The 72,089-nt window shown below is 39.8% G+C and overlaps 1 protein-coding gene and 1 pseudogene across 1 annotated transcript; both read left to right on the top strand.

Moving 5' to 3' along the window:
* Nucleotides 1-16,838: 16,838 nt before the first annotated feature.
* LOC119524231 lies at nucleotides 16,839-26,194 on the top strand (annotated as a pseudogene).
* On the top strand, nucleotides 25,978-38,558 carry LOC119524232 (male-specific lethal 3 homolog). The gene is made up of 4 exons (XM_037822878.1): nucleotides 25,978-26,014; nucleotides 33,485-33,584; nucleotides 33,954-34,038; nucleotides 37,071-38,558. The coding sequence occupies exons 2-4, from the start codon at nucleotides 33,503-33,505 to the stop codon at nucleotides 37,168-37,170; spliced, it is 267 nt and encodes an 88-aa protein (XP_037678806.1). The 5' UTR covers nucleotides 25,978-26,014; nucleotides 33,485-33,502; the 3' UTR covers nucleotides 37,171-38,558.
* The last annotated feature ends 33,531 nt before the right edge of the window (nucleotides 38,559-72,089 follow it).

Below are 72,089 nucleotides of genomic sequence, written 5' to 3'. Positions count from 1 at the left end.
AAAAATGTTTTATTCTCTATTATTATGTTTGACTGTAGAATATTATGGCTCTATTTTACTGGTTTTATTTACTATATACTATTCTATTGCATGAACCCACATTTTAACAACCTAAATGTTAGGTTCAGAGCTGTTCAAGAATCCACACAAACGCAGCGAGTCATGGTTTAAGTAGAGAATTTAAGGTTTATTAGAGGAAGAAAGCAGAAGAAAGCAGGTGGGAGCCATCAGAAAAGAAAGAAAGGAAAAAATGGCTCCAGCCCTCTATCTGAGAGCAGCATTTTTAAAGGAAAAACCCACATGGGGAGGGATGGGTGTTGGGGGAGAAGGGTCCTGATGAGTGTGTTCTGGGCCTCGATTGGGTGGGTGTCTGTCAACTTCTAGGCTGATAGGTTGTTAGGATTCTAGCCCATTATTCTTCTCAGAAAAGCAGCTACATTATCTATCCAGGGAGAGCAGGCCTTTTCAGTTGTTTGTCCTACAGAAATATCTGATCTTGCTTTTACCCGCCTTTTGGGGTTGGGGCACCACTGTGGCAGGGACAGCCTTAAACAGCCTTCATTCTTTAGTTTATGGGGTGCCTGTTTTCTGTGAGATAACCTGCGGGGCCTCTGGGTTAGAAACTCCTTCCACATGTTAGTTCCTTTCTTTCTGGGATCTAACACTAAAATGAGATCAAGATAATTTTTGAAGGTGGAAGAGCCACTGCTTCATTTTTTTCATTCAACATACATTTTTGGAGCAATCATGATGTACCCAGAACCATGCTAGGCTCTGGGGACTTTGATGACTGAACATTCACTAATTTGTTTTCTTCGTTTAACAATCATTTATTGAGCAGGCCCTGAAGACCGAGAGATCTCAAGGTGTTTCCATTGCACAGGGAGAGTGAAGCACATACAGATTCTTATCACACAGTACAGTGAGTGCAATGTGCAATGACAGAGATTCACACTGCAATACAGAGAAGGGGCACCGAGTTCACCCTATATGAAAGTCACAACTGAACACTTTCCACAAAAGGCAATGTTTGAGCTGAATCATTAAAGATAAATATGAAGTAATTGGGCAAAGGCAAGTAGATAAAGAAATACTGCATTATGAAGAAAACTCCAAAAGTAAACAAATAAAAACAGCATTCATTCATTCATTCATTCATTCAACAAAAAGTTATTGAGCACTTCCTTTGTCACACATTGACTTAGACCTTGGGGTACTGATGGCTAAAAAGAGACATAGTCCCTGCTCTCCTGAGTACTTCTAACATGAAGGATTAATGGTAAAGGATTAGACTTTTTGTGCAAATATTCATTGATCTCCAACCCATTATCTGAATGTACATCTGCATATTGTTATATTAGTAAAGCAAAAATCAATAATGCTTGTCAAATAGCTATAATTTCAGAGGACAGTTCTAATTTTTGAGTGGTATGCCACAGAAATTCACTAACAGTTTGATGGTTCTAACTTAGAATATAGTTTTCCAATGAAATAATCTTATAAATGGTGGGTAGGCTCATGCTCCTGCCCCAATTCCTATTCAACTCTTAATACGTGCTGCAAGGTAAAGTATTAATAGTACTATTTTAAATACACTGGAACACCATTATGACATGTCTTTGGAAAATGCTAGGTCTGAGGATACATTGTTTGCAAAAGAAGACACAGTCCTGGGTCTCATAGAGATCACAATTTAGTGGAAGAGTCAAACAATGACATAACCACACAAATGAATACATAATGTTAAGATGGGATAAGTGGTATCAAATAAAAGGGCCTGTGGAAACAAAGAAGTAGTCATGCTACCCCTGAGGGCTGGGAAAGCCAACCTGAATTAGTAATGGCTTGAGAAGAATGGAGGATGAGTCCTAGTTTACCAAGCATAGGGGCACAGGAAGAACATTCCAGAGAGGATGCTCTCTGGAGCGAGATCAGTGAAGACAGCATAGAGAACATGAGGAGAGGAGTTGCATGAGAAAGACCCTGGCAGACTTCAGTGTCTTGCAATCCATGTCCATTTTTTTTCCCCGAAGAGCAAAGGGAAACCACTGAAAGATTTAAAGCAATAGAGTATTATGGTAGATCTATATTTTAAACAGCCCACACACCACCTATGGAGAACAGATTGTAGAAAGCACAGATTGGATGCAAAGCTTCCAGTTAGAAGACTACCACCCTGATCCAGGAGAAGGGTGACAGTGGCTTGGACCAGGGTGGTGGCAGTACAGATGACATATAAATAATTATACTGGAAAGCTTTTTAGGTGCTAGGGCTTGGTGAGGGATTACGGAGATGACTGAGGGAACACAAGTGTCAAAAATGCCTCCAAACTGTAAGACTGATTAGGAAGCAGAATTGATAAAATACTGGGGGTGAGGAAGAGGAGTGAACAGGTGGTATGCAGCTCTATGGCTTGAACGATAGATAGGGTAGCTGGTGATTTAGCCACTGAGAATCGCTGAGACACAGCAGGAGGTTCAGGAAGAAGGATGGTGAGTTCCATTCTGAACCTGATGCATTTGAGTTCCTTTGGGTATTCCATCAAATATGTATTCATTTCCTTGGGCTGTCATAATAAATTACCACAAACTGGGTGGCTTCAAACAACAGGAATTAATTATCTCACAGTTCTGGAGGCTAGAGTACCAAAACCAAGGTATCATCAGCAGGGCCATGCCAACCCTGAAAGTTCTAGGGAAAAGTCCTTCCTTTCCTCTTTCTAGCTTCAGGCATTTCTTGACTGGCGGCAGGCAGCATAGCTCCAATCTCTGCCTCTGTCTTCCCATGGCCATCTTTCCTCTGTGTCTGTGGAGTCTGTGTGTCTCTTCTCTTCCTTTAAGGACACTAGTCAGATTTCATTAAGGGCCCAGCCTATTCCAGTAAGACCTCATCTTAACTAATGACATTTGCAGTGACCCTATTTCCAAATAAGGTCACATTCTGAGGTACCTGGAGGCAGGACTTCAGCACTTCTTTTTTTTTTTTTTTTTAAATCATTTTATTGAGATATATTCACATACCACGCAGTCATACAAAACAAATCGTACTTTCGATTGTTTACAGTACCATTACATAGTTGTACATTCATCACCTAAATCAATCCCTGACACCTTCATTAGCACACACACATACAATAAAAGAACATTTCAAAGAGACCATAACAAGGGAGTAAGAAAAAGACAACTAACCTAAGATAACTGCTTAACTTCCAACATGTTCCTACTTTACCCCAAGAAAGTTACCTAACATAGCAACATTTCTGTGAACTTGTTCCTACTATATCCATCAGAAATTAACAGACCATAGTCATTCCTGGGCATCCCCAGAACGTTAAATAGCTTATCTGTTCTTCTTGGATTATTGTTCCCCCTTCCTTCATTGCTCTCTATTGCTAGTTCCCCTACATTCTACATTATAAACCATTTGTTTTACATTTTTCAAAGTTCACATTAGTGGTAGCATATAATATTTCTCTTTTTGTGCCTGGCTTATTTCACTCAGCATTATGTCTTCAAGGTTCATCCATGTTGTCATATGTTTCACGAGATCGTTCCTTCTTACTGCTGCGTAGTATTCCATCGTGTGTATATACCACATTTCATTTATCCACTCATCTGTTGAAGGACATTTGGGTTGTTTCCATCTCTTGGCAATTGTGAATAATGCTGCTATGAACATTGGCGTGCAGATATCTGTTCGTGTCACTGCTTTCCGACCTTCCTGGTATATACCGAGAAGTGCAATCGCTGGATCAAATGGTAACTCTATATCTAGTTTTCTAAGGAACTGCCAGACTGACTTCCAGAGTGGCTGAACCATTATACAGTCCCACCAACAATGAATAAGAGTTCCAATTTCTCCAAATCCCCTCCAGCATTTGTAGTTTCCTGTTTGTTTAATGGCACCCATTCTAACTGGTGTTAGATGGTATCTCATTGTGGTCTTAATTTGCGTCTCTCTAATAGCTAGTGAAGCTAAACATTTTTTCATGTGTTTCTTGGCCATTTGTATTTCCTCTTGAGAGAACTGTCTTTTCATATCTTTTGCCCATTTTATAATTGGGCAGTCTGTACTATTGTCATAGAGTTGTAGGATTTCTTTATATATGCAAGATATCAGTCTTTTGTCAGATACATGGTTTCCAAAAATTTTTTCCCATTGAGTTGGCTGCCTCTTTACCTTTTTAAGAAATTCCTTTGAGGTGCAGAAACTTCTAAGCTTGAGGAGTTCCCATCTATCTATTTTCTCTTTTGTTGCTTGTGCTTTGGGTGTAAAGTCTAGGAAGTGGCCGCCTAATACAAGGTCTTGAAGATGTTTTCCTACATTATCTTCTAGGAGTTTTATGGTACTTTCTTTTATATTGAGATCTTTGGTCCATTTTGAGTTAATTTTTGTGTAAGGGGTGAGGTAGGGGTCCTCTTTCATTCTTTTGGATATGGATATCCAACTTTCCCAGCCCCATTTGTTGAAAAGACCATTATGACTCAGTTCAGTGACTTTGGAGGCCTTATCAAAGATCAGTCGGCCATAGATCTGAGGGTCTATCTCTGAATTCTCAATTCGATTCCATTGATCTATATGTCTATCTTTGTGCCAGTACCATGCTGTTTTGGCAACTGTGGCTTTATAATAAGCTTCAAAGTCAGGGAGTGTAAGTCCTCCCACTTCGTTTTTCTTTTTTAGAGTGTCTTTAGCAATTCGAGGCATCTTCCCTTTCCAAATAAATTTGATAACTAGCTTTTCCAAGTCTGCAGAGTAGGTTGTTGGAATTTTGATTGGGATTGCATTGAATCTGTAGATGAGTTTGGGTAGAATTGACATCTTAATGACATTTAGCCTTCCTATCCATGACCATGGAATATTTTTCCATCTTTTAAGGTCCCCTTCTATTTCTTTTAGTAGAGTTATGTAGTTTTCTTTATATAGGTCTTTTACATCTTTGGTTAAGTTTATTCCTAGGTACTTGATTTTTTTAGTTGCTATTGAAAATGGTATCTTTATCTTGAGTGTCTCTTCAGTTTGTTCATTTCTAGCATATAGAAACATTACTGACTTATGTGCATTAATCTTGTATCCCGCTACTTTGCCAAATTTGTTTATTACCTCTAGTAACTCTGTCGTCGATTTCTCAGGGTTTTCTAGATATAAGATCACATCATCTGCAAACAATGACAGTTTTACTTCTTCTTTTCCAATTTGGATGCCTTTTATTTCTTTGTCTTGCCAGATTGCCCTGGCTAGCACTTCCAGCACAATGTTGAATAACAGTGGTGACAGCGGGCATCCTTGTCTTGTTCCTGATCTTAGAGGGAAGGCTTTCAGTCTCTCACCATTGAGTACTATGCTGGCTGTGGGTTTTTCATATATGCTCTTTATCATGCTGAGGAAGTTTCCTTCAATTCCTACCTTTTGAAGTGTTGTTATCAAAAAGGGATGTTGGATTTTGTCAAATGCTTTTTCAGCATCTATTGAGATGATCAATAGATTTTTCCCTTTTGACTTGTTAATGTGTTGTAATACATTGATTGATTTTCTTATGTTGAACCATCCTTGCATGCCTGGAATGAACCCCACTTGGTCATGGTGTGTGATTTTTTTAATGTGTCTTTGGATTCAATTTGCAAGTATTTTGTTGAGGATTTTTGCATCTATATTCATTAGGGAGATTGGCCGGTAGTTTTCCTTTTTTGCAGCATCTTTGCCTGGTTTTGGTATTAGATTGATGTTAGCTTCATAAAATGAGTTAGGTAGTGTTCCATTTTCTTCAATGTTTTGAAAGAGTTTGAGTAAGATTGGTGTCAGTTCTTTCTGGAAAGTTTGGTAGAATTCCCCTGTGAAGTCATCTGGCCCTGGGCATTTATTTGTGGGAAGATTTTTGATGACTGACTGGATCTCTTTGCTTGTGATGGGTTGGTTGAGGTCTTCTATTTCTTCTCTGGTCAGTCTAGGTTGTTCATATGTTTCCAGGAAATTGTCCATTTCTTCTACATTATCCAGTTTGTTGCCATACAGTTGTTCATAATATCCTCTTATAATTTTTTTAATTTCTTCAGGATCTGCAGTTATGTCACCTTTTTCATTCATTATTTTGTTTATATGGGTCTTCTCTCTTTTTGATTTTGTCAGTCTAGCTAGGGGCTTGTCAATCTTGTTGATCTTCTCAAAGAACCAACTTTGGGTGATATTTATCCTCTCTATTGTTTTTTTGTTCTCTATGTCATTTATTTCTGCTTTAATCCTTGTTATTTCTTTTCTTCTACTTGGTTTAGGATTGGTTTGCTGTTCATTTTCCAGCTTCTTCAGTTGATCCATTAGTTCTTTGATTTTGTCTCTTCCTTCCTTTTTAATATATGTGTTTAGTGCTATAAATTTCCCCCTTAGCACTGCTTTTGCTGCATCCCATAGGTTTTGGTATGTTGTGTTCTCATTTTCATTCGTCTGTATATATTTAGCAATTTCTCTTGCTATTTCTTCTTTAACCCACTGATTGTTTAGGAGTGTGTTGTTTAACCTCCAGGTATTTGTGAATTTTCTAAGTCTCTGATGGTTATTGACTTCTAATTGTATTCCATTGTGGTCAGAGAATGTGCTTTGAATAATTTCAATCTTTTTAAATTTATTGAGGCTTGTGTTATGTCCCAGCATATGATCTATTCTGGAGAAAGTTCCGTGAGCACTAGAAAAGTATGTGTATCCTGGTGATTTGGGATGTAATGTCCTGTATATGTCTGTTAAATCTAATTCATTTATCAGATTGTTTAGGTTTTCAGTTTCCTTATTGGTCTTCTGTCTGGTTGATCTATTTATAGGAGAGAGTGATGTGTTGAAGTCTCCCACAATTATTGTGGAAACATCAACTGCTTCCTTTAGTTTTGCCAGTGTTTCTCTCATGTATTTTGTAGCACCTTGATTGGGTGCATAGAGATTTACGATTGTTATTTCTTCTTGTTGAATTGCCCCTTTTATTAGTATGTAGTGGCCTTCTTTGTCTCTCAAAACATCCCTGCATTTAAAGACTATTTTATCTGAGATTAATATTGCTACACCTGCTTTCTTTTGGCTGTAGCTTGCATGAAATATTTTTTTCCATCCTTTCACTTTCAGTTTCTTTGTGTCCCTGTGTCTAAGATGAGTCCCTTGTATGCAACATATTGATGGTTCATTTTTTTGGATCCATTCTGAGAATCTATATCTTTTAATTGGGGAGTTTAATCCATCTACATTCAACGTTATAACCGTGAAGGCATTTCTTGAATCAGCCATCTTATCCTTTGGTTTATGTTTGTCATATTTTTCCCCTGTCTATTAATATCCTTTTTTGAACCCATACCAAATCTCTTTAGTACTGAACCTTTCTCCAAGTCTCTGTGTCCTTTCTTTGTTTCTCTGTCTGTAGGGCTCCCTTTAGTATCTGCAGTAGGGCAGGACTCTTGTTAGCAAATTCTCTCAGCATTTGTTTGTCTGTGAAAAATTTAAGCTCTCCCTCAAATTTGAAGGAGAGCTTTGCTAGATAAAGTATTCTTGGTTGGAAATTTTTCTCACTCAGAATTTTAAATATATCGTGCCACTGCCTTCTCGCCTCCATGGTGGCTGCTGTGTAGTCACTACTTAGTCTTATGCTGTTTCCTTTGTATGTGGTGAATTGCTTTTCTCTTGCTGCTTTCAGAACTTGCTCCTTCTCTTCTGTGTTTGACAGTGTGATCAGTATATGTCTCGGAGTGGGTTTATTTGGATTTATTCTATTTGGGGTTCACTGAGCATTTATGATTTGTGTATTTATGTTGTTTAGAAGATTTGGGAAGTTTTCCCCAACAATTTCTTTGAATACTCTTCCTAGACCTTTACCCTTTTCTTCCCCTTCTGGGACACCAATGAGTCTTTTTTTTTTTTTAATTATCATTTTATTGAGATATATTCACATACCACGCAGTCATACAAAACAAATTGTACTTTCGATTGTTTACAGTACCATTACATAGTTGTACATTCATCACCTAAATCAATCCCTGACACCTTCATTAGCACACACACAAAAATAACAAGAATAATAATTAGAGTGAAAAAGAGCAATTGAAGTAAAAAAGAACACTGGGTACCTTTGTCTGTTTGTTTCCTTCCCCTACTTTTCTACACATCCATCCATAAACTAGACAAAGTGGAGTTTGGTCCTTATGGCATTCCCAATCCCACTGTCACCCTTCATAAGCTACATTTTTATACAACTGTCTTCGAGATTCATGGGTTCTGGGTTGTAGTTTAATAGTTTCAGGTATCCACCACCAGCTACCCCAATTCTTTAGAACCTAAAAAAGGTTGTCTAAAGTGTGCATAAGAGTTCCCACCAGAGTGATCTCTCGGCTCGTTTTGGAATCTCTCTGCCACTGAAGCTTATTTCATTTCCTTTCACATCCCCCTTTTGGTCAAGAAGATGTTCTCCATCCCACGATGCCGGGTCTACATTCCTCCCTGGGAGTCATATTCCACGTTGCCAGGGAGATTCACTTCCCTGGGTGTCTGATCCCTTGTAGGGGGGAGGGCAGTGATTTCACCTTTCAAGTTGGCTTAGCCAGAGAGAGAGGGCCACATCTGAGCAACAAAGAGGCATTCAGGAGGAGACTCTTAGGCACAAATACAGGGAGGCCTAGCCTCTCCTTTGCAGCAACCGTCTTCCCAACCAATGAGTCTTATATTCGGACGTTTCATATTATCTATCATATCCCTGAGGTCCATTTCGAGTTTTTCAATTTTTTTTCCCCATTCTTTCTTTTATGCTTTCATTTTCCATTCTGTCATCTTCCAGGTCACTGATTCGTTGTTCAACTTCTTCTAGTCTTGTACTATGAGTGTCCAGAATCTTTTTAATTTGGTCAACAGTTTCTTTAATTTCCATAAGATCATCCATTTTTTACTTAGTCTTGCAGTGTCTTCTTTATCCTCTTCTAGGGTCTTCTTGATTTCCTTTGTCTCCCGTACTATGGTCTCATTGTTCATCTTTAGTTCTTTGAGTAGCTGCTCTAGGTGCTGTGTCTCTTCTGATCTTTTGATTTGGGTGCTTGGGCTTGGGTTATCCATATCATCTGGTTTTTTCATATGCTTTATAATTTTCTGTTGTTTTTGGCCTCGTGGCATTTGCTGAACTTGATAGGGTTCTTTTAGGATTTGTAGACCTATTGAAGTCCTTATCTCTAATTTATCAGATCTACAGCTTCGTGGAGTACACTTTCTCTAACTAACCAGCAGGTGGCGTCCACGAGCCACCTGTTCTCCACAAGCCAGTTCTCCCCTGCTTAGCCTTTTTGGTGAGTGGGGGAGTGAGTCTTGTGGGGTCCAATTGGTGTACCAAGCTTGCGTGTGTAGTTGGTGTTGCCTGCCCTGTATATGGGGCGTGTTTCTGGGCAGTCAGGGAGGGGGGGTGGCCCTAACAATCAAATCTCCGTGGTGATCCTAGAGTTTTAAAGCTGCTGCAATAGTCTAGTTCTTCAGTTCAGTCCTGCCACAGTTTGTCTCTGCCACTGACCCACAAGTCCTTGGTATTGGCGTATGGCTCCTGAGACTTGCAAGTGGGCCCCTCTTCCAGGCTGTGCACCCCGGGTCCTCTGTTGAGGGATGACTATGCTATGTCATAGGTGAATGCCGTCCCTGCAGGGCAGTTCTGGGCTGCTGGGCTTTGTAGGGAGGCTGACAGTCTGCTGAAATGATGGCTGAATGGGGCTTTGTTAATTCACACTGCTCCACCTTCCCATCTGTGGGACAACCAGCTGAGGTTGCAGGGAAGGCTAATGTCCACGCCCAGTTTTGTGGTGTGTGCCTGTTATTTGAAGCACTTCCGTCACACTGGGTTGTCTGGGGCAGCTCTGGGCTATGGGGCTGGCGATGGGCAGGAGTGTTTCCTGTCCACCAGGATGATGGCTGTGAGCAGACTCCCCCCTTTTCTTGGGAAGTTGTGGTGTTCCGTGAATTTTCTCAGCCACTGGATTATTGCCTTTTGTCTCAGAGCTCTCCTAGTTCTGCTCTTGACTTGACCTGCCCAAATTGCAAGTCTTTGAAGCTTTCTGCATTGGGCTTCTTAGGGTAATTGTTTCAGAAAAAGAAAAAAGGATTAAAAAAAAAAAGGGCCCTCCTCATAGATCTAATGGGTTATTGAAATGCTAAGAGACAAAGCAACCAGGGCCATTAAGGAAAGGTCCACAGGGCAGAGAGCTCAGCTTTTCTTCGGGATTTGCATATGCACCTCAGGGCCTGAGCTCTGCTCTTCCCCTTTCTATGTTCACCAGAACTCCAAAAATCCTCCGGTTTTATTTTGGCGTTTTTCGTGTTGTTTTTTTTTCTCTGTGCCTGTCTCCTCTCTGCTGGGCTGGCTGCTCTCAGATTCTCTGGTGTCTGGTCTCAGTCTATCTGTGGTTGGAGTCTGGATCAGTAGAATGAGATTCCGATAAGGGCTGCCACTGCAGTTCTCCCTTCTCCTTCCAGGAGCTGACAGCCCCTCCTCCCACGGGACTGAGCCTGGCAGGGAGGGGCGCGGGTCCCCTGGCCGCAAAAACTTACAGATTTCGCTGATCTCAGCAGTTCCACGTTTTCATGAGTGTTGTATGAAGTATGCCCAAAGTCAGATTGCTCTGTGGTGTCCAGTCCACGCAGTTCCTGGCTTTCTACCTACTTTCCTGGAGGAGTAACTAAAACATACAGCTCACCAGTCCGCCATCTTGCCCCGCCTGGATTTCTTTATTACTTTTATTAAGTTAAAATTAAAAAACTGATTTGGTATTTTGGACACTTCATAAAACTCATTCCTGTAACTTCCTCTGTAAGTCTAATTGGAAGGATACTCTTCTAATCTGGTTATTCTAGCTGATATGACTCTCAATATCATAAATAATGAAAGGATTTTATGACTTCAAGATCACTGTCATTTTGTTACACAAAGAGTATTCTCTGTGCTAGTGCTAATATGATATGTCACAGGTGCATAGAGCATAGATTATACAATAGTATAAAGACAGAGATATTTGAGAACACTTTAGAATTTTACCAGCCTTTTCAAAGCTTTCAAAACCCCCTGGGATATTCACAAGTAATGTGAGAAAGTAACAGGACTTGGGAACTGGAATTGGGTTAGAAAACATGGTGCCATTCTACTATTTACTGATGTGCTATCTTGGGCAAACTCCTTGAAGCTTTAGTTTTTGTGTTAAGTTGGGATAATACCTACTTCAATGGATTATTTATGGGGCTAAATGAAATGACAAATGAAAAACCTGACATGTACCTACTTGATAAACAGTTGCTACTATTATTTGGCCTGTTACATGGAATAAGCCTGTACTTCAAACAATTAATCTGGAATAAGGAGGCCAAAACTTATTTTTTGGACTTGTCACAAAGAAGAAATCATGTACCAACAGTGGCTTTACCCAAACTTGCCAATGGATGTAAATATTCATCGTCATATTCAAAAGCACCAACTGCTCTTAGTTATAGTGTCAAAAGAGGGAGAATGATAAATAGCCAACTTCCACAGTTCTGAATTCATCAGAACCCAATTATATGCTGAGTTTGGCCATTCATGTTCTTGATCATACAACAGGAAAGCCTGACCAAGTACCTGCCTTGGATTCTCCCCTGGACCAACCACTAAGATCACCCTATACAATAAGAGTTCAAACCCTTGGACCCACATTAGAATCAGAGGTAGACGTTTTCAACCCTTGCCCTCTGATATTTTGATTCGGGGGGGGGGGTCTACATCACAAGTTTAAAAAACTCCCTAGTAGACCCAAATTCTATTTTACAATGGCTTTCTGTGTTGTTATTAATACTTCATTAACAGTTTTTCCATAAACCTTAAACACTGAGGAAATGAAAGCAGTCCCTGACACCCAGGATTGGCAGGTACTCCCAGCTGGACCTGTGTCATCTCCTGTTGCCCATGAACGGTTTCATGGAACATCAGACAAGGCCACTCTCTGACCATAGTGGATCCAGAAAAAAAACAAGACCACATCGTAACCACGTGGGAGCTCAGACAAAACACGAACATTGTCCAAAGCACAAAATACAAGCCAATCCCCTCTCCTGGCTCTTATGAGTGAGGGCTGCTTCTTTACCAATTAAAGCTTCAGGTTTGGTTAGGCCAGTCCTCTTTCCTCCTAGATAAAATGTATTCACATACGAAATCACAAATTTACTCCCTTCTTCCTGACAGCATCCAATCCAGAGGAAAACCCTGTTCCTTAACCCCTCCTCAAATCACGTAAGGCAAGCATGGTCCTGAAAGAAGTCTTTTCTAACACCCCATCACTAAGATGTCCCCACAGTTCCCATGACATATGTTCCTCTCTCTCAATGCAATGAGTAATAAAACCAGCTTGTTTAACACCAGGATGGAGCACATTGATAATATCAGTATGGAACCCTTTCTTCATAATGCAATCTCGGTGTAAAGAGCTTGGTTTCACCTTGGAATTCCTCCCTGTATCATTTGAAAAGTCAGGAGTAGGGGCAAGAAGCAAGAAAGGTTCACCCCTAGTTGATTGGAGAAACACTAACGAGAATTAAGAGGCATTGCAACTTTTGTAAGAGTAACTGTGACTTTGTATCAGAATATTTGTTAAACACAGTACACATTCTTAGAATGTATGTCTGCGCATTACCTAAAACAAAACAAAACGTATCTAGTTGAACTTGTAAGGTCATAGGTTGTTCCTAGTTTATAAATGGGTTGCCCCAGAAATTCATTTAAAGCTTATTACTAACGTCAAAATATAGATTCCTAGAGACATATCACAAATGGTGATGAGGGTTTCCCCTTCATTCCCAAAGCCTAATCAACAGTGAATACATGTGAAGTACTATTTCCAAGGCAGCTAGCCATGAGATGTGACACCCTGTCCATGGAAGAACGCATTCTCATCACCATTGGCAGTATAGATCATTCCAGGTGCCAACAACTTAACTCTTTACAAACGCCAAAAAAGAGGTGATTTGGGTGTTTTAGGACTGGAAGCCACTAAAAGTGGCTTAAATAAAGCATAGAACTATCATATTACCTAGGAAGAGGCCTGGAGTTCTGCTCCCGGGCGAGCGCTTCCTACCTTTCTGTTCTGTCATCTTCGGGGCTTCGGCGAGGCCGACATGGTGCCAAGATGGCTGCAGCCCTTCTGCACCCAGGTGAGCACGCCCTACCTTTCGGTTCTGTCAGCCTTGGGGCTTCGGCGAGGCCGGCTTCGTGGTGCCAAGATGGCTGTAGCCCTTATCTACAGTCCTCGGTAGTCCCAGGCAGACAATACCATCCAGTAAAGGACAGGAGAGTTCTTTCCACGCAAGTCCTTTTTGTGGGGGAGAGGGCGTGTCTTCTCCAGAAGCACTCTCTCTCATTTTCCCTGAGACTATTTCTCTCATTGGCCAGAAGCATAGCACGTGGGCAAGCCCAAACCAATCACTGAAAGAGGAAGGGGATGTTTGTGATAGGCTCAGACTGGTGGGGCTCAGCCCTGCCTGTGCATAGGATTCTCTTGGGGAGCTTTGGAGAAATTATTGCAATGGCCTCCCTCTCCCCCCACCTCTCCTAGCATTTGTTAAACTCTCCACGTCTCCAAAGTGTACTCAGAAGTGAGCCCTACTGGCTTCGACTAATCGAGGTTCACCCCTGCTTGACCCCCTTGGGGGAGGTCTCTTCTGGAAAGGGAACCTATAATGTGAAACAGAAAAGACTTCTGTTATGAGACTTGATGGCTATTTAATCCCCTGATCTTCTCCCAAAACGGGAAATGAGGAAAACACTTTATGTATTTCAGCTCCATAGTGACTTCTTTTCTGACACATCCCGTCCCAGGGAGAAGTAAGAACTTTGTGTCTCCTCTATATGTGTCCCCTTTGAAGCCAGGGATAAAGTACACATTAAAATAAAATAGAGGAGGCCATTAGAGGGGAGTGTAACTAGCCGGGACCAACCCCTGACCGACAAACTCAAGCAACAACACGGAAACTTAGGAGAGGCCAGCTGTGCTAGAAGGTGGCGCTTTAATGCCAGCCAATCAGAAATAGACCCCTGAAGGGGGGGGGGGGTGCTTGCCACCGGAAATAGCCCATATAAGGCAATGCAGCGTCAGCGCTCCAATCAGAAAATTCTCCTCACTTGCTTCTGCCTTTGCCCTATGTAAGCTTCCCCCTTACCCTCCCTCGGTGGAGTTCCTTACCGTTCTGCCTGATTTCAGAATCGGTTCTTCCCCAAATAAACTTTAACAAAAATGTTAAATGGCCTTGGCTTATGTTTTACATACATATTCAACTTAGTGCGTCTAGCACACAAGGAGGCTCAATAAATATTTGTTGAATGAAAGGAAACAAGGAGAACTGGAAGACAAATGGTAACCGTGAAGAGTAAACATTTAATGAGCATTTATAACGTGTCATTTATTATGTGTACATTGAATAGACTCATTTAAAGTGCAAACAACCTTGTGAGGTAGGAACCACCAATGGTTTTATTGGAAAAATGTGAGGAAACGGCATCACAGAGTCTAATGACTTGTCCAAGTCACAAGCTAGGAAGTGACAAGTGTGGGATTGGATCTACAGAGTGGGCTCCAGAGCCCACCAAGTTCATTCTTAAACTTTACGCTGACACCCTCTCCAAATGTGGCAGGCAGAGATAAGACGGAAATAATGTGCCACCTGCATTCGAGATAGAGACCACACCACAGGATCCTAATCCGGAGGGCTACAAGAGTGTCACCCTTGCGGGATGTGTAGGTTTTAAGTTCCTGAAAGCTTTTGCACTTCTGGAGTTTTTAGGAGGTTGGGGGTGGAGGGAAGGCGGAGACTTGTTCAATGACATAAGTAGCAGTGGGGATGGAGAGAAAAAAGAAAGCATCTCAAGTCTCGATGCTGAAAGATTAGAGCCTGGATAGGAACTCTCCATTCCTGGGCAAGAGGAATAAATTGGCTTATCCTGCAGTTCAGGTTGCACATGACATACAAATTACCGGAGCCCCAGGGCTACCCCAGCCATTCATGGCAACACTGCCATCAACCCTTTTCCTCATCCGTGATAAACCATCACTCTGGCCTGGGCCCCTGGGGAGGATTCATTGTTTCAGTACTGGCTTCTCCACTGTATTACCTCAAAGACAGGTTATTATTTGACCACATTCCTCCAATCTGTCCCTCCTCCTTCTTCTAGCCAATGGAACTACGGTATCAGTCACCCAACTCCTTAGCGAGAAAACCTGGAAACTTCCAAGATCCTTCCTTCCCTCTCCTCCTTCTCAACAATTAGTCACTGAGGTCGGTGGATTCTATTTCATAATCTCTAATCTGTTCCAGAGAATAGCAAATGCAAGCAAAGGGTAAGTGGAGGGCTGGGAGGGAGTACGAGAGAGGTATCTGACCCGGTCTTGGGAGGCCCGAGAGTTTTTCTCCTGGGAATGTCCAAGCTGAATTGTGAAGGATGCTTACCAGGAAGCTGGTGAATGTGCGTGGTGTGTGTGTGTATGTATGTGGGCAAGTACACTGGTGAACGTGTGTGTGTGTGGGGGGGGGGGGCAAGTACACATTTCCGGAGGCAAGAAAAGAGCAGCGTGTGAACTGACGTTCACTAGGACTGCAATGATCAGTTAGGATCGGAGGTCAGTCTCGTAGCTGGACTTCCAGCCTGTCTTCACCCGGTAACTAGGCTGCCCGACGCCTGTTTGCCCTTCAAGAAGAGTCTCCAGCCACTTGTCATTCGCCCATCACATATTTCCTGAGCATGTCCTTGTATGTGCAGGCGCCGTGCTACTGCTGGCCTCAACAGGGCTTCCCGCCTTTAGGACTTTTCTAGCTATTGGAGAAAACAGAGACCTTCAGGGCTGGAGAATGTGAAACCCTTCTGGACGCTGAGACCTAAGATGCTAATGACCTGGAAATGAGCCAGCTGCCTCGCCTCCCACTGCTTATGCCCATCACTGTGCCTCCGGACCTGCCATCTGTTTGTGGCCCCACGTATGCCCCAGCGCTCTCTTCACCGCCGGAACGCACTTTTCTCTGCGCCCCAAACCACTGCCCGTCTCGACCCAACTCAGCAACTCGCCCTCCTCGGGTCCCGATCCCCAGAGGCCCGTAGTTCCGCTACAGGGGAGGTCGCTGTGCGGCACATCTCCCTGCGGGTCTCCCGGGCCCGCCGCGGAGCTCCTATAGGGCAGATACCGTTCTGCCGGCTCGCCACCCGGAGTCCGCCCAGCCAGCTTGATCGCACAGGAGCCTCACCCCAAGCGCGCCCCAGGGCGCAGAGAGTGCGCTCCCGGGACCAGAAAGAGCAGTCCCAGCGTATAGTTAGCGTGCTCCCGGGCGGAGAGAGCGCCGCCCTGCAGGAGGGGCCGCATTCCCAGGGTGTACAGAGCGCGGCACCGGGCGGAAAGAGCGTGCCCTGCGTGGTGCCCGCGCGCGCACGTAGGCGCGGTCTGTAGGACGCGGAGGCTTTCCCGCAGCTCCGCGTCACTGCCTTTCCGTCCAGAGAGGAGGGGAGGTTTGTGGGACGACCTCGTCCGGGGACTGCGCCCCTCCCCCCACCGCTTACCGGACCCCCGGTAGGGACGTGCCGGTAGGGCGCGCTCCCGCCGGGGATCTGGGGGTGGGAAGGGCCGTGAGCGCGCGCCCGGCCTGTCCCAGGCCCCCGTGGCGGCGCGGGAGGGGCGGGGCCGAAGGGGCCGGGGGAGGGGCGGCCGGAGCTGCGCCACGGCCCCGCCCCCTCCGCTGTCCCGGGGCCCCCAGCGCTGCACCTCCCCGCCCCCACCCTCACCGCCCCCATCGCGCTGCGCCCCGCCCGGCCTGAACTCGCTCCCTCCGCCACTACGAGCAGATGAGCTCGAGGGAGGGCATGAAATTCCAATTCCACTCGGGGGAGAAAGTGCTGTGCTTCGAGCCGGACCCCACCAAGGCGTGAGTGCTGTACGATGCCAAGGTGCCACTGCGGGCCGGGCAGGGAGGAGGCGCGGGCGGGACTGGGTCCTGGAGGCGGGAGCGGGCGGCGGCCCCTCGGGCGCCGTGCGCGGGGCGGGGGCGCTAGCTGCCCGCACTCCTCAGCCAGCGCGTCGCGGAGGGCGGCAGGGGGCGCTCGCGGGATCTGGTCTGCGACAGTCGGAGACGGGGCATTTCCGTTTCCGCTTCTGCCTGGCGCGCGGGGCTGTGCACGCGTTCTCGGGGGCCTCACGCGTGCGGTTTTGCGAAGCTGGGGACGTGGCGTCGGTTTTCGCACGCGACGCCGGCGCTGGCCGCGCGTGGAGGGGGCCTGTCGTCTCTGGGCCTGGCCCTTTGCTTTAAATCGCTACTAGACCTGCGCGGCCCAGCGCGGGTGGCTGCCTGCGGGACGCCCTGACCGACAGACCCAGGTCCTGACACTAGCTCCTTCGTACTGGCCGCCGAGTCGTGAAGTCCCTGCTTGGGACCCCAGACGTGACTGGGCCAGACCTGTCCCATAGGCCATAACCCTATCCCGAGGGCAAGGAGTCCCCCAGCCTTCGCCCTTCAGGGCTTTGCAGCCTCTCCGTGTTTATTCCCCGAAGGATTTACGGAGTCTGAGCCAGGCTTGAATTGATTAACCCTCCAGGTCCCGTTCCCCTCAGGCCAGGGAGTTGAGCCCCACCCCGCAGCTCCTTAGGGGTTCTTAGCGGAGGGAGGATACACCTGTGTACCGAGGACTAAGAAAAGCTCAGTTCAGCGTCCCGGGACTATATGGTGCATCTTTATGGATACCTGGGCGGCACTTCCCTTCAGGGACGCCCCACGGCCCCTGGGCTCTGTGTTTTCTACTTCGGACCTCTTCCCTCCAGCCCCTGTCTCTGTTCTCTCCCCTCTCCCTTCTAACCATCCTCTTTCCCCATCCCTATGTCTCCCCAGGGGGAAAATGATGCACCAACCGTCGTTCTGGGACCAGTGCAGGGAGTGGAGGGATGGAGTAGTCTCCTAACCGGAGACTACAACTCCCAGACGCCGAGGGCTGCAGCTCTCTTGTCTGGACAGACTTTCTTCAATGACAGATTTGCCGGCCAATGGCTACAGAAAATTCACCGGGTCTTGAACTCAGAGACCAATCACGGGGAAGTTGGACGGATGCTTCCTACTTTGAGGCATCCACTCAGGGAAAAAATAATGAAATTGAAAAGGAGAATGTTTCAACCCAGCTCTCGGTCTAAAAAAGGAGAGAATGCTTTTCTGTTATTGGAAAAAAGCACTATGAACTAGTTTTCTTGGTCTCGCGTCTGATATTCTGTATGTTCTATCATTTGTGGGCAATTTTTCCTGGTTTCAGGTTGTCGATGTTATTGTTGGGAAAGACGAAAAAGGAAGAAAGATCCCAGAATATGTGATCCATTTTAATGATTGGAACAGAAGGTGAGTGTACTTGTTAAACTGGACTGAAGATTGATCATCTTTGCAGCGCAGGGGCATCGCAAATTTCTTTTGAAGTTTTAGAAACACTTGTAGAAAACTTTCATTTCCTGTTTTTTGCTTTGTTATCAAGCTTTCCTTTTCTAAGGAATGAGCATTTGTAAGTCGATAATATTTGGATTCTCTGTGAGTAATTCTAGAAACCTCAGTCTTTTCTGTGTCTGAGTGACTTTTTCATTTATTTGCATTCTGTTTTTGATTTTAGAATGTTTAAATAATTTCCTAACATGTAAGTAATTCTGGGATACCTCTGTTCTTGTGAAGTGCATTTAGAATTTATTTCAAGATCAAACTTAAGTGCTAAATATTACATTGTTTCCTTTTTGTGTTTGATTAGCTGGGACAGGTGGGCAGCTGAAGATCATGTGCTTCCTGACACAGATGAAGACTGAAGATTACAGCGTAAATTGGCAGGAAAAGCTGTAGCTCGCCTGTAAGAACCTGAAAATCATGTCACAAATGTTAATGTTTTCTTAGTGTTTAGAATTTTTATGATGTAAAAATAAAATTATATAAATATGGTTTATTAAATAGTTTCACATATTAAAAGTGTGTAGATAACAAGTGTTTATTTTAAATGCAGCAGATACAGAATGGTTATTGTATAACATTTTGAAATGGAGATTACAATTTATATTCTAAAATTTAATTATTTTCCATTTACTTAAGAAGTAAGTATAGCTTGTGTTTGATCTCAAGACCCTTATCAGTCAATCTCAAGCATTATTTCAATTGTATTTATCTTTTGTAGGAGAAGAAAAGGAAGAAAGAAGAAGCGCTGCAGGTTGCCTGGTGTTGACTCTGTCTTAAAAAGCCTCCCTGTTGAAGAAAAAGATGAAAATGCTGAAAATTGTGAGTGGCTAGACTTCATTTTCTTTGGCTGAAAGAAGTTTCACCTTGCCTTTTGATAATGCAGGGATGATGAGAGGATTCAGCGAATGTATAGAAAGGGAAACATCTTAAGCTCATTATGTGTAATATTTGCTTCCCCCCCCCTTTCTTTGACAATTCGAGTAGTAGTCAATATTATTCAAAGGTCTCATCAGAGTCCTGCTCATAGCTGCTGCCTTCATAGCCAGTGTCTTTGTACAAACACCTCACAGGTGCATTCTTATGTTTTCATCTCGGTACCTCCTGGGCCTTGGCCCAACTTCAGAATGTAGCAGAGAACCATAGGATCCTGGTTGACTGAATATGTCCAGATCATTAGTTTGTGTGAAGTTTTTATCGATTGAAATTGGTACTATATTTTTAAAGTTAAATTTGTATTCTGAAAGATAAAGTGTTTGTGTTCAGTATTTGAAATATGTATAGGACTGCAATTTATTACCACCAGTAGGATGTAAACTATACCGAAGATTTATCAATGTAAGGGTTAGGGAAGGATACGATACAGGTTTGTCTTCTGTTTCTGTTTTATGTAGCAATAAGCAGTTCCTCTGCTGACAGCAGCAAAGAAACAGATGCGGGAATAAGAAGTGAAGAAAGTGATATTGAAGAAAAGACCGAAGTGGTATAAAGTTCTTGTAAAAACACTTTCTCTTTGATGTATATTTTAGTGGTAAAATTATGTGGTAAAATTCTCTTAGTTTTATAAAAAATACATTTTTTTCAAATAGTATAAATTTTTACTTGACATTTAAGGAAAAGCAGACCATATTTAAAGTCACCCTGTGAGTACATTCATTGGCTATTTGTACCCATAAAATGTGTCTATGGGTGGTAGTGTTATCTCTCTCTTTCCAGTTAAATCTTGAGCTTTATTTTTACAATAATGATTAATTTTTTCCTAGAGTGTCAGTCTTACCATCATCTTCTGTTTGTCTCCATAATTAATGTAAAGCCAACTTATAAATGGGGAAGAGATGAAATAAGCATTTGTAATATGCTTAGTGCCCTCAAACAAGTTAGCTTTTGGTCTTTAATGTGCCTTTAACCAAAACATGTGGCATAATTAGTATTGTAAGTGTTGAGGTTTGTGTCAAAGTAGGTGCTCATTTGTTAGTACTTCTTTGGATAGAGTCTCTTTTACTGTTATAAACTTAAAAATGGCATTGTGATATTTCAGAAAGAAGAATTAGAGCTGCACACAAAAAGGGGAATGGAAGAAAGAACAACTATAGATATTCCTGAAGTTCTGAAGAAGCAGCTTGAGGACGATTGTTACTACATTAACAGGAGGAAACGGGTATACAAGAATAACTTTTAAAGGATAGACTTTTTATAGAGCTATCAATTAGCCATATTTTGCAGTTACAAGTTTTAAAGTACTCTGCTGTGATGATTAAATTAAAGATACCAGTTCCCAGCCCTGGCTGCCCATTAGAATTCTCTAGGGAGCTTTCTAAAATCCTGATGCCTGGGCTTCAACCAAGAGGTTATGACTTAATTGACCTGACATGTGGGCAAGCAGTGAGTATGTTTTAGAAGCTTCTATGCCATTCTAATGGGTTGCAAAAAATTGAAAACCACTGCTTGCTTTATTTGAAAATTCAGTACTTTCAGGAGCAATAGAAAACAAAAATCAAATAAAAAGCATCACGCCATATTTCTCTAAGAACTTCTGCTTGAACAGAATTTACTCTTATTATTGAGTTAAAAAAAATTGAGGTAGACATGGCTGCTTTTTCTCGGCATAAATGGTTTATACAATGGAATGTATACATCAGATGTCTGTTTTTATTACCAGTTAGTGAAATTGCCATGCCAGACCAACATTATAACTATTTTGGAGTCCTATGTGAAGCATTTTGCTATCAATGCAGCCTTTTTGGCCAATGAAAGGCCTCGTCACCATTACACCATGTCACATGCCAACATGAATGTGCACTATGTTCCAGCAGAGAAGAAGTGAGTATGGGGCATTTTGCATTTTGTGATTCTCTCAGTGTATTTGAGAAGTGAGTTCCATTAGAACAGGTGGTGCTTTTCTCTGTTTCAGTTATTTTGAGTTCATTTTATAATTTCTCATGATCATTTCCTGTATTTTTATCTTTTAGCCTGTAGGCTCAGAGAATGGAAGATAACAAAGTATATCAAGTTGCAAGAGACTGGAAGTAATTTAGACTCACTGTTCTTATTTTATAACTGAAAAAACTTGGGCCTAAAGAGTTTGTCATTTCCCCAGGGACACCAAAGCAAGACTTGAGAGCACGCTTAACCTGATATGTTTCAGAGACAACCCACCACAACTGTCAATGTTTTTTTTCTTTTATAATTACTGTATTGCAGACACTATTTAAAAATGACAGAAATCCTAAACAAAAGTAGCCTACAGATTTGTCCTATATTTGTCCAAAATATAAAAATTTTCATTTGTCTTTGTCACCTTGTAGTATTCATATGTGTATTCAGTTTATATATATATATATATATATAAAATACAAGGTAAAATGATATTTTTAGGGTTCATTTAATATTATGCAGTGTTTATTTTGTCTTATTTATTTTGTCTTTTTTTTCTTCTCTTCTCCCACTTTTTACCCTTATTAACTAATAACAGTAGAGCTTTTCTCCGTAATTGTATAGTTAGAAATGTAGGGGGCTTTAAAAAGTGTATATATTATTGTATCACTTTTATCAAAATAGGTTTCTAATATATTTGTTTGCTACTTGTTTACTTTTATAGGGCAGCGAAAACTCTCAAAATCATAGTATGGATCTCCATTTAGTTTTGCATTATAATATTCCATGGCTATCCTGTGGTTTAGTTGAGGGAATGGCACACTGTGCCCCATGGGCCAAATCCTGCCTGCTGCCTGGTTTTGTAAATAAAGTTTTGTGGCAACACAGCCATTCATTTATGTGTTGTCTATGGCTGCTTTCACCATGTAAGGGCAGGATTGAGGAATTACCACAGAAACCATATGGCCCACAAAATGTAAAATATTTACTATCTGGCCCTTTACAAAAAGGATTTGCTGACTCTTGATTTGGTCATCCATTTTCCTATTAGAAAGCCAGATGTGGGTGGGATTCCTGGATCGAATAAATGTATGTTTTTAATTATAGTAGCACTGGCATATTTTTCCCCAAAGGTTGTGGAAATCTTCTGTACCACAATTTTAATCCTTTTATATAGGAAAATGTGTGGTTCTTTTTCCGTTATTAGCCTTCAGGTTTTCTCTTTTGTTCTCTTTTAGGTTCAATTTTCTTTCATCTTTAAATCATTACTTCATTTGTAATTTACTTTTGTAAGTGTGAGATAGGTGCCAGTTTGTTTTCATTGATCTGGGTAGCCAATTATGCCAGCATGATTTATTGAAAACCACACGATCGTTTCCCAATGAATTAAAATATCTCCTTTGTCTTATTTAAAAAATTCACATGACCCCGTTGAATTCTCTGTCTTTTCATGTTTCAATACTGGTAATGAAAAAGAAGTTCTCTCACTCTTTCGTGATTTCCTTGGCTACCTTTGAACATTTAATCTTCTTTAATGAATTTTAAAATAATCATGTCTGCTTGTCCCCCCCAAAGTCAGAGATTCTCGTTGAAATTATATTAAATGTATGTAGTACTTTTGGAGGAAGATTATACTTATGATCCACCTTCCCATTGAAGATGTGGTTTGCCTTTTTGTTATGTTCAAGTCTTGTTTTATATCCTTCAATTGGTCTTTTAGGGTTTTTCTCCCAGTTAGGCCCTGTATCTCTCTTGTCAAATTTATTCCAAAACAATTTTTCCCTATACTTTTAGTAATGAATTGTTGCTAATTGTTCAGCCCATCCTTGTGACCATGTGCATGCATTTTTGAGATGGTTACCCATGTCACGGTTATTCTTTTCTGGTAATGGAATACAACATGTAATGTTGACCTTGTCAACATGATGATCTACTTGAGGAAAGCATTTCAATTTCATTGGTTAAAACCAGATGCTTTCACAGGGAGGTCTGGAAGGTAAACTTTGATGATACTGGAAGCAATTCTCACTTTTCAAATATTTTCCCTTTTCCAAAATAGTCAATAAACATTTAGACGTCTGATCTGGATATATTGAAAGTGTTCACTGCCTCAGACCTGAGACCAGTTTTTTCAGTGATATAATTCAGGACTATAACTCTTTTTTTCCTGAGAAGCAGCAAATGGGTAGGGAGAGTTTGATCAAAGCTTGTTTTGCAAGCCCCTCAATATTATATTCAGAGTAATCTTCCTAACATCTACCTTGCACACATAACCCATCTGGAGTAGAATCAGAAAAGAAGATTATTAAGAGTTGAAATAGGTATTAACAGTTCATTGAGGTCAGTCACCTTTCAGCTCAGGGATTGGGACCTTGCTACCTTCTGCAGTGCATCCTGCTTGGACTCTTCATTTGGCATGTAATGTAATAATTTGTGTTGAGCATGGGAAATTGAAATTACCAGTGTACCTTCTGTACTTTATGTTGCAACTGTATTTCCCTATTTTAACTTTTTTTTCTTAGTATTGACACATTCGTTCTGTTCTTTGTGTGTGTGGGTATTAATATATAGAGTGTTCAACTTTGAAACTATGCCTTACTGAAAATGTGCACTTCATTGTGAAATTTTGGAAATACATGCCTGGTAACATTGTTGCATTGCTAATCTCTTACTTTTATTTCTCCTAGTATTGACCTTTGTAAGGAGATGGTTGATGGCTTAAGAATAACTTTTGATTACAGTCTCCCATTGGTTTTACTCTATCCATATGAACAAGCTCAGTATAAAAAGGTGACTTCATCCAAATTTTTCCTTCCAATTAAGGAAAGTGCCACAAACACTACCAGGTACGTTAGATAGCCTGCAGTTTGACCATCAGACTTCAGCAGTTATATACTTAAATCATATGTTGAAGATTTCAATCTGATGCTATGGTGCCAACATGTATTAAGTAGGGGAAAAGATTGAGAGGTTCCAATACTGGTGATTTTCTTTTTTTCTAAGGTATGCTGAGTCATCATTCCCTTTTTAAATGGCTCTGAAAGATTTTACCAAGTGAAGATTTTAGTGTAGAGAATTTAGGTTGGATTCTGAATAACTATCCCCACCCATCTTCCTGAAGACAATAAGGTAGGGTGAAGAGAACACAGGCTTGGAATGGCAGATGATGTAGGCTTGAATTTAGCTCCCTCACTTATTATTGGTGTTGTGGGGAGGTTGCTTCTCTGGCCCTTGCTTCTGCATCTGCACAATGGAATGAATCTGCCTATACAGTTAGTTACATTAGACTGTTCATAAAGAGCAAGCCACAGTTGGCTTCAGTAAAGGTTAACTCCCTTCCCTTTCTGCCACATCACGATTTTCTCCTCTGAGTGAACACGCATGCTTAAATTGCTATTGTTTGGGGGTGGGGGTAGGGTCTCCCAACTTAAGTTTTTACCCTTAGTCTTTGATAAGCTGCCACCTTTAACTCTCATTCTCCTCTCATTTCCACTCATCTATCTCTCTTATCTCCTATCTGGCTTTATTCTACCTCTACCACTTGACCAAAGTCTTCTCTCCAAGTCACTAATATCTCCCCTCTTGCCTCACACTGCATTTTGCATTAGCCGTCTTTCCACTCTGTTGCCTTCTTCCTTCCCTTCAAAGCTCTGTCTTTCTTAGTTTGTTGTCTGCTTGTGGTACTCTCTTCTCAGCCTTTCTTGAATGACTCCTTTGTCCCTTTATTTTCCACAGTTGGTTTCACTTCAGATATAGACCTGCAGGAACCACTGGGAACCTGTGTTGAGGTCCACAGGCCCTATTCCCAACTTTGAGGTTCTGAATGTCCAGGGTAGACTCTGTGTTTGAACACAGTTTTCCTGATGCTTGTGATTTTTTCTAGTTCTGCCAGTAGTTACATTCTGATGCAATAGTATATTAATCTTATTCCCTGAACCTGAGTTTCTCAACCTTAACTCTATTGACATTTGGGGGATGAATAATTATTTGTGGTGGGGGCTGTCCTCACATTGTAGGATGTTTAACAGCATCCCTGGATTCTACCCACTAGATGCTAGTAACATCTCCCCAGTTGTGACAACCAAAATTGTTTCCAGATCTAGTCAGCTGTCCCCTGGCAGGGCAAAATCACTCCCAATTAAGAATCACTGTTCTAAGAAATATAAAATGGGAATTGCCATCTTAAAGCCTGCATACCTCTCAGAGGTATGGAGAGAATTTATATGGTTTAATATATTTAGTTACACTATTTTAAGAAAATATATTTGTCATGATAAATATTTGAAATGATTTATAATCTTCCTGTGGTACAGTTTGTTTCCTGTTCTGTCTTAAGGAGATCACTGTAGAACACTTCCATGTTTTACAGAAACTCTGTGGACATGATCATGTGTGAAAGCTCTCCTCTCTACTTTCTCAGGAACCAGGAGAAGCTGTCTCCAAGCCCACCTTTGTTGAATCCATCCACTCCACAGTCCACCGAGAGTCAGCCTACCACAGGCGAGCCAGCCACACCCAAAAGACGCAAAGCTGAGCCAGAAGCCTTGCAGTCTCTGAGATGGTCCACTCGCCACACCTCAAGCTGTGACAGGCTATCTGAAAGTAGCGCATCACCTCAGCCCAAACGCCAGCATGCAGATTCATCTGCCACCATGCCCAAGCTGTTCCTGCACCTGGAAAAGAGTAGGTTTCCTGCACAGTTTGGGCAAGCTGTGCCAGGAAGAGCTGATGTCTATTTTATACTTACTCTGTGCCAGGCATTGTGCTAAGTTGATGTGCGTGTGAGTTTCTAATATGTCAAAAGTACTGTTATGTCCCCACTTTCCAGAAGAGGAAACAGAGTCATAGAAAGATGAGGTAACTGGGCAAGGTCACACAGTGAAGAAGTGGTGGAGCCAGGATTTAACTGTTTCTTACCGATTATTTTGAGCAAGCTGTTATTAGAATCTTTTTTTTTTTTTTTTGGTGTAGAGAATTCTTACTCATATTTCAAAATGAGCAACCCTTGATGGGTTATTCTTAATGGATTGTTTGGGGTTCTTTTTTGTAGTGTCTTAATTGTCTGTTCTAATTTTTGATTTGAGAGTTCTCTTCTGAAATAAGGTGAGAATGGTCAGATCCTATCTCTTCATACGTCAACCTCAGCTAAACTTCATCATATTTACTCACCTTGATTTTGAGCTGTTATCTTTTGAACATACATTATGTAAGCATGTGCTATTATTTGAAAAATATATGTAAGGTTTTTTTGCTATAGTGTAAAACTTTGTAAAAGCTTATAAAGGAATGAACTATTCCCTGACTTCCAAATTAGCTCTTTATTTTTATATTAGCCTAAATCAAAATTCAAATCAATAACCATTAATTTGGGTCTGCCTAGAATTACAGTTTTCAAAGATAAAATGGAAGACATCTTGGCTCTCTATTAGGGAGTTAGTTGGAGAAGTAAAAATGTATTAAGATAAAAGGAATTAGAGGTAAATTTGTTTATTCTACATATGTAACTCTTAGGTTGTTCAGAATTAAAAAGTACAGTTCAGCGTATAGACTGATGTGCTAGAGCAAGGGTCAGTAAACTTTCTCTATAAAGGACCAGATAGTAAATATTTTTGAGTTTGCAGGCCATATGGTCTCTGTTGTACCTAGTCAGCTCTGCTGTTGAAGCATAAAAGAATCTGTAGGCAAAGCATAAATGAAAGACCATGATTGTGTTCTAATAAAACTTCCTTTACAAAAGCCAGACAGTGGGTTGGATTTGGCCTCAGGCTCTAATTTACTGAACCTTGGACTAGAGCAGACTTCATGAAGGAAAGGATTTGGGACTTGGTTTAAGGAGAAGTTTAAGGTTTGGATTGGAGAGGGGAAGGGCAATCTAGAAAGCAGGGGTTTGAAAGACTGACTTTGATGAGAAGGGGACTGTGTTTGGGAATGCTGAGAAATGGAGTCAGGTGAGGTAGGGCTGACTTCTGAAGAGCATTATAGTAGCAGCCAGAGGAAGCTTATATTTGATGTTTGGGCAAGAGAAACTCTCTTGATTCCTAAACAGGCATATAATGGAATAATATTAACTAATATGCTAGATTTGCCTAGCCCTTTTTAATTTCCAAAGTGCATTCACTCTGATCTCAATTTCACCTCATCATGAACATCTGGAAGATCTTCCTGTTGTTTCTGACATACAGATGAGATGACGCTATGTGACACATCAAGGGTAGGCCAGGAACAGAACTTGGGTGTGCTTCAGTACCTCTTACAGGCTGTCATTCATCTCTATGTTGGAATATTTACTTGGAACAGTCCCTGATCTGAGAGCTTTATGTGCATCATTACCTCATTTAACTGTCAGAGCCATTCTGTGCGGTGGAGTCGGGGTGTGTTACCCTGTTGCACAGCAAGCTTGAATACCTTGCCCGGGGTTCTGTGTCCAAGTTGGAGTTGAGATTTGAATCCAGGCAGCCTAGCTGCAGAGGCTATCCTATGTGGTACTTTGGATCACCTTTGCAGGCTACAGATCCAGATAATTTGCCATCCCTAATGCTAATTGTAAGCCTGATTTGCAACTTTTTTCCCAAAGGAGGATGAAGGTATTCACATTTTCTGAATCAGCCAGCATGGCCTACCTAAGCTGTACAATGCTTTACTTCTGGTTTCACGCCAAAATATGGTCCACACTCTCAAAAGGTACAGTCAGTACTCACCAGGAAATGGGGAGGGAGCAGGTAGGGTGGGTGAGACACAAAAGTGCGCTATTTTAACTGGAGGAATCAGGGCTTCCTAAATGTTCCATTGAGAGGACAGAAGAAAGTATTTGGGTAGTATTGGATGAGGGCCTGTTGGGTGGTGCTTCCTTCCTACCCCCACTCCTAGAGAGAGGAGCATATTGCACCTTTAACTGAAGTGTGGTCTTCTATCCAGAGGCCTTATAGACACTGGGCCTGTTGTTGTCAAGTCCTTCAAAGCCAGCTTTACATTTTTTAGAAAGGAAAACCTCATAGTTCCCAGGTAGGGCTAAGAATCAAGAGGGACATGCTGTTGTCTCACACCTCACAAGGCTAAATCATCCCTGAAAAGCTCCACATGGATGGATTTTCATAAGTCAAAAAAGTAATCACTGTCCATTTCAATGAAAAGAAATTTAATATATTCCTGAGCTTCAGAATTAAAAACCCATTTATGCTAAAATAGTACATGCCATTAAATTGGATACAATTGCTTTAGAAGCTTACCCTAACTATCTTAACACATTAGTCAGGCATTTTCCCAATTTAATTGAAATATGGCTATTTAACCTACATTCATTAAGCCCTGTCATTACTGTTTTTCTCTTTTCATTTAGGACCACATTCACAGATAAAATACATGGTGCTCAGTATGATATGGCTCCATGCTTTAGTGCAAATGAGTACACATTACTGGCTGATGTCAGCATTGCCTTTGCTGTCACCCAGATGGTGTCACACTTGGGGAAGAAGTTGGCAGTTGAGGAAGCGGGTTGCATGACTATAAATGAGCAAACTGTATGGACTCTTGAGACAGAGCTAAACCAGCAGGCGCCAGGCATCTCACTGCAGAGGTGAACGTGTGGTGGCTTTCCTCCCATGGGGCTTTGCTGCTTGCAGAGCATGGAATGCACAACAGTCCTCATGGTGTGGAAAAATGCCTCCTGAGTCATAGTCGGGTCAAACTCCTCTGAGTCAAATTCTCACAGCCTGAGTGAGGGCATCTCGCACTTCTTCCCCCACCCTCTGCTGCCTGGTTAGCTCCTTTCAAGTCTCACCCTAAAGGTCTCCCTAGCCAGGAAGCCTCCTCTGAACTCCCAGCACTTTCCTAACAGTGGCACTCTCTATTGAATTGCCTGTTCACTTGTGTAAATTCTGTCTCTGCCTCATTACAAGTTCCTAGAAAGAAAGAATTGACTTGGTGGTGGTTTTACCTTCATCTCCAGCTCAGTCATTGGCATGTAGTTATAGGTGATTAATAAGTATTTGTTGATTGAATGATGGTTGGGAAAGTTCAGTAGGGAAGAGTTTAAAAAAAAAAGCATAGCTTTAAAAAATTCCTTTTGAATAATCAAGTGCTAAAAAAAATCAGGGGCTTTTTTTAAATACAGCTTTATTGTCATGTAATCCATATACCATGCAATTCACCCATTTAAAGAGTACAATTCAGTGGTATTTTGTATTTGCAGAGTTGTATAACCATCAGCACAGTCAATTCTAGAACATTTTCAACACCCCAAAAAAGAAACCCGGTGCCCATTCCCCTTTTGCCCCTTTCCTTACTGCCCCCTTCCCCCACCTCTGTGCAACCATTAATCTACTTGCTGTCTTATGGATTTGCCAATTTGCAGCATTTCATATAAGTGGAGCCGTACAATATTTGTCCTTTTGTGTTTGGCTTCTCTTGTTTAGCATAATGTTTTCAAAGGTCAAGCATGTTGTAGCAGGAATCAGTACTTCATTCCCCTCACCCCCATATAATATTGCAGGTCCTATCTTTTATAATAGAGAAATGTTGCTATTAAGAATTAAAACTTTCTGCAAACTAATTTTAGATTTATGCTCTGCAGTTTATATTGGTCCTGACAGCAGTCTTAAATTCAGTAGCTATATAATTCATAGGTGAATAATAACATGTTTTTGTTTTGAAGAGACACCTGTACATAGCAGATCATCATCACCTATTCCTCTGACTCCTAACAAGGACGGTAGTGGTGTGTTTGCTGGCTTTGAAGGGAGAAGAAATAATGAAATAAATGAGGTAAAGAGTTAGTATTTGATGTTCATCCCCAATGATTCCTTCACAGTTTTGCAGTTGCTTAAGTCCTGTGGAAAGAAATCAAGGTTGCTTTTGCTATAAATGTTAACAATCTTGTTCCTTTGATTATATTTAACATGGTGTTTTGCTTTCTAAAATGGGAAGATTATTAGGATTTCAGCCCTATATTTACAATCATCTTTTATTTTGAATAAGTGCAATTATTGAAATATCAGTATTTCATATGATAGAACAGGCATTGATAAACTTTCCGCAAAGGGCCAGAAAATAAATGTTTTAGGCTTTGCAGGCCAAGAGATCTCTGTCAAAACTGCTCAATTCCAAAAGCAGCCATGGACAATATGTAAATGAATGGGAGTGCTAGGTTCCCATAAAATTTTATTCTTGGACACTGAAACTTGGATGTCATATAATTTTCATGTGTCGGAAAATATTCTTTTATTTTTTTTCAACCATTTAAAAAGTAAAAATCATTCTTAATTTGTGGGTTATAACAAAACAGGCACTTGGTGGGCAGATTTGGCCTGCAAGTGTGGTTTGTGACCTCTTCTTTAGGTTTTTGATTCTTTTTTATGATTAACAGTGATACTACTTAGCTGTCCCTTTTGCGGACACGCCATATGCCAAGCATTGTGCCAGATGCGTGACCTAAATTACCTCTAATTCTCGAGACTGATGACTTTGCCTGGTTCCATTTTACAGATGATGGAACTGAGACTCAGGGTGTCAGGGTCCCAGGGCAATACACAACGTGTCTGTCTTCCTGATGCCTCCAGTCTTTGCTTCATAACACAGTTTTTCCCAGTTTCTTGTTGAGCAATTGCTTATTTGAAACAATCTAGGGTTACTCAGGCCATTCATGTTATTGTGTAACAGCACAGCTTTTATTAGAAATGTGATTTTTCATTGTTCACAGCCAAAACATACTTTATGAGCACTTTGTTCAGTAAATAACCATGTACTTGACAGTGTACCCTGTATAGGCGGTGAAGGCAGTGGTCAAAGATTCAAGCAGGTTTCCCCTCTTCCCTTCAACACAGCCCTTGGCCCAAGAGGCCTGGAGCCAAACATTTTTAGTGCTCAGGCTTTGGGCAGGATTCAGCCCACAGGGGAAGCAGGCTGACCCCTGATGTACAAACTAGAAAGCCCAATTTGTAGTCTGATGATAGTAAAGGGAGATTAGGAAATTCCCAGTACAGTCAGCCCCTAACATTCCCATTTTCAGATCAAGAGGCACTGCAGGGTTTAATTGTTCACGAGATTCGAATAGTATTTCTTTCAAAAAGCATCTGAATATTCAGTGGCCGTTCCCGGTATGGTCAGCTGTGCGAGCTCGCCATCTAGTGGTTATAGGTATAGCTGCTGCAAGCTAGAAAGTATGCTTTCATACTTTTACTAGAAAGTATGCTTTCTAGTAAAAACAGGTGTTCAGCAGGCTCTTCACAATGACTCCGGAGACCACATTAAGTGCCTCTACATCAGTGTTTCTTAACCAGGGCTCTGTATCCGATTCACCATGGCTCTTTCTCCCAATACCAATGCCATTCCCCACTGTGTCAGGGGCCCAGGGTCTGGACATGTATATTTAATTGAAGAGCCACAGGTGATTCCCTTGCATACCTCCGTCAAGAATCCCTTCTCTATAAACCTGTAGTTTTTCCCCATAAAATATATTTTTGATAGACAGGAGATGTTAAACTACATTGAAATGCAGAATTGAATGAGCGAGGTAGACTCCCTTGCTAGCTAGCTGAAGCACCTGGTTTTGCACACATGTGTTCATGAATCTGATGATTGCAAATTCCTGTGTGTTCACTTTGAATATCACTATCAAAGCTGCTCCTGCACTCCAGCTGTATGTACTGGGGTAAGTGTGGCAGGTGGTATAAAGATGCTGACACTGTACCCCTGCCTCGGCGCTCTCACTGCGCAGGAGGCTGGGGAAGGGAGATTCTGTGTAACAGTCTTGAGTTGATAAGGAAGGGGGGCTGAAGCTAGAACATCTAGCATGGAATTATCCGGGAACCACTTTGGCAGTCGTATTGGCTTCTATAGTTTCATTTGTGTAGTTGGACAGTTTAGTATTTCTGACTTTTTGACATATTCCTGGTTTGTCTCATAGAGGGTTTCTTTAGATCCTACTATTTCCATGTTAAACCTGACAAGTCCCACAAAGTAAAAAATGTATGTATAGAGCTGCATTGTACAGAGAGAGCTCTACATACAGTGCTCCATTGTTCTATAATTTGCTGAAGTATTTCTACAGGAGACCATCAGAGCGTTTTAAAATACAGCTCCCACTTTATCAAAGGCCCAAAGTCAACTTGTAATTCTCAAATTCAAAATGAAGGATAAAAAATCCATTGTCAGATTTAAAGTGTACTTTCAGTGGATCCAGTGGGTTAAAAGATACAAGTTAGTTTCCATGGTGTATCTGATTAGTGAATCCTGAAACTATGGTATATGATATTGTCACTAAATGTATCTAGTGGTTACTTTTAAGTGGTTCATTCTTCTATCATAGGATTTCCCAGAAGGAAAGGGAACTAAATGACCAAAGCAATTACAATTATTTATAGGTGATAGCTATTAAGAGTTAGGAAATCAAACATTTCCTTAGTCTAATTTTAAGTTTTCCCCCCTCACTTTTATTTATATTCATAAGCTTGTGTTTCTTTTGCTATAGTGGCATTTTCTCCCTTCATACAATTTACTGTCATAATTTTTATGTAGTTAGAAGTGTCCATGTTGCAGAGGAAGGTGGATCCTCCTGTGATTGATTTAAAAGGCAAAAAAATGTTTTGAAAAAATTACAGTGGAAAACTTGAATGTTTATGGAAATGTATAAACTATATGTAAACAAATACATATATCTCCCTTACCCTCCAAATCATAATTCCACTGTTAGGAAATGAACACTTAACATTCTAGTATATGTTTTTGACATTTTGTCTATACATTTACATAATAATTATACACATCCTCATGTGTATACATTTTTCACAAGTGTCACATTGTACTTAACTATTTTGTAGCTTGATCGTTTTCAACTTAATACACACATTATGCTGTTCCTTGCCCTAGATCATACCCATAAAGCGATTCATTTCAAAGTAAGGGGTGTGGTTCATAACTTCCTTATTGGTTTGTTGCCACCAGTTTCCTCCCATTTCCTGGCCCATCTGTGAAGCCCTCCTGAGGGGCAGAGGGGTGGTAAGTCTGGGAGTGGGAACATGGCACTTGATTAGTGATGTCTGTCTGTCAGCCCAAGAATAACCAGTCCTTTGTGTTCTTGCAAGGATTGCAGATATTGAGGTCTGTAGATAATGGAATGTTAAGTGAATAATGCAAGCATTCAGTTGGTGCTTTTTACAGGTCCTTTCCTGGAAACTCATGCCTGACAATTACCCCCCAAGTGACCAGCCACCTCCACCCTCCTACATTTATGGGTCACAACATCTGCTGCGCTTGTTTGGTAAGAATCTGACTTCTGCTTTCTTCAGTGCATTGTTTGTTTCATTTTGTTTTTAGCACTCATTAGCTCATGTACATCTTGTGGTTTTGGCTGTAAGTATCTAACTAATGTGGAAATTTGGGGGTCTAAGAAAATTCATTGAAAGGTGACCTCTTCAATGAATGAATCTTCAATTTATACGAATTGGGTTTTGAATATTTGTGCTAATACTCTGTCTTCACTTCCTAAGAGTTTTTGGTTTTATTTTATAACGTGGATGTCGATGTCATTTCCAGTAAGGATAAAACGGTAATAGATGAACCTTGAGCGTGTCCTACACATTATCAAATTCTGACAATTATAAATTATTTTGCCTCTTTTTTAATGCAGTCGAACTTCCAGAAATCCTTGGAAAGATGTCTTTTTCTGAGAAGAATCTAAAGGCTTTACTGAAGCACTTTGATCTCTTTCTGAGGTATTTATGTTACTTTATCAAAAATTACCTCTGCCACCTTATATGTGACTTTTCTCAATCTCTGTTTAGCATATGTGGAAGGTAGCTCTGTGATATTTTAAAAGCAGGAGTGTTACTCTAAGTTTGGTTGCTTCTGACCATATTTATAACAAAGGGGCGTTTTTGGTATTTTTCCCCCGTAGTTTATATAGTTTATAAATAAAGAGTTTTCATTGTATTGAGGTACTTTTTTTAAGACACTAGAAGAATCTAGTGGGGTAACTATGCAGATAGGAAATTAATTTTCTAAAGTAGAAATAATTGAGATTGATATTTTACATTTTTTATTTAGGAGTACCTTAAGCATTGGACTCTTACTTGTTGCATGTATATTAACTAACTTCAGTTATTAGCATTTCATGGGTAGGTTTTGGTGTTTACTTGAGTGTTAAGATAAATGCCTGCTAGCATGGGTTGACATTCTGTTAAGTCGGAGAAAGATATTGCTTGCTTCACATGACAAAGCCAGTCATTTTATTATTCAATAGGATTGTATTATAATTCATAGATGTCTTATAATGTAACCATTTAAGGACCCTGCCAGTTTTCAGTACTCATCAGTTTCTTAAAATAAAACGTATGTAAGTAATTGATATAAGGGAGGGTGTTTTCAGCATGCTTTTGCAAATTGCATTATCCTATTTTCTCCAAAAACATTTTGCAAAAATTTTGCCCCTATAGATTTTACTATTTCCCATGACAAAAGTATCCTAGCTCTTATTCAACATGAGGAGGGACAGGGAAGGACACCCTTACTTGGTTTATATGGATACACAGCTTGATTTTTCAGTTTTTTAATGATACAATATTTACACAGTTTGACAACCTTTATATTCTGATATAAACCCTTGAGATAGAATGTAGACCAGAATAGTTTGTATTGTGTTTCTGCTGGTGAATTTTAAGATATTTGCTGCCGTTTGCAGTGTGTATGGAAATCTCATGTAACTTGGTTTTAATTTTTCATGTGTAATTTCCAAGAAAGTGAAATCATATTCTTTTAAATATTTCTAGGTAACCATTTTAAGGACTAGGCTCTTATTTTGCAGGGGTGGGGGATGAATCTTAAAGCACTTCTAATGTTATGACACTTCATTTTAAATTCTAGGGCCTTGTTTAATTACAATAACTTATAATTAGTTTTTAGGTTCTATAGTGTTGTTTTGCTTTTTATTAAGTTTCATAGTTTTGCTTCATTAAAAAAATCCTGTTTTTTATTCCCTTACCTCCCAATGGCATGGATTTGTATAAAAATTAAGAGAGATTTTTTAGGAAGTGGTTTGGTGTATTTAGCCAACAGGATTCCTGAATACTGACCAGAGTTTCCCTCTCTTATCTACCTGTTATGAATCAAATTCACCACTTTCTCTTCCTACCTCCATCGCTCAGCTAGTGCCAATTTTCCAACTTCCTATTTCTCAGGGGATCTTCCATCTTGTAGGTGCCCACATTCATGTCTCCGGGCCAGCTCTGCTTCCTGCTTTTCCTAGCTGGCCATTCTTAGAAACCTTCCAGTACGAATTGCTTCTCTTTGCTCAGCTGTTCTCATGGGGCTTAGTCTCTGGCTGCCACCTTTCTAGTCTTGCTGACTTGAGGCTCTTTCCTTTTGCCTAAGCCATGTGCTCCAACCTCAGTTATGTTTTTGGCACAGCTCTCTTAATCTCTCCCATCCCAGATGTCTATTAACCAGTTCCTCCCCTTTGCATCCTCTGGCTCTCCCTGTGTACCTAACTTTGTTTCTTTCTTCTCCTTAACGGGTACTTTTTTCTTGTCATCAAGCCTCACCCTGTGAAAGCTAGCACAGTAGGATTTCCCTACAGTGGAGAGCACCCACAGCCAGAGAAATTAGTCTTGTAGTTCTAAAAGATACTTCCATGTAAGCATTAATAAAGTGTCTGTGAATTGAATTAGACATTAAAACATTTTTTTAGAAACAGATTCAAAAATGATACTTCTCCCCTCCTAATCTCCCCTCAAAAGAAAGAAGAAAAAAAAAACTAAACAAAAAAACAAACAAACAACTCTATTTGGCATAAAATTTTGTAAACTGAAATCAAATAGTGCCAAGAAAATAAGAAATACCTCCATGTTAGAATAGAAAAGCCTGCTAATTTTGAGGTATGCCAGATACAAAGTAGAATTTAGGATTATAGGAAGCAACTTAGAAAGATTTACAAATAAATATAGTAGATTTTTTTAAAGGTATCCAATAGACTTAATAATCACCCTAAAAAGGGTACAATACAAGAAGAAAAAGATGTATCTTTTGAATGAATTTTGACTCAGTTTTTACTCTGGAAGGTATTGCAGAGGTTCATCCTTACTTTTTATGTGAACAGTTTGGTCAGGCTGGAGGTAGCCAGGGAAACAAGCCTGAAACTAATTACCTGGTTAGTTAATATTGCACATTTGAGAATGTTTTGGCTCTATGGTAAAATCAATTGACATTTAGTGTTAGGATGTCATCTTAGTATTGCAGTCTCTTGAAAGATCAACCACATTTTGACATCCATCTTTAGACATAAATCAGTCTTCTTTTTACATATTTTGGCACTGTAACCTGGCACTGTAGAATCTTTTGGCATGGCATACTAGGATACTAAACTTTTGTTCCATTAAACTTTTGTTTAACTTAACCAGTATTAGGATTGTGAATTTCTCAAGTGACATTTTTGAGTTTATAATTTGTCATTTTTTTCTAATTTGTTTTTAAAACAGGAAAATGTAGAAATAGTCACTGAGGGTTTTCTCACAAAAACATTTATGTAATTAAGGGTTCAGGACACCTGATGATAGTGAAAGGATTCAGATGAAATATTAACATGGAAGCCAGAGTTGTGCAATCAAAGTAATCATTACATAGAAATCAAGAGTGCATTCATTTTTTTCCTCCTAACACCAAAATGTTAGTTGGAAGTTAGTATTTTGCCAAATGGTATTTAGTCCTTAGTATGATGATCACTGGGGCCTTTTTTTTTTCTTTCTTTTCTCAGGTTTTTAGCAGAATACCATGACGACTTCTTCCCAGAGTCTGCTTATGTTGCTGCCTGTGAGGCACACTACAGCACCAAGAATCCCAGGGCAATTTGTTAAAGTTCTTGGCTTCTGTAATAACAGTTTCTCTATCTAGCTCTGTGCTCTAGATTTCAGTGTAAGAACTAACAAACAGTGGGGTCATGAAAGTTCAAATAAGAGTTAGAAGTTGCAGTTATTTGTTAGCAGTAAACACATTTTTTTAGTTATTCGTTCACATACATTTTTTTTTTCAAACTCCCTTTTTCTTCTGAGGCTGAATAACTCTCAGACAAATTTTAGTTTTACTTGGAAATTGCAAATTGGTCACAAAGTATTTTAGAGGGTATTGGTATTGATGGCAAAAAAGAAAATTATAGCTACACATTTGCTTGTTAAGATTCCCTTTCTGTAAAACCTTATTTTTGTTCATCTCAATAAAGCGCTGTCTGACTTTCTGAGATTTGCAGGTATACATTTGCTTGTTATTGTTTTCCTAATGTAAAACATCATTTTTGGTTATCTAAATAAAGTGTCTCCTGTCTTGTTCTAGAGAACCAGGAGAGAGAGTTATCACTATGCTGTTGTCCTCTCTTCTCTTTCTTTATCACAGGGGAACACTGGGGGAACCTCTTGACTCGTTTTGTTTTGATTTACTTTTGTGCCTTTTTTCTTGAGGTCTTTTGTTTTCCTTTTTTTCTTTGATTTGTTCTCATTTGGTGGCATTCATAGGCGTTAGAGACACTGCTGTGCTGGACTACTTTGTCTTCTTGTGGCTGCACTGTGGACTGGTCTGGGGCCAACAACAGTTTATCTTCCTTCATCATTACCAGCTGTCTCAGAAGTTACCCTTCTAATCATCATCTTCAGCTCCTATCTTTCTCACATGCACACACACATGCACATGTGGGATGTTTTTGAAAGTTCCAAACCAGTAGAAAGGACATGAATAACATACTAGTAGGAAATATAGCACCTGTCTTTTTTTAAAGCTGACTACAGTTGATTTTAACTAACCAAGACACTGGGTCAGGAACAGTGAGGGCCGTGGGGATTTTTTTATTTAATCTCTATATGGTTCCATAAAAGTGACTTCTGCATAACTGCAGTGAGAATCAGGACCTCTAAATCTCCTGGGTAGACTTCATCTTATGTGTACTCAGTTGCTTTTTAAGATTCAAGGTTTTGGTGTCCACTGTAAAAAGTACCATTCTGGTTGATACTAGGTTTCATCTCTATTTGGTTTATGGAATGCTTGCTTAAATTTGGTGAGCCACAGTGTGCTCTGATTATTGAAAAAGTTTATCCAGAAGGAAAAGGAAAGAGTAGAAAAAGTCCCCCCTTGTAAGAATCTACGCATCAGATTTCTCCAATGAAATGAGTACAGAATGTTTGAACATTTATATTGTTGTATGCCTTGGGGTTAAAATTAATTCCTTTCTAATAAAAATTATTTTCTTCCTCCAAAACATTTCTTAATCACTTCCCTAAATTATTATGTGCCACTTAGGTTGATTTAAATAATGACTTTTCTTCCAGATATTATCTCTTTATTTAATATATTATTAAATCCTCTAATTTCTTAGATTAAAAAATTTGATTTAAATATCTAGATGATTTTTATAAAACATTGCAAGTTATCCTTCTTTCATTAATTCTAAATTGTTACTTTCAGTTGTTACTTTTATAATGTGCCAAACCTTGCAGTTTGTAAAGTATCCCATTCATTGTGTTGATTTTCCCTTTTAGTAGTCATTTAAAGGTGTATTGAAAATAATATCTCCATTGCTTCTGCATCAGATCCTTGTACTAGGGCTTTGAAAGGACATGGGAGAACACATACACACAAACACTTAAATGGAAATAGATGATAAATCATTCCAGGATACAGTATACACAAAGTAAGCAAAAGAAAATTTACCAATATACAGAAGATAAAATCTCATCTATCAACTCTGTGAACATTTGAGTTAGTGCAGTTACCCTGTTTTGTCATTATTTTTTAATAGCTCTGTAGCCTTTGCCCTTTAAGATCTAGCTTTTCAAAGCTAAGTTTATCTTAATATTGATTGACAGCAATGTACTGTGGTGCCCAAGGCTGTGCTAGCTGTTCGGGATAGGAGGAAGGATAAGGCATGGTCCTTTTGTTGCGAGAATAGTTAAGAGAATTTCTACAGGCATAAATCATCGTTTTAACTAAATCAAGTTCTATATTAAGAAAGTGTTATTTTAACTAGTTCTTAATATACAAAATTATAACCAAATAGGTAGTAATTTCCAAAATTAACCTTCCCATTACCCAAAAAGTAACATATAATTCTTTTCCAACTGGTTTGTGAATGTCTGTTTAAGTAGGTTTGATCATTAAAAGGTTTCACCAGTTTTGGAATCTGGCCAAGATGCTGTTAAGGGACTCTATCTGTTGGGAAAGGGGTTTCCACAGATTAAGTTGAAAGCAGTACCTTGGGGAGGAAATTGTTTACACACCAATGAGATGAGACTTCTCAATAATCTAGTTAAATCTATTCTTTAAAAAAGCAGTGCAATTGAATAAACACCTTTTTTCTGTCTGCTGCCTGCCTAACTCCTAATCTTATGCTTGAGACAAATTCTTTCAGATGTTGGGACAGTTCCTTAGATGGCGCATATTTAAGCTATTTGGATTGTGTCATTTTTACCTACTTTGAGTAAAAAGACAGGGTGCTCTGTCTTTCTGTTCTTGAAATCTTCTAAATACTAACTGAATGTATGAATGGCTATTTCTTTGTCTCAGCTTTCCCTCTGAGTGGTGTAAATAAGGAGGCATTTGACTAATCAGCAGAACATAAGTCCCCAGTGAATCATCTGCAAGGCCTCGGGTGATAAGAACATAAGTCTCCAGTGAATCATCTGCAAGGCCTGGGGTGATGTGCTTAGCTAGCTCCATTCCCTCTGCACATTAACAGACACATCTAGTGCAAGGTCATCCAATTTGCACATGCAATCAGTATACAGCATACATTGAAAATATACACATTACATGTTTCCTCACCCAGCATTGAATATAATTACTATACATAGGTGCATAAGCAAGTTTTCATTTGTTGAGCAGTCAGATTGTTAGAAATCATGGAGACCTTTATTATAGGACAATACTTCTCACACTTCAATGTACAATCTTGTTAAAATGCAGGTTCTGATTTAGCAGGACTGGGGAGGGGTCTGAGATTCTGCATTTCTAATAAACCCCCAGGATGCTCTGCTGCTGGTCAAATGGTGACATTTGAATATGGATGCTAGAGGATATGTTTGAGAGGGTAGGATGTAAGAAACTTGGTAAGGTAAATGGGATTCAGAATGAGATGTTCCATTGTGTCAGGGCATTCTGATATTATACCCTTTAGTTCTCAGAACAACCCCATAAGGGAGGTATTATATCACACATTATAAATCAGAGAATTAAAATTCAGATTAGTTAGAAGCAAGGACAGAATTCAAACTAAAGTCTGTCTTGACTCTGAAGTCATTTTCCCCCCATTTTTTCCAAATTGAGGCAAGACAAATAGGCAAGTCTTATGGGCCAGAGCAAAGGAGCAGGGGAAAGATTGGAATTGTTTTCTGCAAATTTTTTACTTTCTCCAGCATCCTAATCCTTCCCGTGTGTCACTGCCATGAAATAATTTCAAGGTACAGGTGTGCTCATAGTTACTGAATTTAATGGACCAACTTGCTTTACTAAATGGAGAAAATAGTGATGTCTTTGAACTTTTATCATCAAATGATTTTTACCTTTTATTTTCCTGCTGAAGTTAATAGCATTTAACTTATCTGAATGTTAGTGAATCTATTAGTGGTTTACAATCTTATTCCCAAGGTCAAAATTAATACTTAGGTAAAATAATTACAGAAGTCCCATGGTCCTATGGAGATGCCTCACTTACTAATGTGGTGACATTTGAGCACATAGCTGAAATAAGGACTATCTGGGGGAAGAGCATTCCAGGTAGAGGGAAGAGCCAGGGCAAAGGCCTGAGGTAGGAGTGTTCTTGGCATGCTCAGGGAACAAGGAGGCTGGTGTGGCTGGAGCACAGGAGATCAGAGAAGTAAAGGTTTTGAGGGGTGACTGTCAGATCATAGAGAGCCAGCAGACCTGATAAGGATAAGTGCGTTATCCTGGACACAGTGAATTAAAACGTTGACAGAATTAGGTTTGTGATGTCAGAACATTTTTGGAGGCTCTAGAACATAAGTAGCAAATGCTTTGAGGGTGCCTCAGATCACCTGGGCAGAATATGTATTCAGAAGAAAAGAAACACATCAACTTTCTTATCAGCAAACCCCCAAATGCAAAGATGAAATATATCTTTAAAGTGCCAAGTAAAAGCAATTTTGGGCTTAGACTTTCTGCCCAGACAAAATTGAGTCAAGAATGAGAGTCTCTCCCAACAGTTCAGACCCTGCCACACCCTCAAGGACTCGCCACTCTGTCACCAGCTACCTGCCCAAGTACTGGCTTCCAATACTATGAGTCACAATAGCCTTCCAACTTGGGTCAAACAATGCAAAGTTGAATGTGAAAGTAGAGAGTGCACCTGGGATTCTGTGGTTCTCAATAGTTTAAGAGCTGAGTTTATCAGTTGTTTCTGGGCTTGTTTGCTGTGTGACTCCCTGTGACTAATTCTCTGCTTAGTTTCCAGAAGCAGAGGAGGAAGCAGACCTGGCAACGAGTCTCTCCAGGCATAGTTACCATTATGGTTACCTTTTATTCCTCTTTCTATATCTTATTTTCAATGGAAATTGTTATTAAAAGAGATTTTCGGATTGTAGCCAAAAAATCCAGTTTTATGCTGTTTGTAAGAAACACACTAGAAGAAAATGACATGGGAAAAATTGAAAATAAGGAGATGGAAAAATATTCACCAGGCAAATGATAATAGAATAGAGCTTGTGTAAAATTACAAACATTGTGGGTTAGAGGAGCTGTCCACAGTGAAAAATGATTAAAAAGACAGAGAGGGCTATTTACTTCACATGGGAGTACAAATGTGTAAGAATAACCAAGAAAGAAGAAAAGGAAGGAACAAGAGGGGCATTCCAATGAAATGTCAATATTTCATACTATAAAATTATAGTCATCAAAATATGGTGCAGAATTAAACCCAGAGACTGACTTGTGTGTATATACAAAAATGTGTGAAAAGACATACACCAAATCCATAACAGTAGTTCCTTCTGGGTTATAGGATAGGGACTGTGATGAGAGTTGGTCAAAGGGAACATTAGCCTCATCTGTAATTATTTACTTATTAAATCAGAAAAATGCATGCTTGTATCATTAATTAATAGTTAACTCCCTCCATTTTCCCTGCCCCTGTTCTGAAAGCCTTTTGGTTGACCAAGCAGGGGCCCAGAGACTGCTAGCCTAGCCATTGATTTTCTCTCAGCTTTCCCCCCCACCCCGGGGTGTGTGTGCATCTACTGAAATGCTAGAAATCATTTCGGGCTGGTTTCTTGAAGAAGCAGCTTAGGGGTAGGTGAGTACATAGGAGGAGGAAGATGGAGAGCATGGCATGGAATCTGTTCCCTGTCTGACTCCATGGAGAGCTGAGGGCCTGGCTTCTTGAGCTTCTGGGCAAAGCTTGAAGGGAGGAAGCTGCTGAAATTTCACCAGAGAGCTTAGAGACTCATCCCAGATGATGAAGGTGACAGAGATCACACTTCTCTGACTTCGAGAAGTCTCAGGCTTGAGAGCATTGGAGGCAGCATGTGGTACAGATGTTGATACCCTCATAATGGCCCCTTCAGCACCCTGAGAGGGCAAATCTTCAGGGAGCTTCCAAGTCAGCCCCTTTCTCCTCTTCCTCCTCCCCCTCATTCTCTTCCAAGTGGCTTCTAAGGCAGAAAGGAAGCATTTGGCAGAGTGCGTGGTGACTATAGCTGACCAACAGGTTTTTGACGACTCCCAGGGAAAAAAAGAAAACAGAGGGGCCTTGTCTTAAGGGGTCTGGGTCCTGCCAGCACATGTGTAGGGGGATGAGTGTCTTTTTCATTTATGCCGAAATTATCAGATGTCCATATTTGGGAGTCTATTTGAATTGCATACGGCTGCTTAACTGTTAAATTACCATAAACTTAGCTGATAAAGTTTAGATGGAGGAGATGGATATGTGCTTTTGAGCTTTCATGGGGCTGGGTTGCCAGGCTGAAACTGGCCTCCAGGTGGGTGGGAAAAGAGCAGGGGCATCCCCGCAAGTCCTTGGCATCAAGTTTATGTATTCTTTGACTCATCAAAAGGAATTTGTAGGAGCCAGACACAAAAGGCCATATATTATATGATTCCCATTATATGAAATGTCCAGTTTAGGCAAATCCATAGAGACACAGAGAGTAGATTAGTGGTTTTCAGGAGATGTGGGGAGGGGAGATTGGAACTAACTGCTAATAGGTAAGGGATTTCTTTTTGGAGTGATAGAAATGTTCTGAATTAGTGGTGATGGTTGCACAAGTCTGTGAATATGCTAAAAACCACTCAATTGTACACTTCTATAGGGTAAATTTTATGATACATGAATTATATCTCAGTTTTCAAAAGGTGGGATCTAGGAATTTGTTGTGCCTAAAACTCAAGAAAAATATACCATGAAAATCAATTTCCAAGGACTGAAAGACTATTTAATCTAATACTCCAACTGAGTTGTTTATTGTCCAAGACAGATCAAGGTTTCTTTTCTCCACTCCTCTGAGTTCACATTTCACCTGAAGACCAGAAAACCCAGTGTTGTACAGTTTCCTTTGCAAGCACATATGGAGCTAATAGACTTCAGATTTCTTTGGCTTCCAGATTCCTCTGCATGGCAGAAAGGACATGAGGAACAAGTGTATATTGATATTATGATATAAGCAAAATATTAATAAACTGAGAAGTTAGTGACAGCAAAAATAAAATGATTTGTTAAGAACTATACAAACCAAAGCCAAGTTAATCTTTACAAATTTTCATGCTTTGGGATTTCTTTGCAACATCAATCTTAATCCTCCCAGATGGTAGTGAAAGTCATGGGTAGAAAGTGCTCATCCCATGTTTTTCTATTGATTTGTACCTTTTTTACAACCTTCAGTGGAATGATTTAATAAGTCATTTTAGAAATCTTTGGCATGAAGTAAATTACACCAGCCGGGAGGTTCAATTGATTGCTAAATCTTCACTATTGTAAAGGTGACTTTTGAGACAATTTCAGGTCACCAGCCTCTATTAGTTGTCCATTATTATCCAGAAAATAATTTTGGATGAGATGATTTGTGAGCTGTATAAAAACAGACTTATTAGTGTCAGAAGATGAAGGCTGTTAAAATGTGATCAAGCAGTACATAAAACAGAGTCTGAAAACCAAAAAAACACTTACTGAAAGGAAATCCTAGTAAGATTTTCTTTGGTATATGATATTTCATTTGATCTTTTATCTGTATAATTTCATTTGATCTTTTATATTCGGTGTAATTAATTATTAACTAGTTATGGTACTGAAACTGTGTTAATTTGGTTGTCCCTAAGATGCCATGCTATGGAAGACTGATTGTAAAATGTTTCTAAATCTGCATCCCCATTCTCACTCTGTGTTCCTGGCCTTTGAAATGTGAGCTTGAAGTTTCTCTTATCAGTTCCTTCTCCTTGAGTTTGATCTGGTGTTGTGACTTAATTTGGCTAAGAAAATATGGCAGAAAAGACTCAATTCCATTCTCTTCCTTGGAACATCGCCACAATATGAACAAATTCAGACTAATCTACTATGATAAGAAGCATTTGTCCCAGCTATTCTCATTACCCCAGGCAACAACCAACCATGCCACATGTGAGTGAAACCATTTTAGGCTAGCCAACCTGCAGCCTACCTACTGGCAAACCACAGCTGCATGTACAAACCAGCCAAGATCAACCAAGCCTAGCCCAGGTTAGCAAAATCACCCAGCTGAACCATATGCTCTTTTTAACTTCTGCATGTTTTCTTCTTTTTTCTTGTAATTTTTTTAGAGAAGTTGTAGGTTTACAGAAAAATCATGCAGAAAATACAGAGTTCCCATATACCCCCTTATTATTAAACCTTTGCATTAGCTGGTACATTTGTTACAATTCATGAAAGAACATTTTTATAATTGTAATATTAACCATAGTCCACCAGTTACAATAGGGTTCATTGTGTTATACAGTCCTATGTTTTTCTTTTAATTTTTATTCTAGTAACATACATACAACCTAAAATTTCCCCTTTTAACCACATTCATATATATAATTTATTGCTGTTAATTACACTCACAATATTGTGCTATCGTCACAGCCATCCATTTCCAAAACTTTACAGTCAACCCAAATAGAAATTCTGTATAATTTAAGCATTAACTCCCCATTCCCTACCCCCATCCCAGCCCCTGGTAACCTGTATTCTATATTCTGGCTCCATGAGTTTGCATATTCTAATTATTTCATATAATAAAATATTTGTCTTTTTGTATCAGGCTTATTGCACTCAACATAATTTTAAGATTCATCCTTGCCACATGAATTAAAACTTCATTCCTTTTTTATGCTGAATAATATTCCATTGCATGTACATATAAGATTGTTTTTCTCTATTCATCAGTTGATGGACACATAGGTTGCTTCCATCTTCTGACAATTGTGAATAATGCCACTATGAACATCAGTGTGAAAATATCTGTTTGATTCCCTGCTTTCAATGCCTTTGTATATATATCTAGTAGTGGGAATGCTGGCTCATATGGAAATTCTATACTTAGCTTTTTTTTTTTTTTTTTTTTTGTAATCATGTTTTATTGTTGAATACAGCATATATACATAAAGGCAATAGCTTTCGGAGTGAAATTTAACAAGTAGTTAGTAAATTTCAAAAAAATATTATAGGTTACAATTCCACAGTTTCAGTTATTTCCTTATTTGGAAATATAACAAGTGTACAAAAAGGTGATATCTTTCAGAGTTTCAAGGTATGCCTTAACAAGTAGATACATAGGAAATTTCCAAAGTTGTTATGAGTTGTAGTACCATAGTTTCAATCATTTCCTTGTTGTGAAATAGAACATATATATACACAAAGATATAACTTTCAAATTACAATTTAACAAGTAGCTATAGAGCAAATTCCAAAGGATGCTGTGGGTTACAGTGCCACCATTTCAGTTCTTTCCTTCTACCTATTCTTTTTTTTTTTTTTTTTTAATCATCATTTTATTGAGATATATTCACATACCACGCAGTCATACAAAACAAATTGTACTTTCGATTGTTTACAGTACCATTACATAGTTGTACATTCATCACCTAAATCAATCCCTGACACCTTCATTAGCACACACACAAAAATAACAAGAATAATAATTAGAGTGAAAAAGAGCAATTGAAGTAAAAAAGAACACTAGGTACCTTTGTCTGTTTGTTTGCTTCCCCTACTTTTCTACACATCCATCCATAAACTAGACAAAGTGGAGTTTGGTCCTTATGGCATTCCCAATCCCACTGTCACCCCTCATAAGCTACATTTTTATACAACTGTCTTTGAGATTCATGGGTTCTGGGTTGTAGTTTAATAGTTTCAGGTATCCACCACCAGCTACCCCAATTCTTTAGAACCTAAAAAAGGTTGTCTAAAGTGTGCGTAAGAGTGCCCACCAGAGTGATCTCTCGGCTCCTTTTGGAATCTCTCTGCCACTGAAGCTTATTTCATTTCCTTTCACATCCCCCTTTTGGTCAAGAAGATGTTCTCCATCCCACGATGCCGGGTCTACATTCCTCCCTGGGAGTCATATTCCACGTTGCCAGGGAGATTCACTTCCCTGGGTGTCTGATCCCTTGTAGGGGGGAGGGCAGTGATTTCACCTTTCAAGTTGGCTTAGCCAGAGAGAGAGGGCCACATCTGAGCAACAAAGAGGCATTCAGGAGGAGACTCTTAGGCACAAATACAGGGAGGCCTAGCCTCTCCTTTGCAGCAACCGTCTTCCCAAGGGTAAAACTTATGGTAGAGGGCTCAACCCATCAAACCACCAGTCCCCTATGTCTGTGGTCATGTTAGCAACCATGGAGGTGGGGTAGGCGAATACCCCTGCATTCTCCACAGGCTCCTCAAGGGGGCACTACATCTTTTTTTTTTTTCCTTGTTTGTCTTTTTTCTTTTTTTTTTTTTTTTTAACTTTCCCTTCTTTTTTCAAATCAACTGTATGAAAAAAAAAGTTAAAAAGAAAACAAACATACAATAAAAGAACATTTCAAAGAGACCATAGCAAGGGAGTAAGAAAAAGACAACTAACCTAAGATAACTGCTTAACTTCCAACATGTTCCTACTTTACCCCAAGAAAGTTACATACTATAGCAACATTTCAGTGAACTTGTTCCTACTACATCCATCAGAAATTAACAGACCATAGTCATTTCTGGGCATCCCCAGAACGTTAAATAGCTTATCTGTTCTTCTTGGATTATTGTTCCCCCTTCCTTAATTGCTCTCTACTGCTAGTTCCCCTACATTCTACATTATAAACCATTTGTTTTACATTTTTCAAAGTTCACATTAGTGGTAGCATATAATATTTCTCTTTTTGTGCCTGGCTTATTTCGCTCAGCATTATGTCTTCAAGGTTCATCCATGTTGTCATATGTTTCACCAGATCGTTCCTTCTTACTGCCGCGTAGTATTCCATCGTGTGTATATACCACATTTTATTTATCCACTCATCTGTTGAAGGACATTTGGGTTGTTTCCATCTCTTGGCAATTGTGAATAATGCTGCTATGAACATTGGCGTGCAGATATCTGTTCGTGTCACTGCTTTCCGATCTTCCGGGTATATACCGAGAAGTGCAATCGCTGGATCGAATGGTAGCTCTATATCTAGTTTTTCTAAGGAACTGCCAGACTGACTTCCAGAGTGGCTGAACCATTATACAGTCCCACCAACAATGAATAAGAGTTCCAATTTCTCCACATCCCCTCCAGCATTTGTAGTTTCCTGTTTGTTTAATGGCAGCCATTCTAACCGGTGTTAGATGGTATCTCATTGTGGTCTTAATTTGCATCTCTCTAATAGCTAGTGAAGCTGAACATTTTTTCATGTGTTTCTTGGCCATTTGTATTTCCTCTTCAGAGAACTGTCTTTTCATATCTTTTGCCCATTTTATAATTGGGCTGTCTGTACTATTGTCATTGAGTTGTAGGATTTCTTTGTATATGCAAGATATCAGTCTTTTGTCAGATACATGGTTTCCAAAAATTTTTTCCCATTGAGTTGGCTGCCTCTTTACCTTTTTGAGAAATTCCTTTGAGGTGCAGAAACTTCTAAGCTTGAGGAGTTCCCATTTATCTATTTTCTCTTTTGTTGCTTGTGCTTTGGGTGTAAAGTCTAGGAAGTGGCCTCCTAATACAAGGTCTTGAAGATGTTTTCCTACATTATCTTCTAGGAGTTTTATGGTACTTTCTTTTATATTGAGATCTTTGGTCCATTTTGAGTTAATTTTTGTGTAGGGGGTGAGGTAGGGGTCCTCTTTCATTCTTTTGGATATGGATATCCAACTCTCCCAGCCCCATTTGTTGAAAAGACCATTATGGCTCAGTTCGGTGACTTTGGGGGCCTTATCAAAGATCAGTCGGCCATAGATCTGAGGGTCTATCTCTGAATTCTCAATTCGATTCCATTGATCTATATGTCTATCTTTGTGCCAGTAGCATGCTGTTTTGGCAACTGTGGCTTTATAAGAAGCTTCAAAGTCAGGGAGTGTAAGTCCTCCCACTTCGTTTTTCTTTTTTAGAGTGTCTTTAGCAATTCGAGGCATCTTCCCTTTCCAAATAAATTTGATAACTAGCTTTTCCAAGTCTGCAAAGTAGGTTGTTGGAATTTTGATTGGGATTGCATTGAATCTGTAGATGAGTTTGGGTAGAATTGACATCTTAATGACATTTAGCCTTCCTATCCATGAACATGGAATATTTTTCCATCTTTTAAGGTCCCCTTCTATTTCTTTTAGTAGAGTTATGTAGTTTTCTTTGTATAGGTCTTTTACATCTTTGGTTAAGTTTATTCCTAGGTACTTGATTTTTTTAGTTGCTATTGAAAATGGTATCTTTTTCTTGAGTGTCTCTTCAGTTTGTTCATTTCTAGCATATAGAAACATTACTGACTTATGTGCATTAATCTTGTATCCCGCTACTTTGCTAAATTTGTTTATTAGCTCTAGTAGGTGTATCGTTGATTTCTCAGGGTTTTCTAGATATAAGATCATATCATCTGCAAACAATGAGAGTTTTACTTCTTCTTTTCCAATTTGGATGCCTTTTATTTCTTTGTCTTGCCGGATTGCCCTGGCTAGCACTTCCAGCACAATGTTGAATAACAGTGGTGACAGCGGGCATCCTTGTCTTGTTCCTGATCTTAGAGGGAAGGCTTTCAGTCTCTCACCATTGAGTACTATGCTGGCTGTGGATTTTTCATATATGCTCTTTATCATGTTGAGGAAGTTTCCTTCAATTCCTACCTTTTGAAGTGTTTTTATCAAAAAGGGATGTTGGATTTGTCAAATGCTTTTTCAGCATCTATTGAGATGATCAATTGATTTTTCCCTTTCGAGTTTTTAATGTGTTGTAATACATTGATTGTTTTTCTTATGTTGAACCATCCTTGCATGCCTGGAATGAACCCCACTTGGTCATGGTGTATGATTTTTGTAATGTGTCTTTGGATTCGATTTGCAAGTATTTTGTTGAGGATTTTTGCATCTATATTCATTAGGGAGATTGGCCGGTAGTTTTCCTTTTTTGTAGCATCTTTGCCTGGTTTTGGTATTAGATTGATGTTAGCTTCATAAAATGAGTTAGGTAGTGTTCCATTTTTTTCAATGTTTTGAAAGAGTTTGAGTAAGATTGGTGTCAGTTCTTTCTGGAAAGTTTGGTAGAATTCCCCTGTGAAGCCATCTGGCCCTGGGCATTTATTTGTGGGAAGATTTTTGATGACTGATTGGATCTCTTTGCTTGTGATGGGTTGGTTGAGGTCTTCTATTTCTTCTCTGGTCAGTCTAGGTTGTTCATATGTTTCCAGGAAATTGTCCGTTTCTTCTACATTATCCAGTTTGTTGCAATACAGTTGTTCATAATATCCTCTTATAATTTTTTTAATTTCTTCAGGATCTGCAGTTATGTCACCTTTTTCATTCATTATTTTGTTTATATGGGTCTTCTCTCTTTTTGATTTTGTCAGTCTAGCTAGAGGCTTGTCAATCTTGTTGATCTTCTCAAAGAACCAACTTTTGGTGATATTTATCCTTTCTATTGTTTTTTTGTTCTCTATGTCATTTATTTCTGCTTTAATCCTTGTTATTTCTTTTCTTCTACTTGGTTTAGGATTGGTTTGCTGTTCATTTTCTAGCTTCTTCAGTTGATCCATTAGTTCTTTGATTTTGGCTCTTTCTTCCTTTTTAATATATGCGTTTAGTGCTATAAATTTCCCCCTTAGCACTGCTTTTGCTGCATCCCATAGGTTTTGGTATGTTGTGTTCTCATTTTCATTCGTCTCTATATATTTAGCAATTTCTCTTGCTATTTCTTCTTTAACCCACTGATTGTTTAGGAGTGTGTTGTTTAACCTCCAGGTATTTGTGAATTTTCTAAGTCTCTGATGGTTATTGACTTCTAATTGTATTCCATTGTGGTCAGAGAATGTGCTTTGAATAATTTCAATATTTTTAAATTTATTGAGGCTTGTTTTATGTCCCAGCATATGATCTATTCTGGAGAAAGTTCCGTGAGCAATAGAAAAGTATGTGTATCCTGGTGATTTGGGATGTAATGTCCTGTAGATGTCTGTTAAATCTAATTCATTTATCAGATTGTTTAGGTTTTCAATTTCCTTATTGGTCTTCTGTCTGGTTGATCTATCTATAGGAGAGAGTGATGTGTTGAAGTCTCCCACAATTATTGTGGAAACATCAATTGCTTCCTTTAGTTTTGCCAATGTTTCTCTCATGTATTTTGTGGCACCTTGATTGGGTGCATAGACATTTACGATTGTTATTTCTTCTTGCTGAATTGCCCCTTTTATTAGTATGTAGTGGCCTTCTTTGTCTCTCAAAACATCCCTGCATTTGAAGTCTATTTTATCTGAGAATAATATTGCTACACCTGCTTTCTTTTGGCTGTAGCTTGCATGAAATATTTTTTTCCATCCTTTCACTTTCAGTTTCTTTGTGTCCCTGTGTCTAAGATGAGTCTCTTGTATGCAACATATTGATGGTTCATTTTTTTTGATCCATTCTGCGAATCTATATCTTTTAATTGGGGAGTTTAATCCATTTACATTCAACGTTAAAACCGTGAAGGCATTTCTTGAATCGGCCATCTTATCCTTTTGGATTATGTTTGCCATATTTTTCCCTCTCTCTATTAATATCCTTTATTGTACCCATACCGAATCTCTTTAGTACTGAACCTTTCTCCAAGTCTCTCTGTCCTGTCTTTGTTTCTCTGTCTGTAGGGCTCCCTTTAGTATCTCCAGTAGGGCAGGTCTCTTGTTAGCAAATTCTCTCAGCATTTCTTTGTCTGTGAAAAATTTAAGCTCTCCCTCAAATTTGAAGGAGAGCTTTGCTGGATAAAGTATTCTTGGCTGGAAATTCCTCTCACTCAGAATTTTAAATATATCGTGCCACTGCCTTCTCGCCTCCATGGTGGCTGCTGAGTAGTCACTACTTAGTCTTATGCTGTTTCCTTTGTATGTGGTGAATTGCTTTTCTCTTGCTGCTTTCAGAACTTGCTCCTTCTCTTCTATGTTTGACAGTGTGATCAGTATATGTCTCGGAGTGGGTTTTTTTGGATTTATTCTATTTGGAGTTCGCTGAGCATTTATGATTTGTGTATTTATGTTGTTTAGAAGATTTGGGAAGTTTTCCCCAACAATTTCTTTGAATACTCTTCCTAGACCTGTACCCTTTTCTTCCCCTTCTGGGACACCAATGAGTCTTATATTCGGACGTTTCATATTATCTATCATATCCCTGAGGTCCATTTCGAGTTTTTCAATTTTTTTTCCCCATTCTTTCTTTTATGCTTTCATTTTCCATTCTGTCATCTTCCAGGTCACTGATTCGTTGTTCAACTTCCTCTAGTCTTGTACTATGAGTGTCCAGAATCTTTTTAATTTGGTCAACAGTTTCTTTAATTTCCATAAGATCATCCATTTTTTTATTTAGTCTTGCAATGTCTTCTTTATGCTCTTCTAGGGTCTTCTTGATTTCCTTCATATCCTGTACTAGGGTCTCATTGTTCATCTTTAGTTCTTTGAGTAGCTGCTCTAGGTGTGTCTCTTCTGGTCTTTTGATTTGGGTGCTTGGGCTTGGGTTATCCATATCGTATGGTTTTTTCATATGCTTTATAATTTTCTGTTGTTTTTGGCCTCGTGGCATTTGCTGACCTTGATAGGGTTCTTTTAGGGTTTGTAGACCAGTTGAAGTCCTTGTCTCTAATTTATCAGATCTACAGCTTCGTGGAGTACAGTTTCTCTAACTAACCAGCAGGTGGCGTCCACGAGCCACCTGTTCTCCACAACCCAGATCTCCCCTGCTTAGCCTTTTTGGTGAGTGGGGGAGTGAGTCTTGTGGGGCCCAATTGGTGTCCCAAGCTTGCGTGTGTAGTTGGTGTTGCCTGCCCTGTATGTGGGGCGTGTTTCTGGGCAGTCGGGGAGGGGGGGTGGCCCTAACAATCAAATCTCCCTGATGATCCTAGTTTTAAAGCTACTGCAATAGTCTAATCCTTCAGTTCAGTCCTGCCACAGTTTGTCTCTGCCACTGACCCACAAGTCTTTGGTATTGGCGTATGGCTCCTGAGACTTGCAAGTGGGCCCCTCTTCCAGGCTGTGCACCCCGGGTCCTCTGTTGAGGGATGACTGTGCTATGTCACAGGTGAGTGCCGTCCCCCCAGGGCAGTTCTGGGCTGCTGGGCTGTGTAGGGAGGCTCCCAGTCTGCTCAAATGATGGCTGAATGGGGCTCTGTTAATTCACACTGCTCCCCCTTCCCAGCTCTGGGACATTCAGCTGAGGTTGCAGGGAAGGCTAATGTCCACGCCCAGTTTTGTGGTGTCTGCCTGTTATTTGAAGCACTTCCGTCACACTGGGTTGTCTGGGGCAGGTCTGGGCTATGGGGCTGGCGATGGGCAGGAGTGTTTCCTGTCCACCAGGATGGTGGCTGTGAGCGGACACCCCGCTTTTCTTGGGAAGTTGTGTTGTTTAGTGAATTTTCTCAGCCACTGGATTATTGCCTTTTGTCTCAGAGCTCTCTTAGTTCTGCTCTTGACTTGACGTGCCCAAATTTCAATTCTTTGAAGCTTTCTGTATTGAGCTTCTTAGAGTAATTGTTTTAGAAAAAGCAAAAATGATTTAAAAAAAAAAAAAAACAAAAAAAAAAAACAAAAAAAAAACGGCCCTCCTCAGAGATCTAATGGGTTATTGAAATGCTAATAGACAAAGCAACCAGGGCCATTAAGGAAAGGTGCACAGGGCAGGGAGATCAGCCTTGCTTCGGGATTTGCATATGCGCCTCAAGGCCTGATCTCCGCCCTTCCCCTTTCTGTGTTCACCAGAACTCCAAAAATCCTCTGCTTTTATTTTGGAGTTTTTCGTGTTGTTTTTTTTCTATGCCTGTCTCCTCTCTGCTGGGCTGGCTGCTCTCAGAGTCTCTGGTGTCTGGTCTCAGTCTATCTATGGTTGGAGTTTGAATCAGTAGAATGAGTTTCCGATAAGAGCAGCCACTGCAATTCTCCCTTCTCCTTCCTGGAGCTGACAGCCCCTCCTCCCCCGGGACTGAGCCTGGCAGGGAGGGGCGCGGGTCCCCTGGCCGCAAAAACTTACAGATTTCGCTGATCTCAGCAGTTCCACGTTTTCATGAGTGTTGTATGAAGTATGCCCAAAGACAGATTGCTCTGTGGTGTCCAGTCCACGCAGTTCCTGGCTTTTTACGTACTTTCCTGGAGGAGTAACTAAAACATACCTATACTTAGCTTTTTAAGGAACTGCCAAACTGTCTTCCACAGTGCCTCCATAATTTTACATTTCCACCAGCAATAAATGAGTGTTCCTGTTTTTCCACATCGTCTCCAACACTAATTTTCTGTTTTTTTTTTAAATAGTACCCATTATAGTGGGTGTGAAACAGTACATCACTGTAGTTTTGATTTGGCTTTTCCATTTCTGCAAAGTAGGCTGCTGGAATTTTGATTGGGATTGCATTGAATTTGTAAAACAATTTGGGTATAATTGACATCTTAATGATATTTAGTCATCCAGTCCATTAACATGGAATGTTTTTCCATTTATTTCAGTCTTCTTTGATTTCTTTTGGCAATGTTTGGTCGTTTTCTTGTAGTATATCTGATTAAATTTATACCTAGATATATGATTGTTTTAGGTGCTATTGTAAATGGATTATTTTTCTTGATTTCCTCCTCAGATTTCTCATCACTAGTGTATAGAAACAATAGTGAGTTTTGTGTGTTGATCTTGTACCCTGCCACTTTGCTGAATTCATTTATTAGCTTTAGTAGCTTTGTTGTAGTTTTTAGGGACTTTCTATATATGGGATCATGCCATCTGCAAATAGTGAAAGTTTTTACTTCTTCCTTTCCAATTTGGGTGCCTTTCATTTCTTTTTAATGCCTAACTGCTCTGGCTAGAACTTCCAGTGCAGTGTTGAATAACAGTGGTGACAGTGGGCATCCTTGTCTTGTTCCAGATTATGGAGGGAAAGCTTTTGGTCTTTCATCATTGAGTACAATGTTAGCTGTGGGTTTTTCATTGTACCCTTTATCATGTTGACAAAGTTTCCCTCTATTGCTATCTTTTGAAGTGTTTTTATCAAGAAAGGATGCTGGGTTTTGTCAAATGCCTTTCCTTTGAAAGTTCAGATGATCATGTGGTTTTCCCCCTTTGATTTGTTAATATGGTTTATTACATTAATGTGTTTTCTTTGTTGAACCACCCTTGCATACCTGGGATAAAACATACTTGATCATGGTGTATAATTCTTTTAATGTGCTGTTGAAATCAATTTGCAAGTATTTTGTTGAGGATTTTCGCATCTATATTCATAAGAGAAATTGGTCTGTATTTTCTTTTCTTGTAATATCTTTATCTGGCTTTGTTATTAGAGTGATGTTGGCCTCTTAGAATGTGTTAAGTAGTGTTCCCTCCTGTTCAATTTTTTTTGGGAGAGTTGGAGCAGGATTGGTATTAATTCTTCTTAGAATGCTTGGTAGAATTCACCTGTGGAGCCATCTGGTTCTGGGCTTTTCTTTGTTAAGAGGTTTTTTTTTAATTTTGATTTTGAAATAAATTCAAAGTTATAGGAACAGTTGCAAAAACAATACTAACCCCGTACACAGAACTCCAACACACCCTGACCCTCCTCCCCCAATAGCCCAATCCACCAACTTTAACATGCTGTCACATCGCTATTTCTTTCCCTCCCTTCCTCCCTCCCTATCCATCATCATCATCTATTGCTCTGTCTTCTGAACATACGAGAGCTAGCTGCACACATCCTTGAACAAACACTATAATTCACATATACACTTCCCATGAACAAGAACATTCTTTTATGCAATCGCATTAAGCACAGCTAAGAAGTTCAAGAGATTCAACAATGATACAAAGCTTACATTCTATATTTCCTTTTCTTTTTGTCTCAACTGTGTCCCTTTGAGCCTCCTGTCCTCCATCTCCAATCCCATCCATGTTCATCCTTGGCATTCAATTGTCATCTGTTTAGACTGTCTTTTTTTTTTTTCAATTGTGGAAACATATATACAGCCTAAATCTTCCCATTCCATCCCCTCCCTAGCCTTCCATTAGTGGGATTAATCACATTTAGAATGTTGTAATGCTGTCACCTTCCCACCATCCATTACCAGAAATTTCCCTTCACCTCAAATAGGAACCCTACACTCATCTTTTAACTTCCCATTGCCCCTTCCCCCATTTCTCTTAACCCAAACTCTAATTTCATCTCTATGGTTATATTCTCTGATAATATCTTTGTGTTTACTGTGGGGCTTAAAATTAACCTCTTAAATCCATAACAATCTTGTTTTTCTTTGATACCACCTTCACTTCAGTAGGGCACATTAACTGTGTTCCTATACTCCTCCATTCCACCACCGTTTTATAGTTGTCTAAAATTACATATTTTACATTGAGTTCAAAACCACTGATTTGTGGAGAGGCGGGGCAAGATGGCGGAGTGGTGAGGAGCAGAAGTTCGTCTCTTCCCTAGAGCAGCTGGCAATTACCCAAGAACTATATGAAACAGTGTTTTCGGGGTCTCCAGTAACCAGTCACACGTTGGACACAAGTTTGGAACTGGAGGAAAACCTGAGATCGCAGCCAACATTGTAAGTTTCCCGGACCAGGGGTCTGGCACCCCTCCCCACCCAGACCTCACAGACCGTCTTGCTGCCGGCTCCCTGAAACGGTGGGGGGAACCCAAAAAACAGCAATCTGCTGAGGGAAAAAAGGGAAGCTCAACCCAGCCTCAACTGCAGAAATAATTAACAAATTAATTAACTAACTTTGGGAACTGGGGTGCTAAAGAAGGGCTGGGCTCCAAGAAGTGGGGGCACGTAAAAGCGGGCACCCATTCCCAGACTCCAAAAAAGCCATTTTTTTTCTCTTACATTTTATCCCTTCTGGCTTCTCACGGATCCCTTATCTTTTTGCATTTCAATAGCCCCTGGCAAGGGTGGAACTGAAGCGGTTGGAGAGTAATTATCAGACAGTAGCCCAAAGCATATCTTTAAATGCTCTATTCTGACACTGACAAAACTTCCTGGCTGGGTGTGCCGGTTTGAATGTATTGTGTCCCCCAAATGCCATTATCTTTGTGGTCTTGTGGGACAGACGTTTTGGTGCTGGTTTGATTTGCTTGGAATGTGCCTCACCCAGCTGTGGGTGGTGACTTTGGTGGGATACTCCCATGGAGGTGTGACCGCACCCATTCAGGGTGGGCCTTGATTGGTGGAGCCATATAAAACATGCTGACTCAAAGAGACTGAACACAGTGCAGCTCTGAGTGATGTTATTTGAAGAGGAGCAAGCTTGCTAGAGAGGAATGTCCTGGGAGAAGCCATTTTGAAACCAGAACTTTGGAGCAGACGCCAGCCATGTGCCTTCCCAGCTAACAGAGGTTTTCCAAACGCTATTTGCCATCCTCCAGTGAAGGTACCCGATTATTGATGTGTTACCTTGGACACTTTATGGCCTTAAGACTGTAACTGTATAGCCAAATAAACCCCCTTTTTATAAAAGCCAGTCCATCTCTGGTGTTTTGCATTCTGCAGCATTAGCAAACTAAGACACTGGGGAAAGACGTTTAAAAGAGACTCTTTTTTTTTTCCTTTTTTCTTTTTCTTGATTTCTTTTCTACTTTTTTTTTTTAATCTGAAAATAATATATGTGGTTATTTTCTATCAGAAAGCCCAGGTTGAGGGACTAGGCTGGGCTTCAGGGGAGACAGAGTACCCACAGTGTCTTTGAATTCCGTATTCACTACTAAAGGCCTCCATCCCCGTCTTTAATTGGCAACTCAGGCTGACCAAGGAATCTACCTGGAGAGTCCCCAAAGAGAAGAGAGGAGAAGGGAATAGTGCCCCTGAGAGACAACTGGAGGTCTGAGGTCTGAGGATTGGGAGAGTGCAGGGAGGCCCAGCTCAACTGACAGTCCTCCTTCTGGGAATTCAGACCCCAGAGACTGGAATTCAGATTCCAGCTTCAGTCAACCACGCCCCTGACAGGATCAGAGTCACCAGGAGAACTAAAGGCTCCATACCTCCTTACACTGGTGGGGGAGCTGTGGGCTGGCCAGCGCCACCTGCTGGACAGGAGAGGAAAAGCACCAATTCTAAAGGCCTCATAGGAGGGTCTCATTCTCAGGAAAACTCCATACCCTCCCAATGAGACCTGGGCCTCACTAGACTGGGAAAATCTGACCAGGGTCGACCATATCTGAGGAGACCCACTCACAAAAAGGTTACATAGAGGCAGAGCAAGAAACAGAAAAAACAAGAGGGGAAAAATTCTGATGAACTAAATAGAACCTAAGTTAGAGGTCTAGAATAAGTTGAACTGAATAACAGAGACCAGAAAACAAAGCCAACCAACAAGAAAAACACTAGGTAAAAGACAGAAAACAAGCTCCAAAATAAACTAATCAAGAGAATCAGATGCCTAGACAACTTAAGATAACAAGCCATACCAGGAAACACGAAAACATGGACCAGCCAAAGGAACAAACTAATAGCTCAGCTGAGACACAGGAGTGGAGGCAACTAATGCTAAATAAATTTGATGAAATGCAGGAAGATATAGCAAAAGAGCTGAAGGATATAAAGAAGACACTGGCTGACCATAAAGAAGAATTCATAAACTTAAAAAAACAAATGGCAGAACTCATGGGAATGAAGGCCACAATGGAGGAGATGAAAAACACAATGGAGGGACACAACAGTAGATTTGAACAGGCAGAAGAAAGGATCAGTGAACTGGAAGACAGGTCATTTGAATTCATACACACAAAAGAACAGATGGTGAAAAAAATGGAAAAATATGATCAGGGTCTTAGGGAGCTGAGTGACAACATGAAACGCACAAATATACGTGTTATGGGTATCCCAGAAGGAGAAGAGAGGGGAAAAGGGGCAGAAAGAGTAATAGAAGACATATTCACTGAAAATTTCCCAACTCTTATAAAAGACAGAAAATTAGAGATTCAAGAAGTACAACGTACCCCAAATAGGATAGATCCCAATAGACCTACTCCAAGACACTTACTGGTCAGATTGTCCAATGTCAAAGACAAAGAGAGGATTCTGAAAGCAGCAAGAGAATAGCAATCCATCACATACAAAGGAAAGTCAATAAGACTATATACAGATTTCTCTGCAGAAACCATGGAGGCAAGAAGACAGTGGCATGATATATTTAAGATACTGAAAGAGAAAAACTGCCAACCAAGAATTCTATATCCAGCAAAACTTTCCTTCAAAAATGAGGGAGAGATTAAAACATTTTCAGACAAACAGACACTGAGAGAGTTTGTGAATAAGAGACCGGCACTACAAGAAACACTAAAAGGAGTGCTACAGGCTGATAGGAAAAGACAGGAGAGAGAGAGTTGGAGAAGAGTGCAGAAATGAAGATTATTGGGAAAGGTAAAAGGAGAGGAAAAAATAAGATATGACATATAAATTCCAAAAAACAAAATGGTAGTGGAAAGTACGGCCCTTACAGTAATAACACTAAATGTAAATGGATTAAACTCCCCAATAAAAAGACACAGACTGGCAGAATGGATTAAAAAACAGGACCCATCTATATGCTGTCTACAAGAAACTCACTTTAGACACAAGGACAAACATAGACTGAAAGTGAAAGGTTGGAAAAAGATATTTCATGCAAACAACCACCAGAAAAAAGCAGGAGTAGCTATATTAATATCGGACAAGTTAGACTTCAAAAGCGAAACAATTAAAAGAGACAAACAAGGACACTATATATTAATAAAAGGGTCAATTCATCAAGAAAACATAACAGTCATAAATATTTATGCACCAAACCAGAATGCCCCAAAATTCATGAGGCAAACACTACGATCACTGAAAGGAGAAATAGATACCTCTACAATAACAGTTGGAGACTTCAATACACCACTCTCATCAATGGATAGAACATCTAGACAGAGGATCACTGAAGAAACAGAGATGTTGAATTGTATGATAAATGAACTAGACTTGACAGACATTTATAGAACACTATATCCAACAACAGCAGGATACACTTTTTTCTCAAGTGCTCATGGAACATTCTCTAGGATAGACCACATGTTGGGTCACAAAGCAAGTCTCAACAAATTTAAAAATATTGCTATTATATAAAACATTTTCTCAGATCACAATGGAATGAAGTTGGAAATAAATAAAAGGCAGAAGGTCATAAAATTTACAAACATATGGAGGCTAAACAACACCCTCTTAGAAAACCAGTGGGTAAAGGAAGAAATTACAAGAGAAATTAGTAAATACCTCGAGGCAAATGACAATGAAAACACAACTTATCAAAACTTATGGGATGCAGCAAAGGCGGTGCTGAGAGGGAAATTTATTGCCCTAAATGCCTATATTAAAAGAGAAGAGAGAGCAAAAATTGAAGAGTTAACTGCTCACCTGGAGGAATTAGAGAAAGAACAGCAAACTAACCCCAAAGCAAGCAGAAGGGAAGAAATAACAAAGATTAGAGCAGAAATAAATGCAATTGAGTACAGGAAAACAATAGAGAGAATCAACAAAACCAGAAGTTGGTTCTTTGAGAAAATCAATAAAATCGATGGACCACTGGCTAGGCTAACAAAAAAAAGAGAGAGCAGATGCAAATAAATGCAATCAGAAATGGGAAAGGAGATATAACTACCGACCCTGCAGAAATTAAGGAGATAATGAGAAGATACTATGAGCAACTATATGCTAATAAACTAGACAACTTAGATGCAATGGACAACTTCCTAGAAAAGCATAAACAACCAACATTAACTGAAGAAGAAATACATGACCTCGACAAACCAATCACAAGTAAAGAGATTGAGTCAGTCATCAAAAAGCTCCCAAAAAGGAAAAGCCCTGGACCACATGGTTTCACATGTGAATTCTACCAAGCATTCAAGAACGAATTAGTACCAATCCTGCTCAATCTCTTCAAAAAAATTGAAGAAGAGGGAAAGCTGCCTAACTCTTTCTATGAAGCCAACATCACCCTAATACCAAAACCAGGCAAAGATACTACAAAAAAAGAAAATTATAGAGCAGTTTCTTTAATGAATATAGATGCAAAAATCCTCAACAAAATACTTGCAAATCGAATGCAGCAACACATTAAAAGAATTATAAACCACGACCAGGTGGGATTTATTCCTGGTGTGCAAGGCTGGTTCAACACAAGAAAATCAATTAATGTAATACACCACATCAATAAATCAAAGCAGAAGAACCACATGATCATCTCAATTGATGCAGAAAAGGCATTTGACAAAATTCAATATCCTTTCCTGATGAAAACACTTCAAAGAATAGGAATAGAAGGGAACTTTTTCAATATGATAAAGGCAATACATGAAAAACCCACAGCTAATATCACACTCAATGTGGAGAGACTGAAAGCTTTTCCTCTAAGATCAGAAACAAGACAGGGATGCCCACTATACCATTGCTATTCAACATTGTGCTGGAAATTCTAGCTAGAGCAGTTAGGCAAGAAAAAGAAATAAAAGGCATCCAGATTGGAAAGGAAGAAGTAAAACTTTCACTATTTGCAGATGACATGATTCTATATGTAGGAAATCCAGAAAAATCTACAGCAAAGCTACTAGAACTAGTCAATGAATACAGCAAAGTAGCAGGCTACAAGATCAACACGCAAAAAATCTGTAGTGTTCCTATACACAAGTAATGTGCAACAAGAGGAGGAAATCAAGAAAAAAATCCCATTTACAATAGCAACCAAAAGAATCAAGTATTTAGGAATAAACTTAACCAAGGACACAGCAGACCTTTACATAGAAAACTATAAGAAACTGCTAAAAGAAATTGAACAAGACCTGAAAAAATGGAAGTACATACCATGTTCATGGATTGGAAGACTAAATATAGTTAAAATAGCAGTTTTACCTAAACTGATTTACAGATTCAATGCAATACCAATTCAAATCCCAACAACTTAGTTTACAGAAATAGAAAAACCAATAACTAAATTTATTTGGAAGGGTAAGGTGCCCCGAATAGCCAAAAATGTCTTGAGAAAGAGGAGTGAAGTGGGAGGTCTCACACTACCTGACTTTGAAGCATATTACAAAGCTACAGTGCTCAAAACAGCATGGTACTGGCATAAGGACAGATATACTGATCAATGGAATCTAATTGAGTGTTCAGAAGTAGACCCTCACATCTATGGACAACTGATCTTTGATAAGGCAGTGAAGCCGAATCAACTGGGAAAGAGCAGCCTGTTCAATAAATGGTGTTTGGAGAATTGGATATCCATTTCCAAAAGAATGAAAGAGGATGTCCATCTCACACCTTATTCCAAAATTAACTCAAAGTGAATCAAAGACCTAAACATTAGCACCAAGACCATAAACCTCTTAGAAGAAAATGTAGGGCAGTATCTTAGAGATCTTGTGAAAGGAGGTGGTTTCTTAGACCTCACACCCAAGGCACGAGCAACCAAAGAACAAATAGACAAATGGGATCTCCTCAAAATTAAACACTTTTGTACATCAAAGGACTTTGTCAGAAAAGTCAAAAGGCAACCTACACAATGGGAGATGATATTTGGAAACCATGTATCAGATAAGGGTTTAATATCCCGAATATATAAAGGAATCCTGCATCTCAATAACAGAAAGACAAACAATCCAATTAAAAAATGGGCAAAAGACATGAACAGACATTTTTCTGAAGAGGAAATACAAATGGCTCAAAAGCATATGAAAAAATGCTCAACTTCACTGGCTATTAAGGAAATGCAAATCAAAACCACAATGAGATATCATCTCACACCTACCAGAATGGCCATTATCCAAAAAACAGAAAATGACAAGTGCTGGAGAGGATGTGGAGAAAGAGGCACACTTATACATTGTTGTTGGGAATGTAGAATGGTGCAACCACTCTGGAAGACAGTATGGAGGTTCCTCAGGAAGCTAAATATAGATTTGCCATATGACCCAGCTATTCCATTGCTGGGTATATACTCACAGGAACTGAAACTTAAGACACAAAGAGACATTTGTAAACCAATGTTTATTGCAGCATTATTCACAATTGCCAAGAGATGGAAACAGCCCAAATGTCCATTAAAGGACGAGTGGATAAACAAACTGTTGTCTATACACGTGATGGAATATTATGCAGGTGTAACACAGAACAAAGACATGGATCATGTAATAATGTGGATGAACCTTGAGGACATTATGTTGAGTGAAGTTAGCCAGAAAGAAAAGGACAGATTCTGTATGGTCTCACTAATATGAACAGACATTAATGAACAAACTTTGGGAGTTAAAACCTGACAACACAGGCGATTAGGAGGTAGAAAGAGGGCAGAGATCAGCCATTTGATGCTGAAGGACTACAGAATGTTTAGGATTGATTGCATAGATCCAGAAATAGATAGCATAATACTGTGTGATGGTAGCATGGTATTATAAGTACACTGAACAAAGATGTCTGTGAGTAAAGCTGAAAGAGGTGGGATAGGAGAATGTATGACACCAGAGGTAAAGATAGATGATAAAGACTGGGACTGTATAACGTGGCAAAAACTGGAGTGGCCAATGACTGTTACTAAATATACAAATGTAAAAGTGTTTTTGCATGTGGGAAAGCAAATGAATGTCAACCATGTAGAAATTTGAAAAAGGGATGGTATTCAGGAAAAAACATAAAGCAAACTGGAGTCTATGGTCAACAGTAACATTGTAATATACCTCCATTAAATGTAACAAAGGCAATACGCCAATGCTAAATGTATATGAGAAGGGGATATAGGGGAGTAATATGGGATTCTTGGTAGTGGTGTAATTTGCTATCCTTAGTAGTATATTGTATTGTATGATGTTATTTTTCTTTTTATCATTTTTTCTTATTGCTAAAAGAAAATAGTTTTCTTGTAGTGATCAGTGTGTTCAAATGCTGATTGTGGTGATAAATGTACAACTTTATGATGATACCATGAACAACTGATTGTACACTGTGGATAAATGTATGGTATGTGAATATAACTCTATAAAATTGTAGGAAAATATATATATAGGAGTAGAAGTGTTGGAGAAAACATGGTGAGAGGGATGATGCCTCACCAATATGGACTAACTACAATGTCTAAACTCAAAATTGAATCTTAGAACATAGCCTAACGTGGACACAATAATTGTAATAGTCCCTAGATTGTAAGCTCTTACAGCAGTTAACTCTATCCCTGAATTGTAAGGCCTATCTCTAAACTTTGAGGTGCTGATCCCATAGCGTATGTTGTCACAAACATTGGGACTGGTGGTTTGATGTGCTGAGCCCTCGAGCATGGGACTTGCCCTTATGAAGCTCATTACCAGAAAGGGGAGTCTAAAGTTGTATGTAATGGTGCCTAAGAGTCTCCCCCTGAGTACCTCTTTGTTGCTCAGATGTGGCCCTCTCTCTCTCTAACTGAGCCATCTCGACAGGTGAACTCGCTGCCCTTCTCCGTATGTGGGACCCAACTCCCCGGGGTGTAAATCTCCCTGGCAACACAGACTATGACTCCTGGGGATGAATGTGGACCCAGCATCGTGGGACTGAGAGTGTCTTCTTGACCAAAAGCGGGATGCAAAATGAGACAAAATAGTTTCAGTGGCTGAGAGATTCCAAATGGAGTCTAGAGGTCACTCTGGTGGACATTCTTATGCACTATATAGATAATACCTCTTAGGCTTTAATTTATTGGAATAGCTAGAAGTAAATACCTGAAACTACCGAACTCCAACCCAGCAGTCTGGACTCCTGAAGACAATTATATAATAATATAGATTACAAGGGGTGACAGTGTGATTTTGAAGACCTTGTGGATCACACCCCCTTTATCTAGTGTATGGATGAGTGGAGGAATGGGGATAAAAACTAAAGGACAAATGGAGTGGGATGGGGGGATGATTTGGGTGTTTTTTTTTTCACTTTTATTTTTTATTCTTGTTCTGGTTCTTTCTGATGTAAGGAAAATGTTCAGAGATAGATTGTGGTGATGAATGCATAACTATGTTATCATACTGTGGACAGTGGATTGTATATCATGGATGATTGTATGGTGTGTGAATGTATTTCAGTAAAACTGAATTTAATTAAAAAAAACACTGATTTGTCATTAGAGTTTGTGTATTTTATATCATGTAGGAAGTAAATAGTGGAGTTACAGTTCAAAAATTATTTTCTATTTGTATTCCTTTGTGGGTGGAAAATGTACTTCGAGTATATTCAGTTTTTTTTTTTTAATTTCTTGAGGCTTGTTTTATGTCCCAGCTTATGGTCCCTTCTGGAGAAAGATCCATGATCCCTAGAGAAAAATGAGTCTCCTATTGATTTGGGATGTAAGGTTCTATATATATCTGTTAAAGTTCTCTACATCTCTTTCTCCTTTCTTTGTTTCTCTGTTGGTAGGGCTCCCTTTATTATCTGAAGTAGGGCAGGTCTTTTATTGGCAGAGTCTCTCAGCATTTGTTTGCCTGCAAAAAATTTAAGCTCTCCCTCAAGTTTGAAGGAGAGTTTTGCTGGATAAAGTATTCTTGGTTGGAAATTTTTCTCTCTCAGAATTTTAAATATGTCATGCCACTGCCTTCTCGCCTCCATGGTGACCACTGAGTAGTCACAACTTAGTCTTATGTTGTTTCCTTTGTGGTGAATTGGTTTTCTCTTGCTGCTTTCAGAACTTGCTCCCTCTCTTCACTATTTGACAGTCTGATCAGAATATGTCTCGGAATGGGTTTATTTGGATTTATTCTATTTGGAGTTCGCTGGGCATTTATGCTGTGTGTATTTATATTGTGTAGAAGGTTGGGGAAGTTTTCCCCAACAATTTCTTTGAATACTCTTTCTAGACCTTTACCCTTCTCTTCCCCTTCTGGGACACCAATGAGTCTCAAGTTTGGATGTTTTATTTTATCTGTCATATCCCTGAGATCCATTTCAATTTTTTTTAAATTTTTTCTCCATTCTTTCTTTTGTTCTTTCATTTTCTGTTCTGTGGACTTCTAGGACACTGGGACGTTGTTCAACTTCCTCTAATCTTCTATTGTGAATATCCAGAGTCTTTTTAATTTGGCCAACAGTTTTTCTTTTATTTCCATAAGATCTTCTATTTTTTTATTTACTCTTGCAATGTCTTCTTTATGCTCTTTTAGGGTCTTCTTTATGTCGCTTGTATCCTGGGCCATGTTCTTCTTGATGTCCTTTAAATCCTTTTCCATGTTTTTGTTCCTTGATTGTAGTTCTTTGATTAATTGTGCGAAGTACTGTGTCTCTTCTGATATTTCGATTTGGGTGTTTGGAATTGGATTCTCCATATCGTCTGGTTTTATCATATGCATTAAGATTTTCTGTTGTTTTTGGCCTCTTGGTATTTGCTTTGCTTGATCGGGTTCTTTCAAGTTGTAAAAAAAGGATACCAGTCTAATTTTTCAGAAACACAGTTTGGTGGCATACTCTTTCTCTAACTAACCAGCAGATGGCGTCTGTGAGTCATCTATACCCCTCAAGTCGGTTCTCAACCTTGTTCCCACAGTGTGTGGGGAAATGATTCTTGTGGGGTTCAGTTGGAGAACTCAGTTTGGGTGTGTTGCTGGAGCCGTCTGCCTTGAATGTGGGGCGTGTGTCTGGGTGGCCAGGGAGGAAGGCTGGTTTTAATATTCAAATCCCCCAGGTTCCCAGAGATTCAAGGCCACCGCAAGAGTCTAAGCCTTCATTTCAGTTCAGCCCCAGACCCTCTCTCTCGCTGTCCCACAAACCACCGGACTTGGCGTAGTGTCCCTGGGTTCTCTGAGCGGGCCCCCCCTCCCAGCTGTGATCCTCCTTGACCTCTGCAGAGGGAATGCCGTGCTACGTCACCAGTGCGCGCCGTCCCTCAAGGGAAGCCCCGGGCCGCCGGGCTGTGCAGGGGCGGTTTCAGCCTGATGCAAAGATGGCCGAATAGGGTGTCTTAGTTTGCTAATGCTGCAAAATGCAAAACACCAGAGATGGACAGGCTTTTATAAAACGGGGGTTTATTTCACTACACAGTTAGAGTCTTAAGGCCACAAAGTGTCCAAGGTAATACCTCAGCAATCAGGTACTTTCACCGGAGGATGGCTAGTGGCATCCGGAAAACCTCTGTTAGCTGGGAAGGCAGCCTGCATCTGCTCCAAAGCTCCGACCTCAAAATGGCTTTCTCCCAGGACGTTCCTCTCTAGCAAGCTTGCTCCTCTTCAAAACATCACTCCTAGCTGCACTCAGTTAGTTCCCTCTCTTTGAGTCAGCTCATTTATATAGCTCCACTGATCAAGGCCCACTCTGAATGGGTGGGGCCACACCTCCATGGGAACATCTCATTAGCATCATCTCCCACAGCTGGGTGGGGCACATTCCAAACAAATCCAACCAGCACCAAAAACTTCTGCCCCACAAGACTACGAAGATAATGGCATTTGGGGGACACAATACATTCAAACCGGCACACAGGGCGTCTCACCCCCCCACACACACACACACAGTTCCTCCTTCCCAGCTCTGGGACAGGTGGCACGGCTCTTGGCTGTGGGCACGGCCCCGGGCAGGAGTTTATCCAGCCCTCCGCGGAGCCAGCTGCTAGCCATGGGGTTTCTTTCTGCTTCTGGCTCTCCCCTCCACTCCTCCAGCCCCGGGGGTATCTGCAGCAGGCTATCCTACAGGCCAGACACCGATAGGCCGGCCCAGCCCCCTCTTGCTGTGTTTTACCGTGTGGTTCCCACTTTCACAACTGCAGCCGCTCCTGGGTTTTTCCCCCTTTTTTTTTTTTTTTAAAGAACCAGTCGGTGTCCAAATGCCAACCCCTGGATTCCCCACACTGCTGCGTGGCTGTGGGTCTTCCAGCCAGCTTACTCACTCGTTTCAGAATGCAGACTCCAAGTTTCACCAAGTATATGGCCCCTGTGGTACTAGCAGACCTCCTCCAGCTGGCGCATCGCTGTAACCGGTATTTTGGGTCACTTTATGTTTTTATCTAGTGTTTTTCACGGAGGTGTTTTTTTGCCCTGTCTCACCTAGCTGCCGTCTTCGTTTTCTCCACAAAGTCTGTCAGGAGGTTTTTGATGACTGATTCAATCTCTTTACTTGTAGTTGATCTGTTGAGGGCTTCTATTTCTACTAGAGTCCTTGTAGGTTGTTTGTGTGTTTCTGGGGATTTGTGCATTTCATCTAGCTTGTTTAATTTGTTAGCATACAGTTGTTCATAGTATCCTCTTATGATTCTATTTATTTCTATGAGGTCAGTATAAATGATTTCATTTATCTGCATCTTCTCTTTTTTCTTTGTTGGTCTAGTTAAGGTTTGTCAATTTTATTGATCTTCTCAGAGAACATTTTGGTTTTGTTAATTCTCTGTGTTGTTTTTTTCTCAATTTCATTCATTTCTGCTCTAATCTTTGTTATTTATTTCCTTCTGCATGCTTTGGGGTTAGTTTGCTGTTCTTTTTCTAGTTCTTCCAAGTGTGTAGTTAAGTCTTTGATTTTATCTCTCTTCTTTTTTAAAGTAGGCATTTAGGGCTATAAATTCCCCTCTCAGCACTGCTTTCACTGCATCCCATAAGTTTGGGATATGTTGTGTTATTGTTTTCATTCATCTCAAGATATTTAGTGATTTCTCTTGAAGTTTGTTCTTTGACCCATTGATTGTTTAAGAATGTGCTGTTTAACCTCCATATATTTGTAAGTGTTCTGGTTATCTGCTTGCTATTGATTTCCATCTTCATTCCATTATGATGAGAGAAGATTAAATTCATTGAGACTTGTTTGGACCCAACATGAGGTCTATCCTGGATAATGATCCATGGGCACTTGGGTAGAATGTGTAATCTCCTGTTTTAGGGTGCAATGTTCTGTATATGTCTGTTAGGTTTAGTTCATTTATCACATTATTCAAGTTCTCTGTTGCCTTATTGATCCTCTGACTAGATGTTCTATCTATTGATGAGAGTGATGTATTGAAGTCTCCAGCTATTGTTGTAGAGACATCTCTTTCTCCCTATGGTTCTGCCAGTGTTTGCTTCATGTATTTTGGGGCACCCTGGTTTGTTGCATAAATTTTATGATTATTATTTCTTCTTGGTGTAGTGCCCCTTTTATTAATATATAATGTCCTTCTTTGTCTCTTATAACAACACTTTTGCATTTGAAATATATTTTGTCTGATATTAGTATAGCTACCCCAGTTCTTTTTTGATTACTGTTCGCATGGAGTATCTTTTTTCAACCTTTTCACTTTCATCCTGTTTGTGTCCTTGGGTTTAAGGTGAGTCTCCTATAGACAACATATAGTTGGATAACACTTTTTTATCCATTCTGCCAATCTGTGTCTTTTTATTGGGGAGTTTAATCCATTAACATTCCATGATGTTACTTTAAAGGCAGTACTTACTTCAACCATTTTATCCTTTGGTTTTTGTATGTCATATCTTATTTTTGTCTCTCTTTTTACCCTTTTAGTTACCCTTACTGATAACCTTAATTTCTACACTCTCTTCTAAGCCTCTCTCTCCTGTCATTTCCTTTCAGCCTGCAGAACTCCCTTTAGTATTTTTTAATGCAACTTTATTGAGATACATTCACATAACATACAATCCTTCAAAGTGTACAATCAGTTGTTCATAGTTGTGCATTGATCACTACAATCTTTGAACATTTTCATTACTCCGAAAAAATAAAATAAAAATTAGAATAAAAAAGAACATCCAAAGCATTCCATTCCCCTTCTCCCCCCATTGTTCGTTTACTTTTTTTCACACTCCTTCATTGTAATTTAACTTTATCAAAAAATTAAAAAAGCAAACAATAAAAAAAAACGTTTCAAGCAAAACCAAAACAAAGGAATAAGAAAAAACAAATAACATAAAATAACTACATTGCTTCCAACATGTTCCTACCCTACCCCAAGAAGATAGACAGGCAATAACCCAACAAAAGAATAAGAAAAACAAATAACTTAAAATAACTATATTTCTGTGAACTTGTTCCTACCATACCCCCCAGAAATTAACAAACCATAGTTGTTCCTGAGCATTTCCAGAACATTAAGTTTGCCCTCCTTAAGTTATCTGTTATTAGATTATCATTCCCCCTTCCCTATTTGCTGTCTATCACTAGGTCCCCTACATTCTACAATATAAACCATTTATTTTACATTTTTCACAGTGTTCACATTAGTGGTAACATACAATATTTCTCTTTTTCTGCCTGGCTTATTTCGCTCAGCATTATGTCTTCAAGGTTCATCCATGTCATATGTTTCACAACATTGTTCCTTCTTACTGCTTCATAGTATTCCATCGTGTGTATATATTTGAAGAAATAATGGTTGAAAATTTCTCAAGTCTCATGAAGGACATAAATATACATGTTCAAGAAGTACAACATACTCCAAACAGAATAAATCCTAATAGGCTTATTCCAAGACACATATTAATTAGAATGTCAAATGCCAAAGTTGGAGAGTGAGTCATCTGTTGAAGGACATTTGGGTTGTTTCCATCCCTTGGCAATTGTGAATATTGCTGCTTTGAACACTGGTGTGCAGATATCTGTTCATGTCACTGCTTTCAGATCTTCCGGGTATATACCGAGAAATGCAATTGCTGGATTGAAGGGTAACTCTATATCTAATTTTCTAAGGAACTGCCAGACTGTCTTCCAGAGTGGCTGTACCATTATACAGTCCCAACAGCAATGTAGAAGAGTTCCAATTTCTCCATATCCTCTCTAGCATTTGTAGTTTCCTGTTTGTTTAATGACAGCCAATCTAATTGGTGTGAGATGATATCTCATTGTGGACTTAATTTGCATCTCCCTAATAGCTAGTGAAGCTGAATATTTTTTCATGTGTTTTTGGCCATTTGTATTTCCTCTTCAGAGAACTGTATTTTTACATCTTTTGCCCATTTTATAATTGGGCCTTCTGTTCTACTGTCGTTGAGTTGTAGGATTTCTTTATATATGCATGATACCAGTCTTTTGTCAGATACATGGTTTCCTAATATTTTTTTCCATTGAGTTGGCTGCCTCTTCACCTTTTTAGTATTTCTTGTAGGGCAGTTCTCTTGTTGACAAGCTCTTTCAGTTTCTATTTATCTGTCAATATATTAAATTCTCCCTCATTTTTAAGGACAGTTTCACCGGATAAAGAATTTTGGGCTGGCAACTTTTCTCTTTCAATATCTTAAACATCATACCACTGCTTTCTAACCTCCATGGTTTCTGATAAGAAATCAGAATTTAGACTTACTATGTGTCCTTTGTATGTGATGACTCACTTTTCTCTTGCTGCTTTCAGTATTTTCTCTTCAACTTTGGCATTTGACATCCTAATTAGTATGTGTCTCGGAGTAAGACTATTAGGATTTATTCTGTTTGGAGTATGTTGCACTTCTTGAACATGTATATTTATGTCCTTTATGAGACTTGAGAAATTTTCAGCCATTATTTCTTTAAATATTCTTTCTGCCCCTTTTCCCTTCTCTTCTCCTTCTGGGATACCCATGATGCATATGTTTGTGCACTTTGTACTGTCATTCAAATCCCTGACACCCTGCTCAATTCTTCCTATTCTTTTCTCTATCCATTCTTCTGTCTGTGAGATTTCAACTTTATTGTCTTCTGGCTTACTGATTCTGTTTTCTGACTTACTCACATCTGCTGTTGTTTGCCTCTAGTGTATTTTTAACCTCTTCTATTATGTATTTGAGTCCCCTCATTTTTGTTATGTTTCTTTTAATATTTTCAAATTCTTCTTTGTGCTTACACAGCATCTTCTTAATATCTTTTGTCTCCTTAGCCATGTTTTCCTTCACCTCTTAGAATTGATTTAGATTTGTGTGAACATCTTTGATTAGTTGTTCAAAATTCTATGTCTCTTCTGAAGTTTTAATCTATTCTTTGACTGGGTCATTGTGCCAGTTTGAATGTATCATGTCCCCTCAAACGCCATTATCTTTGATGTAATCTTGTGTGGGAAGACCTATGATTGTTAATTCGATTGCAATTCTTTGAGTGTTTCCATGGAGATGTGCCCCACCCAACTGTGGGTGATGACTCTGATTGGATAATTTCCATGGAGGTATTACCCCACCCATTCAAGGTGGGTCTAAATTAAATCATTGGAGCCATATAAAGGAGCTGACAAACAGAAGGAACT

Source organism: Choloepus didactylus, chromosome Y (assembly GCF_015220235.1).
Source record: "Choloepus didactylus isolate mChoDid1 chromosome Y, mChoDid1.pri, whole genome shotgun sequence".
In the NCBI taxonomy this organism is placed as follows: domain Eukaryota; kingdom Metazoa; phylum Chordata; class Mammalia; order Pilosa; family Megalonychidae; genus Choloepus; species Choloepus didactylus.
This window is presented reverse-complemented; position numbering and strand designations above follow the sequence as displayed.

Coding starts and splice junctions, on each gene's coding strand:
- LOC119524232 (XM_037822878.1), top strand. CDS start 33,503: ATGCCTGACAATTACCCCCCAAGTGACCAGCCACCTCCACCCTCCTAC. Junction 33,585..33,953: donor ACATCTGCTGCGCTTGTTTG/GTAAGAATCTGA, acceptor TTTTTAATGCAG/TCGAACTTCCAGAAATCCTT. Junction 34,039..37,070: donor CACTTTGATCTCTTTCTGAG/GTATTTATGTTA, acceptor TTCTTTTCTCAG/GTTTTTAGCAGAATACCATG.